General features: G+C 38.0%; 2 protein-coding genes across 2 annotated transcripts; both read left to right on the top strand.

Annotated features, from left to right (window-relative positions):
* Positions 1–18,610: 18,610 nt before the first annotated feature.
* On the top strand, positions 18,611–46,113 carry LOC131619050 (uncharacterized). The gene is made up of 2 exons (XM_058890193.1): positions 18,611–18,924; positions 46,044–46,113. The coding sequence occupies exons 1-2, from the start codon at positions 18,611–18,613 to the stop codon at positions 46,111–46,113; spliced, it is 384 nt and encodes a 127-aa protein (XP_058746176.1).
* A 14,068-nt stretch (positions 46,114–60,181) lies between these two features.
* LOC131619049 (uncharacterized) lies at positions 60,182–62,152 on the top strand. The gene has a single exon (XM_058890192.1). It carries the CDS (start codon positions 60,182–60,184, stop codon positions 62,150–62,152), a length of 1,971 nt encoding a protein of 656 aa, XP_058746175.1.
* Positions 62,153–72,089: the final 9,937 nt, after the last annotated feature.

The following is a 72,089-nucleotide window of genomic DNA, read 5'->3' as shown; positions in this document are numbered from 1 at the left end:
TAAAAACATCAAGAAAATCATACAAAAGATGACAGTAACCTACAAAGACTGGCATGAGATGTTACCTTTTGCTCTTCATGGTTATCGCACATCTGCGCGTACTTCAACAGGGGCAACTCCATTCTCCTTAGTCTATGGTATGGAGGCAGTTCTTCCAATTGAAATTCAGATTCCTTCCCTAAGGATTATGAAAGAAGCCGATCTAGACGAAAACGATTGGATTCAGACCCGGTTGGACCAGATAAACTTGATTGATGAGAAGAGGCTCGCAGCTATTTGTCATGGTCAATTGTACCAAAAGCGTATGATCAAAGCCTTCAACAAGAAAGTCAAAAGTCAGGCATACCAAACCGGCGGCTTGGTTGTCAAACGCATCATCTTACCACAAGGTGATCCCAGAGGCAAGTGGACTCCCACTTATGAGGGACCATTTGTAATCAAGAAAATATTCTCCGGCGGTGCCATGTTGCTTACCACCATGGATGGCGAGGATTTCCCACACCCTGTGAATGCGGACGTAGTCAAAAAATACTGAAGGATAGAAAAACACTTAGAAAGGGGGGGTTTGAATAAGTGTAGTCTTAAAAACTTGAACGATAAAAATAAATTGCACAGTTATTTTTATCCTGGTTCGTTGTTAACTAAACTACTCCAGTCCACCCCCGCGGAGTGATTTACCTCACCTGAGGATTTAATCCACTAATCGCAACAGATTACAATGGTTTTCCACTTAGTCCGCGACTAAGTCTTCTAGAGTATCCTGATCACAACCTGATCACTCCAGGAACAAATGCTTAGACACAAGCTAAGACTTTCTTAGAGTATCCTGACCACCACGTGATCACTCTAATTACAACTGCTTAGACACAAGCTAAGACTTCCTAGAGTATCCTGATCAACACTTGATCACTCTAGTTACTTACAAATTAATGTAATCAAATTAGAGTTTTACAATGCTTCTTAAAAGCTATAATCACAACAGTGATATTTCTCTTAACGTTTAAGCTTAATCTCACTAATATATTACAACAGCAATGTAGTGAGCTTTGATGAAGATGAAGTTTCTGAGCTTTGAATTTGAACAGCGTTTCAGCAAGTCTTTCAGAATAATTTCGTTCAGAATTGGTAACCTTGCTTCTCATCAGAACTTCATATTTATAGGCGTTTGAGAAGATGACCGTTGGGTGCATTTAATGCTTTGCGTATTCCGTACAGCATTGCATTTAATGTTTCACGCTTTTGTCAACTACCTCGAGCCTTGTTCACGCTGTGTCTACTGACGTTGCCTTTAATAGCTTCCAACGTTCCTTTTGTCAGTCAGCGTAGCCTGCCACCTGTACTTTCTTTTGATCTGATGTTTGTGAATAAAATATTTGAATATCATCAGAGTCAAACAGCTTGGTGCATAGCATCTTCTTGTCTTCTGACCTTGAAGTGCTTCTGAGCGTGATACCATGAGAACTTCAGTGCTTCTGCTTTTGATCTCAAGTTCTTCTGATGCTTCCATAGACCCATGTTCTGATTCTGCCTTGACCATCTTCTGATGTCTTGCCAGACCATGTTCTGATGTTGCATGCTGAACCTTCTGAGACAAAGCTTCTGAGCGGTGATTTGTGCATACTCTTTATATATTTCCTGAAATGGAAATTGCAATGTATTAGAGTACCACATTATCTCACACAAAAATCATATCCTTGTTATCATCAAAACTAAGAATATTAATCAGAACAAATCTTGTTCTAACAAATACTTCGCTTGAAAAAAAAAGCTCGCTAAGTTGAAAACCTGAAAGGGCAACTTAGGCAAAAAAATGAGCGTCTCGGTGGATTGAAAACCCGAAAGGGCGGTCCAGGCAAAAATTAGAGACTAAATAATACTATCCCGGTAGGCTGAAAACCTGAAAAGGCAGCCTAGGCAAAAGTTAGGGAATAAAGCGTACAACTATGTTCTGTATAGCTGCCTATTCACCTTCAAGATTCAACACATCAAAGACACCGATCAGTCCAATTACTTTCTTCCAACAAGTGAGGGATGAGATGCTCGAAGACAGATTGGCAATAGCAGAATTGAAACTTGACTGGATTGTTTTCACATAGCTATTTCTCTTTATAAATACTTTTCAAAACTTTATGACAATTTCCTACTACTAGGATTGTTGTCTCCCTGTACTAATCCGCCTATCATGGCTCTTTTTCAAAAATCAGTGCAGCTTAGGCTCAAAATCAACATTTTCACTTTTTTTCTGTTTTGAATACGTAAACGTCCCAATGATAATTTTGAATGAACATGTGCATTTGAATATGATTGATGTTTACAAGGAAAAACAGGAACAGCATTCAGGTAATGTCCCAATCATTTGGACATCATCCCGAAACCAGCATCAGAAGAAAATCCCCAAGAGAAATGCATTTCTCAGCAAATTCCTCGATAAGATTTTTCTCTCCAAACGAAGTGATTCGAGAAATCTTATCCCCCAGCAGGGCTGTTCCAGATTACTATCTCCAGAAGGTGTGGTCTCCACACCAGGACTTGGTCAAATAGTGCATCGCAGGATTATGCATCTTCCTCATTCCCACTCAAAAGATCATCAACAATCACAATACCTTCATCTCCAGATGACTGACTAGCTGGGATTTATTTTCCCAATCATACATCATACATCATACATCATACATCATATATCATACATCATACATCATACATCATACATCATACATCATACGTCATACGCATATTCATACACAGCATATAATGTTTCATGACAAACGCATACATAACATGCATATTTCTCCTTTAGTTAGAGAATCTCATGCATTACATACATCACGCCATTGCATATCACTAACTTGATTTTTCAGGCAGACGGATGTCTTCAACAAAGATGTTCTCAATCACATACAGTGTTCCCCTTGAACTCTATTCAAATAAGCAGTCCTCTCAGATATAATCAAGCCAAGAATTCATTCTGAAGAGATCTCTCCTTTCAAATCACTTATCAACTCAAAAACAAGCAACAAAGATCTAAAGCTGATACCTCAGACGGTTCTAGAACGATCTACCATCGAAGATCTAAAGCTGATACTTCAGACGGTTCCAGAACGATCTACCATCGAAGATCTAAAGCTGATACCTCAGACGGTTCCAGAACGATCTACCATCGAAGATCTAAAGCTGATACCTCAGACGGTTCTAGAACGATCTACCATCGAAGATCTAAAGCTGATACCTCAGACGGTTCCAGAACGATCTACCATCGAAGATCTAAAGCTGATACCTCAGACGGTTCCAGAACGATCTACCATCGAAGATCTAAAGCTGATACCTCAGACGGTTCCACAACGATCAACTTTCAAAATCTAAAGCGGAAAAACTTTGGACAGTTCCGTAACGATCATCCTCCTAGACTTAAAACGGTAACCTTGGACGGTTCCGAAACGGTCGACGCAGAGGTTCTCAAATCCTTCATCAAGATATAATCAATGGATTCATTCTGGTGAACAAACCATCAACACAATTGCCAGATGGCATCTGAAAGCCCATCTCAGGTAATGTTTCAATCTTCCAACCACATTTCTCAGACAACATTCAAAGACAAATTCCAACATCACTCCCGATGGAGGTAAGTGCAAATTTTCAGGGCATCTAAAATATTCAATCATCTTCCACCTTCAGATTTCAGACAATCTCTTCAGGTTTAAGAAGATTGAATAGGGGCAACTGTTATACCCCAAAATTTGCCCGCATCTTTTTTCAAGAAAACTTCAATCTAAAAATTAAGAGTTTCATATAATCTTGGATTTTCACATCCTGATTTATGAATACTTGATTTTTAGAATTTTTTCTTATACAGTATTTTGGCTTGCTGTTGAATTTATTCTTACGCAAACGCCAGTTACTGTTTATTACTTCACACACGCTATTTATTTGATATTTATTTACATATAAGTAGTACTGACGCAATTGGTACAGAGTTAAATCTTTTGCAGGCGCAGAGTCCGGGATTCAGACTGTACTGGTAACAAGTAAATTATTATTAATTTTTTGTTTCCCACTAATTTTTGTACTATATTCCATTATTTTCAAATCTCTTTTCAAATCTCTTTTTCAAAAATCAAATCTTAACTTTATTCTACACATCTCTCTTTTTCCCAACACTATCATACACTCTCTTTCAAATCTTACTTCCACTCAAATTTTCCTTTTGTACGGAATCACTTCATTCCCCAACGTCTCTATCCCTCTTTTCATTCTATAAATACCTCTCATTTTTTTCATAAAATCTCACATCAAATTCTAAATCATTTCTCAAATTTCTACTTCATATCCATTCTCTCTTCCTCCCCTGCAAAATGGCGAAGCGGATGGAAACATGTTTTCTTATAGTCATCATCATTGCTACGGTGATCATGTCCTTCTTCTGTCTGCATAGTCCTGAAAAATGTGGACCTGCGATGGTTACACTCCCGATCATCTATTTTCTGTTGGTCATAGCATGGGTTATTAATCGTCATTCTTAAAGTTTGCCGTATCTCTTATTTTCTTAAATGTACCGTTTATTCGTCGTACTGTTCATTATAGTATGTAATGTTTGTACTGTCAGTATTAAATGTTGTACTATTTGTCATACTGTTGCTTAATTATTCAGATAATATTTTGTGTGTTTTCTGCCAGTCAAATATTTATTTTTCTGTGCATTAAATGATTTTCAGGGTTATTATCGGTAATTTTGCTCGCATACAGTAAATATTAATTATTTATTATGTCTGTGTTTTTTAACAATTCATGTAAATAAACTTTCATATTTCACATAAAACAAAAACAACAAAAAGAAAATTAACTTTGACTGTTGATTTTTCACTCTAGCTGTTACATGCCTGAATAGTCAGTTGACAGTCAAACTGCTGACAGTACAATTCTCCGTGTTTTGTACCATCAATCAAATCAAACTTTTGCATTTCAAAATTCCAAGATTTTTGTCCTAGAAGTCTTCTGAATATCACATGATTAGCAGAGACTCAGCACTGCACAAAAATCAGGTACGCTTAACTGTCTCCTACACAAACACACCCTGATTAGGGTTTATTGTTTTTTCAGGAGAAACAAGTTTTTGAGACCTCAAATGGATTTCATGGACCTCCATACATCTCAAAGTACCATCATACAAATTTTCAAACTTCAATTCACTCAGACGCACAGTCAGCAGCTCAAACAGTCAACAGACTACCCGTTTGACCAAAAAAGTCAACAGACAGACAAAAATGAAATTTTTTGTCAGCATCCATATTTTGTCAAAGGATTCATCATTTGATCATTGGATGATCATAATTCATCAAGGAAAGATCATAAATCAACAAAACCCTAAGATTCAAAATTAGGGTTTTTTCCTAAAAAGTCAACTGAACTTTGACTGGTCATAACTCTCTCATCCTTCATCCAAAAAATTCAAACCAAAGCTTATTTTGAAGGAAATTCAATTATCTTTCAAATTCAATTGATCCCATGGCCATTTGATTCACCATTTGAAAAATATGAATCAAGACATTACATGTCATTTTCAAAGTCAACAAAAAGACACTTTTTTCAAAAGGATACACAAGGAGCATCAAAAATCATTTTGACATGAGACCAAAGACATTGGTTAGAGGACTCTTTGAGGTTTCCAAAAAGTTTAAGATCTCCTTCATATGACAAAAATTGAGGGATTTGCACCTTGTTGAAGTTGGCTAAATTTTGGGAAAATGCATAAAACCAACATTGCTCAAAAATGTATTTTTTCCAAATGGGGCCAAGTTTTCATAGTTCAAACATGTTTACCATGATATAATGGGCCTCCCACGACCAAGACAAAGCCCACACCATTTTTATTCATTTTTGGTTTAATTTTATCCTATTTTAAGATTAAATGAAAATGGAAAATGGAAGGATAATGCATAGCTTAGTTTCTAAGCATGAGTCATCAAAGAATCTTTAATTTTCTGCAGAAGATTGAAGTACAAGGCAAGAGAAGTGAAGAGGAGCAAGACTTGGTCAACAATTCAAAGATTTTTAATATTTAAAAATCAAGAATTCAACAAAGGCAATCAGTGCTTCTTGGCTTAGTTTCTAAGCACCTCTTGGCCTATAAATGAAGCTGAATACTTCAACAACAAAACACACACGAAATTATAGCCAAGGCATAGCAAGAAAACTCACCAAAATTCTCTCAAAATTCCATAACTTTGTAATTTTCAATTTCCATATTCCAATCATTATCAATACAAACTATCACTTTCAATCTTCTCCTAAGGTGGCATAGAGTAAGAATGAACTCATAATATGGTCCTATAAGAGTTATAACACGTGTATAGTACTGTTCACTTTCATACATAATTAATTTTCGTTTTCATACATTTAATCAATATCAATGTAGTCTAATCATTCTAATGAGTTCATGAGGTCCCATAAGGTAGATCTGGGCCCTAACATGTTAGCTCCCACGTGAGAATCATCCCATGCCATTAACAAGTGCTCATGCATGTTCAAACTTCAACTCCATCGAACCCATGGCTACAGCGCTCAAACAGTGAAACTAATACCATATTTGGACTCAGAGCATCCTAATTAAGGGATCCGAGTCATTTGTTACTCTTCCTAACGTTTGTTCTTGCAGGTTTGTGAAGCTACCAAAAATGGTGTTTTTTATCGTAAAAATAGAGGGGGTTTAAAACCGCCGCTATCTATGTTAAAAAATGAAGGTGACGGAGGTTGAAGACGACCACGCGTCCAAGCGTGGATCGTCAGTCAAAGCTGACTCTTCCCTCCGCTCGCGTGGCTCCTCATCATTGGCAGGTCAACTAGTCTTCCATCCACGCGTGCACTTGTGGGTCCCAGTCAGAAAGTTTGAATTCTCCTTGAATTCAGCGCATGTTCCCCACCATCATATCATGTTCCCTCACGATCTGAGCCCTTGGATCATCTCAACTTTTCATCCAACGCACCAGACAAGTGGTCCATACCATGGACTCATCAGCATCACACACCTGATTATTTTACTTTCTATTATTCTATTTTTATTTTAATTTCCTTGCAAAATTAATTAAAAATAGTTTTAAAAATCCAAAAAATACACAAAAAATATTTTTAAGTTTCTAAAATGATATTTTATTTTCTGATATAAAAATATTTTATTTTTCTTCATGATTTAAATATTTTGTATAATTAATTAGATAATATGCATATATTTATCTTTTAATTATTTTCAACCAATCAAAAATCATAAAAAAATTGTTCTTTATATTAAATATTGTTTTTATATCATAGGCTAATTTTGTACATATTTAGAATAATTTTCTCTTTAAGTTTTAATTATTTGTGTAATTATTTATATAATTATGTGTTAATTAACTTAATCAATTTCAAATCAATTTCAAAAATCCCAAAAAAAAATTGTTTTGTTTTAAAATTAATTAACAAGCATTTTGAACTTATTTTGAACTTAATTTTTAGGTTTGAAATTTATTTTCATCTTTTTTCCTCATTTTAATTTAATTAATCATGCATTAATTATAATTAAAATCAATCATCAAAAATGTATAGGTTGTCAAATTCATGTAAATAGCGTAGTTTACATTTCCTGCACAATCGATGTAATAGCGTAGATTTACTTTCCGCATTTTACATTTCCGCATTTTAAATTCCAGCACATATAAATTGCGTGTATGCCAAAGATAAAATTGAATCGTTAGATCACTAACTTCAAAGATAAAATATCTGAATCCAAACACAATCACACTTGCACCTCTTAGGGTAATCCCTTTCTCATTCTTTTCAAAATCAAAATGAAATTCTATTATTTCAAACGCAAAATCGAACTTTTGTTTATATCCGGTGAAAGGATAGATTTTTAAAGGAAATAGGATAAAGACCTTATAACTCAGGGTAGACCTCCTAATTTGCTTGTTCAAATCAAAACAAACAAATCTCTCATATATCACTGTTTTTCAAAATAAAACTTTCAAAAAGACAATACTTTGTATATATCCAAACAAGGATCATTACGAAGTTAACGTTCTTTTTTCAAAAACATCTTTTGAAAGATAAAAACACTTTGTATACATCCGCACAAGGATCATTACAAAGTCAATTTACAAAGGTATTTGGAACCACATACGAGCATTTCAAGGCAATCGAAAAGTAATTGAAAACAAGTGAGCTAAGCAAATTAAAGAGCCCATGGATAACCATGGATACAAAGGGTGCTAACACCTTCCCTTTGTATAACCTACCCCCTTACCCAGAATTTCTTAAAGGTCTTTTTTCTGTTTCTTTTATAAACCTTTCCTTAATTGGATAAAATAAAAGGTCGGTGGCGACTCTCTGAATTTCAAAAATACAAAAGCAGAAACAAAAAAGAGTCAGTTCGCGTATCTCTCCACGAGAGGTATGGCAAAAAACCGAGCGCAAGACAGAACTGGCGACTCTGCTGGGGATACTTTCTAAAAACAAAATGTTTTCAAAAGGGGTTACCTTTAGAGAATAGATCATTCCGATGTTTTCAATTGTTTGACTTGATTGCTCTATTTTTCAAAAGGTTGTTTGGGTATTTTGATTGTGTGAAAGATTCTAACCCGAATCTCGAGATACCTTAAGTATGTGACAATAGACCAAGGAAACTGTACGGCATGTACCGATACGGTTGATCTGGTAGTCACCGTTAGTGCGATACTTTGGTTTACACTGATGTCCCTTGAAAACGATCAAGGAGTATATTAGGCTTCCGAAATGTCATTAAACACTAATTTGTCTTAGAACCTTTTAGTTGAACTTGACTTGTGGCCTATTAAGTGGCTAGCTTTGAAGTTGATCGAAGTTAGTTATCCTCGAGGAATATTTTGATCGGCCGTATTGATATGTTACCTCCAAGGATCATAGAACCCGAATACTATTCTAGGACAGGTTTTAACCAACTCAACTTCAGTGGGGAGGGTATCACCTATGGACTTCATGCAAGCCTTTAAACCTAAGGCTTTTGTTTGATTTGTTTGTGTGTGCCACATGTTTGACATCATAACATCATAAGAATCATAAGCATATCATTTTTTCACTAATTATTTTTTCACTAACTCGGTGTACATCGGTTGTAAAGAGAAGGCTATCTTCATTCCTGCTGAGGAGACAACATCAACCGATGCCATTGAACATCTTCTTGAAGGTACGATTAACATGGTCAACTACCTTTTTGCTCAAGAGAAGTCTTTCCTTTTGGTTCTTACGTCGGACTCCAAGGACAAGAAGAGTGTATTGGAGATTCCGGTTGTGTGTGAATTTTCCGATGTATTTCCTGAGGATGTTACTTCTCTTCCGCCGGAAAGGGAAGTTGAATTCTCTATTGATCTTGTTCCGGGTACCGCTCCAGTTTCTATTGCCCCTTATCGAATGTCTCCTGTAGAGCTAAGGGAGTTGAAGAGTCAGCTAGAAGAGTTGTTGGAGAAACACTTCATTCGTCCTAGTGTTTCTCCATGGGGAGCTCCAGTCTTGTTAGTGAAGAAGAAGGATGGTAGTATGCGTTTGTGCATCGACTACCGACAGTTGAACAAGGTGACCATAAAGAACAAGTATCCTCTGTCGCGGATTGATGACCTCCTGGATCAATTGAAAGGAGCCTGTGTGTTCTCGAAGATTGACCTCAGGTCGGGATATCATCAGATTCGAGTTAAGAGTTCGGATGTATCTAAGACTGCTTTTAGGACGAGATACAGACATTATGAGTTCTTGGTTATGCCATTCGGGGTAACCAATGCTCCTGCTGTCTTTATGGATTACATGAACCGAGTGTTCCAACTGTATTTGGACCAGTTCGTGGTAATCTTCATAGATGACATCTTGATCTACTCTCGGACTATTGAAGAGCACATGGAGCATTTGAGGATTGTGTTGTCGGTTCTTAGAGAAAAGCAGTTGTTTGCAAAGTTTAGCAAGTGTGAGTTCTGGATGGCTGAAGTCAAATTTCTTGGACATGTCATATCTGGCGGCGGCGTAGCTGTAGACCCTTCAAAGGTAGAAGTAGTGATAAATTGGGAACGACCCAAGAATGCAACTGAGGTCCGTAGTTTCCTAGGCTTGGCAGGTTACTACCGGAGGTTCATTATGGGCTTTTCCAAGTTGGCGTTACCCTTGACCAGGCTTACAAGGAAGGAGGTTTCGTTTAGTTGGAAATCAGAATGTGAGAAGAGTTTTCAGAAACTCAAGGAGAAACTGACTACTGCTCCAGTGTTGGTGATCCCAGATCCAAACCGATCTTACGAAGTGTTCTGTGATGCTTCTAAGAAAGGCTTGGGTGGAGTGTTGATGCAAGATGGACAGGTTGTAGCTTATGCATCTAGACAGTTGAGATCCCATGAAGAGAATTATCCTACTCATGACCTTGAACTCGCTGCAATTGTGTTCGCGCTTAAGGTGTGGCGACATTACTTATATGGAGTTCACTTTGAGATGTTTAGTGATCACAAGAGTTTGAAGTACCTCTTTGATCAGAAGGAACTTAACATGCGTCAGAGGAGATGGATGGAGTACTTGAAGGACTTTGACTTTGATTTGAAGTACCATCCCAGTAAATCTAATAAGGTAGCGGATGCCTTGAGTAGAAAGGAGATAAAAGTTGCAGAACTGATGATGTTGGAGTTTGGCCTTATGGAGAAGTTCAGAAATTTGGATTTACAATTTGAGTGGGCACCAACGGGTGTATTGATTATTAACTTGTGTATTGAGAATGAGTTGCGGGAAAGGATCCGTCAAGCACAGTGGAATGATGTAGAATTGCAGGCTAAAGCAAACCTTCCAGATTTCGTTCGTACATCTGAGGGACTCATTCTTTTTGGATGGAGGATGTGTGTGCCAAATGATGCGGAGTTAAGGAGGTTAATTCTGGACGAGGCTCAAAAGAGAAAATTCACCATCCATCCCGGATCGACCAAGATGTTCCAAGACTTGAAAGGGAACTTTTGGTGGCCTGGTATGAAGAGAGATGTGGCTGATTATGTAGAGCAGTGCGTGATTTGCCAACAAGTGAAGATAGAGCACCAAAGGCCCGGTGGTATGTTGCAACCATTGGATATTCCTGTTTGGAAATGGGACAGTATATCCATGGACTTCATCGTGGGACTACCACGGGTATTAGGCGGGCATGACTCGATATGGGTGATAGTGGACCGTTTGACTAAGTCCGCGCATTTCTTACCGGTTAAAACAACTCACAAGGTTTCTCACCTTGCGAGGCTTTTTGTAGTAGAGATTGTAAGATTGCATGGTGTACCTTCTAGCATTGTGTCGGATAGAGATCCGAAGTTCACTTCCCGATTTTGGAAAGCTTTTCATCAAGAGATGGGTACAAATCTGAATTTGAGCACTTCTAACCACCCCCAGACAGATGGACAAACAGAAAGGACTATTCAGACCATTGAGGATATGCTGAGGGCATGTATCTTGGAAATTGGTGGAAATTGGAAAGATAACTTACCTTTGATAGAATTCGCGTATAAAAACAGTTATCATGCGAGTATCGGGATGGCACCGTATGAAGCCTTGTACGGGCGGAAATGTCGATCACCTTTATGTTGGTCTGAAGTTGGTGAGAAGGGAATTCTTGGACCGGAGATAATTCAAGAAACCACAGAGAAGGTTAAGATGATCCGAGATAAGATGAAACAAGCTCAAGATCGACAGAAGAGTTATGCGGACAAACGAAGGAGACCGTTGGAATTTGACGTAGGAGATCATGTATTCTTGAAGGTGACTCCGAGGTTGAGGTTGAAAGGACCGTTCAAAACGCGCAAGCTTAGCCCGAGGTATGTAGGCCCCTATCAGATCATGAGACGGATAGGTGAAGTCGCATACCAGTTAGCGTTGCCTCCTTCACTATCAGGACTGCATGACGTATTCCACGTATCTCAGCTGCGGAAGTTTGTGCCGGACTCGTTTCATCCTATCCTACCAGATACGATTGAAGTAGAACCAGATCTTTCATTCCAACCGAGACCGTGTCGTATTCTGGAGTATGCTAGTAAGTCTTTGAGAAGCAAGGAGATACCTCTTGTCAAGGTGTTGTGGGAAGAGTCGCGTCCTGACGAATCTACTTGGGAGCTCGAATCAGAGATGCGGGAGTTGTATCCTCACCTATTCTGGTAAGTTTTCGAATTCGAGGATGAATTCTATTTAAGGGGGGGAGAATGTAATACCCTAATATTATTTCAAGAGATTAAATATTAGGAATAACTATTTAGTTAGAATGTAACTAAATGGAACTATGGTAAATAAGGTCTAGTTGAGGGATGATTTGGTCTATGCACCTAATAACTAAGGCCTAAGGGATTGTTTGGCTATTGACTCATTTGGCTTTGTGAACTAAAACAGAATTTTGGAGAGTAGAAGGAGAGGAAAACGTGAAAACAAGGAAAGAGGAAGAAGAGAACCCATTGCCAACTTCATCATCAACCTTGCATGCATTCTTGATCCAACAATCTTCACACCTTCTTCTGATTTTCGCAGCTCTTACTGCTCCTCTTCAAGGTGAGTCTCATAGATAGAGACCTTGGGGTATTCTATTGGGTTTATGCCATTTTTGGGGTTAAGGGTTTTTGAGAGTAAATGCTTCAATGATCCTTACAATACATGTTTAACTCTCCATTCTGGTAATAATGTGTATATGTATGTTTACTATAGCTTGTTATTTGATTAACAATGGCTGCATGTGAAATTTTGGGTTTTGGGGACTCCAAATGCGTTTCTGCATTTTGCTGATTTTGCAGAGTTCGCTGCAGCGAACTTTCATTCGTTGTAGCGAATGATTCGCCGTAGCGAACTGTGTAGCGAATAAACCTGGGAGTTGAATTGATTTATTCGCTGTAGCGAACTTTCCTTCGCTGTAGCGAATCGGGGCTTCGCTGGAGTTCGCTGTAGCGAACTGACCTGGGTTTGAAGAAGTTTAGCTTCTGTTTGAGTTCGCTGTAGCGAACAGAAGTTCGCTGTAGCGAACTAGTCTGATGGAGAATTGATATTTCTCCCTTTTGAGTGCAGTTTCATTTTGTATCGGAATCGAAGGCCTCATGTGACTTGTATGGCATTCTAATATGTGTTTTAATTATATAAGACCATGATATGACTAAAATCCCTTGGATATGCTTGTATGTGTGAAATACAAATTGTGTGGATTATATTGTGGCACTATTATTATTAATCTCGTTTGTTCCGGTTGAACATTCGAATGTGAATGCCTGTGTGATGGCTTATACCGTGCTGTGTGATCTCGGTGATGTGTGTATGCTTGAATCGGGGTAGGCCTGGCTAATAGACGATAAATCGCTTAAGACCACGACTATTGCTGTGTGATCTTTAGTTCGTGCCTTGCTGTGTGGTCTGGGATACCTTGATGTGTGATCTTGGTATGTCTTACGCACCTGAGCTACCATTGCGATGCGCTGAGAGGGTCTTCTATGGCGTTCCTCTAGCAGGTAAACATCTGCGTGCTTGGTATGGTGAGGTAGTGGTACCATATAGGATGCACTTCTCAGTAAACTCACCTCTAGTGATGTCATGTAGACCATATCACTAGGCTTTCGCCCAGTGAGCTCATGTAGTCTTGATGGCGTTTTGTACATTGTAGCAATCACATCTGCGTATAGTGATTGACGGGGCCGTGATGCCATATAGGCAAATCACCGCTGTAACTCGTCGCGGATAAACCACATAGGTTTATTCGTTTCACTTGCGATGTGCATGTACAAGTCTCTCGACAATTAGGCATGAGAGGTAACTCATCAAGGGTGCGGATGCGTAGTCTATGTAGCAGGCAAGTAACTTACTCCTAGATTCCTCGTACATGGGTACGGGTCTGCATACTTGTTGTGATGGCGGTGAGCCTATTGTTGTTGATGCCTCGTTGGACAGTTATGGGACTTCCATTGACGGTGTACCCTTGTTTGTATTTGTACCTGGCCGTGAGGACAACCTGGATTCTCGGTGAATCTATCTTGTTGCATGTTCCCTGTAGAACTGAGTGAACCCGTAGGATAGGGAGACTCACTGAGATTTAGTAATCTCACCCCATTCCAATTATTCTTTTTACAGGTGGTTCGAGGCAGGATCGAGGCAAGGGTAAGATGGCTTAGCTTCGAGTTGATGTTTCTTGGCGATGCGTTTTGTTGTAGTTTATGATCTTTTGTATCTCTATCTTTTGTACCATGGATATGTATTTGTACCAGTTGGAATTCATGTACCTTTTGGCCATGACAGTTTGGGCTTTTGTACTTGTACTTATACATTATCTATTCCGCTGCTTATGTTTATGATTTTCGAGTACCAGTTTAATACCATATACGTATATCCTAGGCAATGTATGTATGGGGTGTTACAGTTGGTATCAGAGCAGGTCGAACCTCGGCTTTGCCACGAAACATCATAAGTTAGCATAATTCTGCCTCATATGTGTAGTGTCGGCACGATTCCTTATGTCTTACTTATGGCATTAAGCCTGATCAACTTGATTCCGTGTGTAGGACAAACAGGAAGATGGCTGATCGACGCAGAGGTCCCGGAAGGCCCAGGACGGGGAATGTGGAGACTGAGCCTGAAACTGAGAATGCGGGTGTGCCTTGGGTGCAGATAATGCAACAGATGCAACAACAGAATCAGATGATGATGCAGATGATGCAAGGCATGCAAGGGCAACAACCAACTGCTCCTGCTCCTACTCCTCGGGCTGCAGCAGGGCCTGACTTTCGTGCTTTCTTTCGGATGGATCCGCCAGAGTTCTTGGGTGGCTTGGACCCGGTGATTGCTCATGATTGGTTGTACGGCATGGAGATGATATTTCAGGCCATTCAGTGCACAGAAGAAGAGAAGGTGATCTTTGCTGCTTAGAAAATGAAGGGACCAGCAGGTAGATGGTGGAATACGGAGTCTACGTATTTCACTAACCAAGGTATTCCAAAGGATTGGCAACATTTCAAGACAGCTTTCTTGGAGAAGTACTACCCCAACAGTGTACGTGCTCTGAAGGAGCGTGAGTTTCAGTCCTTCAAACAAGGCAACATGTCAGTGTCTGAGTATGCGGAGAAATTCGAAGACATGGCTGCCTATTCTAGACAAGCTGCCTATGCACCAGATGAGTTATGGAAGATCGATCAGTTTCTCATGGGGCTGAATGCGGATATTGTACACAGTGTGTCTCAAAGGGAGTTCACCACCTATGCTGAGTGTTTGAGGCAATGCTATGTTGCTAAGAACACATTGAAGAGGGTTCAGGAAGAGAAAGAGCAGAACAAGCCGGTTCGTAGGGATCAAGGGAGGTCGGGGCAGCATTTGAAACCCCGCAATCCTCTAGCTATGAAGAAACAGGTTTATGGGGATCATTCTAGTCAACCTCCTCAGTGTGGAAAGTGCAATAGGAGGCACTATGGGAATTGCTCATTCGATGCGAAGAAGTGTTTCAAGTGTGGAATGACGGGTCACTTTGCGAGGTATTGTACAGCCCCGGATGTTCCGGAAAAGACTAAAGGTCGCGTTTACACTTTGGATGCTAGGAAGGCTCAAGGAAACACCAATATTGTTGTTGGTACGTGTTATGTCAATAACCAACCTTTGTTTGTGCTAGTTGATTGTGGAGCAACACATTCCTTTATTTCTTATCCTTGTGTACGGGGGCTTGGTTTTGAGACGAGTCTTCTTCCTAATCCTATGATTATCTCGTCGGCTACTGACGATGTAGTAGAAGCTCGATAAATTTGCAAGGAGTGTTCTATTACTTTCAATGGTCGTAGATTCCTGATTGATCTCATTTTTCTACCTCTTAAGAAGATCGATGTAGTACTTGGTATGGACTGGTTGTCAGCTAACTCGGTGAACATCGGTTGTAAAGAGAAGGCTATCTTCATTCCTGCTGAGGAGACAACATCAACCGATGCCATTGAACATCTTCTTGAAGGTACGATTAACATGGTCAACTACCTTTTTGCTCAAGAGAAGTCTTTCCTTTTGGTTCTTACGTCGGACTCCAAGGACAAGAAGAGTGTATTGGAGATTCCGGTTGTGTGTGAATTTTCCGATGTATTTCCTGAGGATGTTACTTCTCTTCCGCCGGAAAGGGAAGTTGAATTCTCTATTGATCTTGTTCCGGGTACCACTCCAGTTTCTATTGCCCCTTATCGAATGTCTCCTGTAGAGCTAAGGGAGTTGAAGAGTCAGCTAGAAGAGTTGTTGGAGAAACACTTCATTCGTCCTAGTGTTTCTCCATGGGGAGCTCCAGTCTTGTTAGTGAAGAAGAAGGATGGTAGTATACGTTTGTGCATCGACTACCGACAGTTGAACAAGGTGACCATAAAGAACAAGTATCCTCTGCCGCGGATTGATGACCTCCTGGATCAATTGAAAGGAGCCTGTGTGTTCTCGAAGATTGACCTCAGGTCGGGATATCATCAGATTCGAGTTAAGAGTTCGGATGTATCTAAGACTGCTTTTAGGACGAGATACGGACATTATGAGTTCTTGGTTATGCCATTCGGGGTAACCAATGCTCCTGCTGTCTTTATGGATTACATGAACCGAGTGTTCCAACCGTATTTGGACCAGTTCGTGGTAATCTTCATAGATGACATCTTGATCTACTCTCGGACTATTGAAGAGCACATGGAGCATTTGAGGATTGTGTTGTCGGTTCTTAGAGAAAAGCAGTTGTTTGCAAAGTTTAGCAAGTGTGAGTTCTGGATGGCTGAAGTCAAATTTCTTGGACATGTCATATCTGGCGGCGGCGTAGCTGTAGACCCTTCAAAGGTAGAAGTAGTGATATATTGGGAACGACCCAAGAATGCAACTGAGGTCCGTAGTTTCCTAGGCTTGGCAGGTTACTACCGGAGGTTCATTATGGGCTTTTCCAAGTTGGCGTTACCCTTGACCAGGCTTACAAGGAAGGAGGTTTCGTTTAGTTGGAATTCAGAATGTGAGAAGAGTTTTCAGAAACTCAAGGAGAAACTGACTACTGCTCCAGTGTTGGTGATCCCAGATCCAAACCAATCTTACGAAGTGTTCTGTGATGCTTCTAAGAAAGGCTTGGGTGGAGTGTTGATGCAAGATGGACAGGTTGTAGCTTATGCATCTAGACAGTTGAGATCCCATGAAGAGAATTATCCTACTCATGACCTTGAACTCGCTGCAATTGTGTTCGCGCTTAAGGTGTGGCGACATTACTTATATGGAGTTCACTTTGAGATGTTTAGTGATCACAAGAGTTTGAAGTACCTCTTTGATCAGAAGGAACTTAACATGCGTCAGAGGAGATGGATGGAGTACTTGAAGGACTTTGACTTTGATTTGAAGTACCATCCCAGTAAAGCTAATAAGGTAGCGGATGCCTTGAGTAGAAAGGAGATAAAAGTTGCAGAACTGATGATGTTGGAGTTTGGCCTTATGGAGAAGTTCAGAAATTTAGATTTACAATTTGAGTGGGCACCAACGGGTGTATTGATTAGTAACTTGTGTGTTGAGAATGAGTTGCGGGAAAGGATCCGTCAAGCACAGTGGAATGATGTAGAATTGCAGGCTAAAGCAAACCTTCCAGATTTCGTTCGTACATCTGAGGGACTCATTCTTTTTGGACGGAGGATGTGTGTGCCAAATGATGCGGAGTTAAGGAGGTTAATTCTGGACGAGGCTTAAAAGAGCAAATTCACCATCCATCCCGGATCGACCAAGATGTACCAAGACTTGAAAGGGAACTTTTGGTGGCCTGGTATGAAGAGAGATGTGGCTGATTATGTAGAGCAGTGCGTGATTTGCCAACAAGTGAAGATAGAGCACCAAAGGCCCGGTGGTATGTTGCAACCATTGGATATTCCTGTTTGGAAATGGGACAGTATATCCATGGACTTCATTGTGGGACTACCACGGGTATTAGGTGGGCATGACTCGATATGGGTGATAGTGGACCGTTTGACTAAGTCCGCGCATTTCTTACCGGTTAAAACAACTTACAAGGTTTCTCACCTTGCGAGGCTTTTTGTAGTAGAGATTGTAAGATTGCATGGTGTACCTTCTAGCATTGTGTCGGATAGAGATCCGAAGTTCACTTCCCGATTTTTGGAAAGCTTTTCATCAAGAGATGGGTACAAATCTGAATTTGAGCACTTCTAACCACCCCCAGACAGATGGACAAACAGAAAGGACTATTCAGACCATTGAGGATATGCTGAGGGCATGTATCTTGGAAATTGGTGGAAATTGGAAAGATAACTTACCTTTGATAGAATTCGCGTATAACAACAGTTATCATGCGAGTATCGGGATGGCACCGTATGAAGCCTTGTACGGGCGGAAATGTCGATCACCTTTATGTTGGTCTGAAGTTGGTGAGAAGGGAATTCTTGGACCGGAGATAATTCAAGAAACCACAGAGAAGGTTAAGATGATCCGAGATAAGATGAAACAAGCTCAAGATCGACAGAAGAGTTATGCGGACAAACGAAGGAGACCGTTGGAATTTGACGTAGGAGATCATGTATTCTTGAAGGTGACTCCGAGGTTGAGGTTGAAAGGACCGTTCAAAACGCGCAAGCTTAGCCCGAGGTATGTAGGCCCCTATCAGATCATGAGACGGATAGGTGAAGTCGCATACCAGTTAGCGTTGCCTCCTTCACTATCAGGACTGCATGACGTATTCCACGTATCTCAGCTGCGGAAGTTTGTGCCGGACTCGTTTCATCCTATCCTACCAGATACGATTGAAGTAGAACCAGATCTTTCATTCCAACCGAGACCGTGTCGTATTCTGGAGTATGCTAGTAAGTCTTTGAGAAGCAAGGAGATACCTCTTGTCAAGGTGTTGTGGGAAGATTCGCGTCCTGACGAATCTACTTGGGAGCTCGAATCAGAGATGCGGGAGTTGTATCCTCACCTATTCTGGTAAGTTTTCGAATTCGAGGATGAATTCTATTTAAGGGGGGGAGAATGTAATACCCTAATATTATTTCAAGAGATTAAATATTAGGAATAACTATTTAGTTAGAATGTAACCAAATGGCACTATGGTAAATAAGGTCTAGTTGAGGGATGATTTGGTCTATGCACCTAATAACTAAGGCCTAAGGGATTGTTTGGCTATTGACTCGTTTGGCTTTGTGAACTAAAACAGAATTTTGGAGAGTAGAAGGAGAGGAAAACGTGAAAACAAGGAAAGAGGAAGAAGAGAACCCATTGCCAACTTCATCATCAACCTTGCATGCATTCTTGATCCAACAATCTTCACACCTTCTTCTGATTTTCGCAGCTCTTACTGCTCCTCTTCAAGGTGAGTCTCATAGATAGAGACCTTGGGGTATTCTATTGGGTTTATGCCATTTTTGGGGTTAAGGGTTTTTGAGAGTAAATGCTTCAATGATCCTTACAATGCATGTTTAACTCTCCATTCTGGTAATAATGTGTATATGTATGTTTACTATAGCTTGTTATTTGATTAACAATGGCTGCATGTGAAATTTTGGGTTTTGGGGACTCCAAATGCGTTTCTGCATTTTGCTGATTTTGCAGAGTTCGCTGCAGCGAACTTTCATTCGCTGTAGCGAACTGTGTAGCGAATAAACCTGGGAGTTGAATTGATTTATTCGCTGTAGCGAACTTTCCTTCGCTGTAGCGAATCGGGGCTTCGCTGGAGTTCGCTGTAGCGAACTGACCTGGGTTTGAAGAAGTTTAGCTTCTGTTTGAGTTCGCTGTAGCGAACAGAAGTTCGCTGTAGCGAACTAGTCTGATGCAAAATTGATATTTCTCCCTTTTGAGTGCAGTTTCGTTTTGTATCGGAATCGAAGGCCTCATGTGACTTGTATGGCATTCTAATATGTGTTTTAATTATATAAGACCATGATATGACTAAAATCCCTTGGATATGCTTGTATGTGTGAAATACAAATTGTGTGGATTATATTGTGGCACTATTATTATTAATCTCGTTTGTTCCGGTTGAACATTCGAATGTGAATGCCTGTGTGATGGCTTATACCGTGCTGTGTGATCTCGGTGATGTGTGTATGCTTGAATCGGGGTAGGCCTGGCTAATAGACGATAAATCGCTTAAGACCACGACTATTGCTGTGTGATCTTTAGTTCGTCCCTGGCTGTGTGGTCTGGGATACCTTGCTGTGTGATCTTGGTATGTCTTACGCACCTGAGCTACCATTGCGATGCGCTGAGAGGGTCATTTATGGCGTTCCTCTAGCAGGTAAACATCTGCGTGCTTGGTATGGTGAGGTAGTGGTACCATATAGGATGCACTTCTTAGTAAACTCACCTCTAGTGATGTCATGTAGACCATATCACTAGGCTTTCGCCCGGTGAGCTCATGTAGTCTTGATGGCGTTTTGTACATTGTAGCGATCACATCTGCGTATAGTGATTGACGGGGCCGTGATGCCATATAGGCAAATCAGCGCTGTAACTCGTCGCGGATAAACCACATAGGTTTATTCGTTTCACTTGCGATGTGCATGTACAAGTCTCTCGACAATTAGGCATGAGAGGTAACTCATCGAGGGTGCGGATGCGTAGTCTATGTAGCAGGCAAGTAACTTACTCCTAGATTCCTCGTACATGGGTATGGGTCTGCATACTTGTTGTGATGGCGGTGAGCCTATTGTTGTTCATGCCTCCTTGGACAGTTATGGGACTTCCATTGACGGTGTACCCTTGTTTGTATTTGTACCTGGCCGTGAGGGCAACTTGGATTCTCGGTGAATCTATCTTGTTGCATGTTCCCTGTAGAACTGAGTGAACCCGTAGGATAGGGAGACTCACTGAGATTCAGTAATCTCACCCCATTCCAATTATTCTTTTTACAGGTGGTTCGAGGCAAGGGTAAGATGGCTTAGCTTCGAGTTGATGTTTCTTGGTGTAATACGGTGAACTGACTTTTTATCGATCGAAATGTCGCGGTTAAGCATGAGTCGCCACCGACTTTTATTTTATCCAAACAAATTCAGAAAGGCTAAAAGAAACAGAAAAAACCTTTTAAAGAAATCTAAGTTCGGGGGGTAATTTATGCAAAGGGAAGGTGTAAGGCACCCTTTGCATCCATGGTTTTCCATGGGCTCTTAATTGCTTTGCTTGCTCGTTTGTTTTTTAAAAAAGGTAGATGAAAGAAAAAAGTGGACTTTAGCTCGTAAATGAGCGTAGCCAGTTTTTGAAGAATTGTGAGAAAGAATATGAAAATTGAGCATTGCAAGGCAATTAGGGGCAATTACCTTAAACTCAGATGATAGGTCTCTTTTTAGCCTTTCAGAATGAAAGGGTCTATCCTTGCCATAAGAGGGCAGGAAGCCTTTCGTTTGGAGGTTGAAGGGTCATCGAAGCATCCTTTGCCATAAGACTGTCCCTTGCCATAGAAGGGCAGGTAGTCTAAGGCAAGGATCAGAATAAGCCATTTCGTAGGCAGCCAGAAGATACCTCAGCCTTTTTTCGTGGGCAACTTCCGAGGGTCGAGGTCATATTGTGTATCGAAGGCAGCATCATTTAGGGTCGTATGACCTTTAGTATTCGAGGCAACATGGCTGAGGTATCTTCGAATTCGAGGGACGTGGCTTATTCTGCAAAAACACAAAGGCAACAGGCAACAAGGCAACAAGGCAACAAGGCAACAAGGCAACAAGGCAACAAGGCAACAAGGCAACAAGGCAGCAAGGCAACAAGGCAGCAGAGAGGTTACCCAAAGGGTGCGTGTGTGCAACAATCACGTGATTATATTCAGATATTTATCTTTTAATTAGTTATTCTAATTCAGTTTAAGGCTTGCACTCCCTAGGATTACTAACCACGCAGTAATATAAAGCAATAAAGGGGGCGGGAAATTGTAACCAGCGGATCCCTTATCAGGGTTTGACACAAGTAATAACAATAAAAGGCATAGAATAAAATGAGGTTTAGGGTTACCAATGACGTAGCTTTGGCAATTGATAAACCTGAAAAGGAGGAAGAACAAGAAGGCAAAGTACAGTGAGTGCATTATCGGTTCGAAGGCGAACTTTAGTAACCATAAAAAGGAATAATGAAATTAATAAAATAATGAATGAAAAGTACTTAGCTTGGCATTTGCCCTGACAGGGTTGATGGGCAAAGGTTTGCCTGAAGCATTGACTCTGACCATTGAGAATTGACAGAAAAATGACAGACAGTGAGTGTATGACAATTCTTCTATTTGACAAGGCAAAATAAATAATTTTGAGGAATAATAGACAGAGATAATATTTGTATTTAAATAAAAGGGAAAGAAAAAGAAAATAGTAAAGAAATTTAATCGGGACTTAGCTTTGTGAAAGGCGTGGCGCGTAATCGGAAGGCATCGGAAAAGTCAACCCTGAAAAGGATACGGACAAATATTTTTAGTGTAGGGCAATATTCTCGCAAACCCTGATTAGGCACAAGTTAGCCATGATTAATAGAATAGATAAAAGAACCAAATTAAAATACCAAGGTTAACAGAGAAAAATCGAGAGTTCGAATCAATACAACCATTAAATAATTATTGGATGCAATCCTAATTATTTAATTGATAGAAACCTGTTTGAAAATGATATTGGATTTTAAACGAGAAACAACAATTATTAATAAAAATATAAATGATCGAACTTTCGATAAAATAAGAGAAATAAGTGATAAATTATTAAGAAAATATAAGTTTAGTAAATAATTAGAATAATAAAAGATTAAAAGAAATATGTAAAGAAAAACATATATATAATTAAACAAATAAACAAGCAAATAAAAAATAAAATAAAATAAAAAAAATGGAAAGAAGAACTTAGCTGGGCGCATGGATCACATGCGGATGATCTCCAGGTGTCCATCATGGGTGAGCGTCTCTCACGCCATCAGATATACTCACGCATGGATTCAATGGTGGAAGGTTGAGCGTACATCATGAGCTCTCGTAGCAGGTGCGCATCGGATCTATGAACAAGAAATTTGTAAAAAGAAGAGGCCCTAGGCAGACTCGAACCCAGGTCTTCTTACTAAGCAACACAAATGCGCCCCCTTGCCATCTCTGCTGCAATTATCTTGTGTTTACTTGACGCAATAGTAAATATATAATAAAAAACAAACTGAGAATTTGAATTAATAGAACTGCGCGCCCAGACTTCTCTTCATCTTCCTCGTTTGATTTTCAGAAACGGCAACGCTTTTACCCACAGTTTTTACACGTTGCCATAGCCTGCAAACCTTCAACAATCAAGAAAACGCAACATAAATCAAAGGAAAGACCATGGATCGATCCGAAATTGCTTCCTGAGCGTAATGGTACGAGTCTCATAGTCCAATTGATCCTGTATATAAAAACCCTAAATCGAAGGTCACTAACCCTATCCATGGTGAATGATGGTCCCTGCACTTAAACAACAATCAAACCATACAGAAAACTTCGCAATAACATCCAGAATACAAATATGTAATTGAATTACATTAACCATGCATAAATTAATGAAAACGAAATCCAAATAATGTGTGCAAACCGAAGGCATATACGCGTTGATTCCTGCTGCTCCAAGCTTCGATAATGGATGGGGTCGATCAATGTGAATCAGAGAACACGTTGAGATGCTTTGTGCGGTCTGAATTAGCTTGAAACCCGATTTGCACCTTCCTTGAATTCACGATTTTTTGATACGTGAATATGGCTCTGCCTGCCGAATCCTCCTCCTCTTGCATCTGGCTACCTTTATCTCTTATAGTACATGGAATTAGGTTAATAATTTAATCCAAATATCCATGATTGGAGAAGATTTGATTTTGATTGAATCTATATTGGGAACATTTGATTTGGATCAAGAAGCTTGTGTCTCTTTTGGAAGGATTTGGTGTTTTGCTGTTATCTTTTAGCGCATGAGCAATCTTTTTTTAATTTTTATTTTCTCTTTTTTTCCTAATACTAAGACAAACTAGAACAAAACTTGACCTAATAAAATAAAAATAATTATACTAACTAATAATAAAACTTATACTTAAAGCTAATGATTAAAACTAATTCCTAACGTAATGAAATAAAGACAATAGAAATACCTATACTAACGAATAATAGCAACCCTATTTAATATAAACTAATGATTATAAAACTAATTCCTAACATAATAAAATATAAAACTATAAACAAAAAAATAAAATAAAAGGAGGAAGTAGGATTCGAACTCGGGTCCTCTTAACAATCATACTCCTTACCCCGCTTTTCACCTGCCAGATCAACATGTTCGTTCGAGACAAATTAACATTCGAAAATATATGAGGGGTGCGACAATATATCTCAAGTTGAACGTAGTAGCTAAATGCACCATCTGTGAGTAAAAATTGCAATTACCAAGAATATCCCGGTCACTACCTAAAAATCCCCTTTTTGGACTAAAGTGCCTGATTGTATGAATGCAGATGACTTAAGAGGGTGTATGCGGATAAAAGTAAATGTGTGAGGGCAAATTTTGGGGTATGACAGCTGCCCCTGTTCAATTTTCTTATATCTGAAGATGTAGAGTGGTTTGTATGCCATTCGGTATCTGAAGGTGGAAGATGATTGAACACTAGAATACCAAGAAATTTGCCCTAGCTGAAATAGGGACTTTTGTCGGAGATGGGCTTAAAGATGCCATCTGACTTGATAAGCTTGAGAGTTAGAATGTGTCATATGTTAGACTGTTTGCATCCGCAGATGTCTGGAAAACCGTGCGTTAGGCTGAAGATAAGTCGTACGTTAGACTAATCTTGATTGCATCCTCAGATGTTTGGAAAACCGTGCGTTAGGTTGATGGATAAGCCGTACGTTAGACTACCCAATTTGCATCCGTAGATGTCTGGAAGACCGTGCGTTAGGTCGAAGAATAGATTGTACGTTAGACTATTCTCAATTGTATCCTCAGATGTCTGGAAAACCGTGCGTCGGGTTGAAGGAATGAGTCGTGCGTTAGACTAATCCCGATTGCATCCTCAGATGTCTGGAAGACCGTGCGTTAGGTTGAAGGAATGAGTCGTGCGTTAGACTAATCCCGATTGCATCCTCAGATGTCTGGAAGACCGTGCGTTAGGTCGGTGGATGAGTCGTGCGTTAGACTTATCCAAATTGCACCCGTAGATGTCTGGAATGCCATGCGTCAGGCGTTTGCTTTGAATAAGATTCGAATCTTTGTAATGTACCTGTCAAACATTGTTAGTTTTTCATGCAATGCCATGATGCGTGAGTTATATGCTTCTCAAAATAAATGAGGAATATGTATGTGATGTATGAATGTGTTTATGACTTATGATATTTGTTTATGTATGTTTATGACTTGTGATATATGTTTTATGACTTGTGTGGCTAGAATCGTCTGATTGAGAAGATACATTTCTATGTCATTGAGAGCTTGATGTTTTGATCTCTTCTTGAAGATGCTTAGCTGGGGATTTATGATTTCTGCTTGGGGATGATCAGAATCCTGATGTACCCTGACTGAGGATGAGAGATATTAGTAAACCATGTTTGGAGAAGAGCAAAGTGTTGGAGAGATGATAGTATTGAAGATGTAATCTGTGTTGGGGATCTATATCTCTTGTTGGACGAGAGTATTTGAAGATGTCTTCTTAATGATTACTCTGCGGGGATGTGGTTTTGTGAACCTGGCTCTGTGGGGAGACATGGGTGTCTTGAAAGTTGCCCCCAGTATCATAGTAACTTACTACTTGATTCAGGACACGCCACTGAGTATTGATCCAGATGTTGGACTGGACTTGCATAGATTTGCCCCAGCTAGTAGGAACTTTGGAAAGATTCGCCTCGCGAGGACTTCATGAGATATGCACTATGGGCGACATGCCCCTATAAACTTAGGACGGTGCTCCTGAATGTTTTTGCTTTTGAGAGATTCTCGGAATCTTGACTTGATTGCCCCAGATTGATTGGACAAAACATGTCATGCCCCTTGTATACGTAAGAGACATGGCTTCTTGGGGTGATTTTGTCTGTCGGGATAACTTTCAGTCATTAGTTGTACCCTGTGCAAGTTCTTTCTGATGCTAACATTTGAAATTATGTAGCAGAATATGTTTAATAATGTATTCATGAGATGCAATGCATACATTTGTCTTGAGTTTTTTTGATAAAACATTAAAACAAGAGATGTAAAAGCGTGCTATTTGTAAAAGCATGATATTTGTAACAACGCGATGTTTGTAAAAAGAGAAATATTAACTCAGCATTTTTGGTAAACCTTAAGGAGTCAGGATACCCTTTTGGTGACAGTATGCTTTCGAACTAACCATGCTTCAATTAGGACTTTCAAGGGTTGTATCGTGGCTTGGTTCACGGTTTAAGAAACAAAGGATAAAGGCTCAAAATTTGATTGTACCCACCCCTCTTCGTGATGATCTTTAGTCCTGAACTCAGTTAATTCAACTTATGCATTCAGGTCCCAAGAGACTTTTGGATTTGCACCTTTGATAATGATGGTTCACAAACAAAGAGAACTTTTTGAGATGGCAGTCACTTCTTCCCCTTGGTAGTCACAATATTGTGTTGTTCAGGAATTTATTGACTTCTCTGTTTTCATCTTTTTGATATCCCTAACTTTTGCCTGAACTGTTTATTTTTGAGATTACAGTCAGCGGGATGCCTTGATTTTTGCCTAAGTCATCTTTTGATTTTTGACTTAGCAGGCTTCTTTGTATATATGTTTTTTTTTTCATCTTTTCCTTTTTTGAAAGATATTGACTGCCTTGTTTGGTGATTGATGAACTGTCATTGTCTTTTGATTGACATCTCCAACACTTCTTTGATGTGTGCGGATGAACGCTTGTGATTGAAACCTTTGTTGAAAGGTGTACTGAATGATTCTCTTAAAGTAGAATACACAACCAAATTAACTGAGAACTACCCTGCCCCAGGTTATGATCAAGGGTTTTATTTAGAAAGAAAACTTCTACTCCTTAGGCTCAAAGGGGTTGACGAGGGATTATCATCCTTATATCTCCACTGTTTAAGAATTGAACAAATGCCTGTACATCGTCAGCATAGTCCGCTCGAAAGCATACTGTATGAGGTTGCGGTATCGTTTTCGTCATCCTCCCTCAAAAGGCATACAACTTTAGCAGGAATCGAGTATCACAAAACATATGCAAAGTAAAGACGCAATTTAAAGTGAGTGATAGCGAAATGATTTGTTCAAGACAAACATATGCAATGCACTGATGATGATTATTAAAACAGATAATGTCTATCATGATTTGAATGTTTAAGCAAACAGAATAAAATTTGCGCATGAAAGTAAATCTAATGATTAAAAGTTCATCCACTTAGACATTAATCAGTCTTGTCGTGACTAGGCATAGGAGCGGTGATCACCATAGGAGTTCTCGGATGGTTGAATTCAATTTCTCCAGCATCGATCATGTCTTGAATCTTGTTTTTCAATGACCAACAATCATTCGTATCGTGTCCAGGGCTATTGGAGTGATATGCGCACCTCGCATCGGGCTTATAGCTAGGAGCGGAAGTGTTGGGCTTTATAGGAGGATCCCTCACAGTAATCAAGTTTGCTCTCAACAAATGTTGTAATGCCTGAGCCAACGACATGTTGATCTTTGTGAACTGACGCTTGGGTGCGTCTACCTTGCGTCTTTGTTGTGGAACTGGTGTAGAGATCAAAATTGTCCCCACAGATTGGTTTTGTTCATTGCGACCTTTCCGGTTGTGCTCAGCATTAGTCAGGTGAGGTTCGGGTCATACATTTAGACCATATAGAGGACGTCAGAGCAAATAGACCATATATATTGAGGGACATCAGAACTAGTCGTACATTTAGACCTTGTCTGTTGAAGGATGTCAAAACGAGTTATTCATTAGACCATATCTGAAGAGGAATGTCAGAACGAGTCATACATTAGACCATATCTGAGGAGGAATATCAGAACGAGCCATACATTAGACCATATCTGAAGAGGAATAGCAGAACGAGTCGTACATTAGACTATATCTGTTGAAGAATAGCATAACGAGTCGTACACTAGACCATATCTGTTGGAATGTCAGAACGAGTCATACATTGGACCATATCTGAGGAAGGATATCAGAACGAGTTATTCATTAAACCATATCTGAAGGAGAATACCAGAACGAGTCATACATTAAACCATATCTGATGAATAACGCCAGAACGAGTCATACATTAGACCATGTCTGACTGAAAATACCGGAACGGGTCATACATTAGACCATATCTGATTGAGAATACCGGAACGGGTCATACATTAGACCATATTTGATAGAGAATGCTTGCTTGTTAGAGTCGAAGTTTTGGAATGTAAAAGGGCTTGTCAGAATGAATCTCCAGCTCGATTATATCTGAGAGGAATGATTGTCGAGGCGGAACCTGAAAACAAAGTTAGAAATATGCAATGTCATGAATGCAAATGAAATGTTTTCAAGGATCTTTAAGGAATTTAATTAGCAACATTGGAAAGTGATTTGGTCGCATATTTGTTTGAAGAATTCTGACTCTTGTCTTTGAACATCCTTCTTTGAGAATCAAGTTCACCATATCGAGTGGGTTATCGCCTCTGATTCGGGATACTTCTGAATTTAAAGGTACACGGCTAGAGGAAAATGAATCCTCTTTCCCCTTGATAGGTGTTGAGTCTCTAAATTGGAAGGTATGTTGCCAGAGGAAAATAAATCCTCTTGCCCCTTGATAGGAATTCAGTCCTTGATAAGAGTACCTGGAATTGTGCGCCCTAAGTTCCTAAGATCCTTGAAAGGGTTAGTTAAATCATGTTATGCTTATGATGTCATGATGTCATGATGTTATGTGAATGCAATTCGTTAGACTTAGTGGGAGATAGTAAGGACAAACAAGTCCTTTTAACAAAACCTGCAAGGAAACGAAGGTTAGTAGCAAACACAGGCAAGTCACGCAAGTCACACAATTTTTGGCTTAAGGCTTGCATGGAGTCTGATCAGGTGTCCTTCCCAAGGGTACTTCTATGGATAAGGAGATTTCAGCGACAGGTTCTACAAGTTATCCAGAATTGTCAGCCCTTCTAAAGCACCCTCGGACATGATGCATTCGCACCATGCAATGATACTTTGAGAAAGAACTTATCTGAATTGTAGCATCGGGTAGCGACTAGTTCTTAACATTTGTCAAGAGTAGTCCCCCCACTACGTTCCTAAAGGCCAGGATGGGTTAAGGGTAACTAAAGGTCCTTGAGCTCCGGCGCACCCACAGACACATACATAGACCTCCCTCATTTGAGAAAGGTGTGCATATGCTATGGAGTCCTAACTCAAGCGTGAACTTCATATTGACTCATCTCCCACATATGTGAAAGAGGTCGCCATGACTATGCCACTCCTAATCTTAAGTGTTCTTGAATCCGGGAATAGGATTCGTCCTTCAATTTTCCCAAAACAGCCCTGAAAAAATAAAACAAGCAAAACAAACAATAGAAAACAATTAAGTGATTCCTAAACTTTTAAGTTAACCCCTCTTTTATCGAATCACATCTCCCCAGCAGAGTCGCCAGTTCTGTAATACGGTGAACTGACTTTTTATCGATCGAAATGTCGCGGTTAAGCATGAGTCACCACCGACTTTTATTTTATCCAAACAAATTCAGAAAGGCTAAAAGAAACAGAAAAAACCTTTTAAAGAAATCTAAGTTCGGGGGGTAATTTATGCAAAGGGAAGGTGTAAGGCACCCTTTGCATCCATGGTTTTCCATGGGCTCTTAATTGCTTTGCTTGCTCGTTTGTTTTTTAAAAAAGGTAGATGAAAGAAAAAAGTGGACTTTAGCTCGTAAATGAGCGTAGCCAGTTTTTGAAGAATTGTGAGAAAGAATATGAAAATTGAGCATTGCAAGGCAATTAGGGGCAATTACCTTAAACTCAGATGATAGGTCTCTTTTTAGCCTTTCAGAATGAAAGGGTCTATCCTTGCCATAAGAGGGCAGGAAGCCTTTCGTTTGGAGGTTGAAGGGTCATCGAAGCATCCTTTGCCATAAGACTGTCCCTTGCCATAGAAGGGCAGGTAGTCTAAGGCAAGGATCAGAATAAGCCATTTCGTAGGCAGCCAGAAGATACCTCAGCCTTTTTTCGTGGGCAACTTCCGAGGGTCGAGGTCATATTGTGTATCGAAGGCAGCATCATTTAGGGTCGTATGACCTTTAGTATTCGAGGCAACATGGCTGAGGTATCTTCGAATTCGAGGGACGTGGCTTATTCTGCAAAAACACAAAGGCAACAGGCAACAAGGCAACAAGGCAACAAGGCAACAAGGCAACAAGGCAACAAGGCAACAAGGCAGCAAGGCAACAAGGCAGCAGAGAGGTTACCCAAAGGGTGCGTGTGTGCAACAATCACGTGATTATATTCAGATATTTATCTTTTAATTAGTTATTCTAATTCAGTTTAAGGCTTGCACTCCCTAGGATTACTAACCACGCAGTAATATAAAGCAATAAAGGGGGCGGGAAATTGTAACCAGCGGATCCCTTATCAGGGTTTGACACAAGTAATAACAATAAAAGGCATAGAATAAAATGAGGTTTAGGGTTACCAATGACGTAGCTTTGGCAATTGATAAACCTGAAAAGGAGGAAGAACAAGAAGGCAAAGTACAGTGAGTGCATTATCGGTTCGAAGGCGAACTTTAGTAACCATAAAAAGGAATAATGAAATTAATAAAATAATGAATGAAAAGTACTTAGCTTGGCATTTGCCCTGACAGGGTTGATGGGCAAAGGTTTGCCTGAAGCATTGACTCTGACCATTGAGAATTGACAGAAAAATGACAGACAGTGAGTGTATGACAATTCTTCTATTTGACAAGGCAAAATAAATAATTTTGAGGAATAATAGACAGAGATAATATTTGTATTTAAATAAAAGGGAAAGAAAAAGAAAATAGTAAAGAAATTTAATCGGGACTTAGCTTTGTGAAAGGCGTGGCGCGTAATCGGAAGGCATCGGAAAAGTCAACCCTGAAAAGGATACGGACAAATATTTTTAGTGTAGGGCAATATTCTCGCAAACCCTGATTAGGCACAAGTTAGCCATGATTAATAGAATAGATAAAAGAACCAAATTAAAATACCAAGGTTAACAGAGAAAAATCGAGAGTTCGAATCAATACAACCATTAAATAATTATTGGATGCAATCCTAATTATTTAATTGATAGAAACCTGTTTGAAAATGATATTGGATTTTAAACGAGAAACAACAATTATTAATAAAAATATAAATGATCGAACTTTCGATAAAATAAGAGAAATAAGTGATAAATTATTAAGAAAATATAAGTTTAGTAAATAATTAGAATAATAAAAGATTAAAAGAAATATGTAAAGAAAAACATATATATAATTAAACAAATAAACAAGCAAATAAAAAATAAAATAAAATAAAAAAATGGAAAGAGGAACTTAGCTGGGCGCATGGATCACATGCGGATGATCTCCAGGTGTCCATCATGGGTGAGCGTCTCTCACGCCATCAGATATACTCACGCATGGATTCAATGGTGGAAGGTTGAGCGTACATCATGAGCTCTCGTAGCAGGTGCGCATCGGATCTATGAACAAGAAATTTGTAAAAAGAAGAGGCCCTAGGCAGACTCGAACCCAGGTCTTCTTACTAAGCAACACAAATGCGCCCCCTTGCCATCTCTGCTGCAATTATCTTGTGTTTACTTGACGCAATAGTAAATATATAATAAAAAACAAACTGAGAATTTGAATTAATAGAACTGCGCGCCCAGACTTCTCTTCATCTTCCTCGTTTGATTTTCAGAAACGGCAACGCTTTTACCCACAGTTTTTACACGTTGCCATAGCCTGCAAACCTTCAACAATCAAGAAAACGCAACATAAATCAAAGGAAAGACCATGGATCGATCCGAAATTGCTTCCTGAGCGTAATGGTACGAGTCTCATAGTCCAATTGATCCTGTATATAAAAACCCTAAATCGAAGGTCACTAACCCTATCCATGGTGAATGATGGTCCCTGCACTTAAACAACAATCAAACCATACAGAAAACTTCGCAATAACATCCAGAATACAAATATGTAATTGAATTACATTAACCATGCATAAATTAATGAAAACGAAATCCAAATAATGTGTGCAAACCGAAGGCATATACGCGTTGATTCCTGCTGCTCCAAGCTTCGATAATGGCTGGGGTCGATCAATGTGAATCAGAGAACACGTTGAGATGCTTTGTGCGGTCTGAATTAGCTTGAAACCCGATTTGCACCTTCCTTGAATTCACGATTTTTTGATACGTGAATATGGCTCTGCCTGCCGAATCCTCCTCCTCTTGCATCTGGCTACCTTTATCTCTTATAGTACATGGAATTAGGTTAATAATTTAATCCAAATATCCATGATTGGAGAAGATTTGATTTTGATTGAATCTAAATTGGGAACATTTGATTTGGATCAAGAAGCTTGTGTCTCTTTTGGAAGGATTTGGTGTTTTGTTGTTATCTTTTAGCGCATGAGCAATCTTTTTTTAATTTTTATTTTCTCTTTTTTTTCCTAATACTAAGACAAACTAGAACAAAACTTGACCTAATAAAATAAAAATAATTATACTAACTAATAATAAAACTTATACTTAAAGCTAATGATTAAAACTAATTCCTAACGTAATGAAATAAAGACAATAGAAATACCTATACTAACGAATAATAGCAACCCTATTTAATATAAACTAATGATTATAAAACTAATTCCTAACATAATAAAATATAAAACTATAAACAAAAAAATAAAATAAAAGGAGGAAGTAGGATTCGAACTCGGGTCCTCTTAACAATCATACTCCTTACCCCGCTTTTCACCTGCCAGATCAACATGTTCGTTCGAGACAAATTAACATTCGAAAATATATGAGGGGTGCGACAATATATCTCAAGTTGAACGTAGTAGCTAAATGCACCATCGGTGAGTAAAAATTGCAATTACCAAGAATATCCCGGTCACTACCTAAAAATCCCCTTTTTGGACTAAAGTGCCTGATTGTATGAATGCAGATGACTTAAGAGGGTGTATGCGGATAAAAGTAAATGTGTGAGGGCAAATTTTGGGGTATGACACTTGGCGATGCGTTTTGTTGTAGTTTATGATCTTTTGTATCTCTATCTTTTGTACCATGGATATGTATTTGTACCAGTTGGAATTCATATACCTTTTGGCCATGACAGTTTGGGCTTTTGCACTTGTACTTATACATTATCTATTCCGCTGCTTATGTTTATGATTTTCGAGTACCAGTTTAATACCATATACGTATATCCTAGGCAATGTATGTATGGGGTGTTACAAATTATGATTAAAATCAATCATCAAAAATCCAAAAACATTTCTTTTATTTTCTTGCAATTTAAATTCCTAGATAAATGTATAGGTTGTCAAATTCATGTAAATAGCGTAGTTTACATTTCCTGCACAATCGATATAATAGCGTAGATTTACTTTCCGCATTTTACATTTCCGCATTTTAAATTCCAGCACATATAAACTGCGTGTATGCCAAAGATAAAATTGAATCGTTAGATCACTAACTTCAAAGATAAAATATCTGAATCCAAACACAATCACACTTGCACCTCTTAGGGTAATCCCTTTCTCATTCTTTTCAAAATCAAAATCAAATTCTATTATTTCAAACGCAAAATCGAACTTTTGTTTATATCCGGTGAAAGGATAGATTTTTAAAGGAAATAGGATAAAGACCTTATAACTCAGGGTAGACCTCCTAATTTGCTTGCTCAAATCAAAACGAACAAATCTCTCATATATCACTGTTTTTCAAAATAAAACTTTCAAAAAGACAATACTTTGTATATATCCAAACAAGGATCATTACGAAGTTAACGTTCTTTTTTCAAAAACATCTTTTGAAAGATAAAAACACTTTTTATACATCCGCACAAGGATCATTACAAAGTCAATTTACAAAGGTATTTGGAACCACATACGAGCATTTCAAGGCACTCGAAAAGTAATTGAAAACAAGTGAGCTAAGCAAATTAAAGAGCCCATGGATAACCATGGATACAAAGGGTGCTAACACCTTCCCTTTGTATAACCTACCCCCTTACCCAGAATTTCTTAAAGGTCTTTTTTCTGTTTCTTTTATAAACCTTTCCTTAATTGGATAAAATAAAAGGTCGGTGGCGACTCTCTGATTTTCAAAAATACAAAAGCAGAAACAAAAAAGAGTCAGTTCGCGTATCTCTCCACGAGAGGTATGGCAAAAAACCGAGCGCAAGACAGACTCCCTAAGGACTATTGGAACGCCTAGGTTCTTTGGAATTATTAAAGGACCTATCTTCAATGGTGTTGATCTGTTAAGGATGCAACTTATCAGAGATGTAACTTCTGCTCCTGCAAGCTTCCCAGATATTATGTCTAGAAGAACTCCTGTGGAAGGCTTTGCTACATTGTTCCAAGCAGAACTTCACAAGGCTGTTAAGCGTTACTTGGAAGCTTCTGTTAGAACTCAATCTTCTGTTGATCCTGCGTGGATTCGTGGAAGAGTGCTTCCCTCTCAAGCTGATCTTCAGAAGAAGGCTCAGAGGAAGCAAGAAGCTAGGCTGAAGAGAAAGGCTGCAGAAGAAGCTGCTAGAGAAGCTAAGAGGCAGAAGGTCACTTATGACCCTCTTAAAGTAGATTCTTTTCAAGCAATAAGAACTGGTAACTTCTCCAGGAAAGTATACCGACCACCTCCTTCTGAACCTCAATCTTCAACCCAACCTCCTCCCTCTGAACCTCAAAACACCTTCATCATTCCAAATCCTCCTCAACCATCTCTTTCTACACCTGTTTTGAACCCCACTCCTCTAAATGTCTGTCCTCCCACACCTTCTGATATCCCATCATCATCAACCCTCCCCATTGATAAACCATCCTCATCAACCATCACAACAGATATTCCATCTTCTTCAACCATAGTACCTCCACCTTCTATATCCCATCTCCTTCCTACCAGAAAATTCAACCCATACTGCCTTCTCTACCCTGACTACAAATTCACCTTCAACCCTCCTAAACCTGAACCTCATATTTTCCTGGAGATGTTCAGAAATGAAGTTATCAGTCGGCTGGATCTCTTGAAGGATGCCTTCTTCAATGATCTTGATGATGTTTCTACTAGAAACCTTTGGAGAAGCTTTCGCCAGGATTTTCAAGTTGGAGTTATGGCTGTTCAGAAGAGACTAGTGGCTGCTGCTCCTGGTTATGCAGCTGGTTATCTTCTTGAGGTTGATAATGGTGTCTATTATCATCCCATCAGAAACAGAAGAGTTCTTGAGGAGAAGATGTTTGTTGATGAGCTGCTGGACAATCCTTGCAGAGATATGGTGGTATGGAGACCTAAGTATCCAGTTCTGACTGGAGACTTCAAATCTCTGTTCGACTTTCTGAGGGAAAATCCTTCTAAGAAAGACCCCAACTTGGTCATTCCAGAAGTTGTTGACCCGCCAGAAGTTGAAGGTCCTTCTGCCCCAAGGAATCTTGCTGCCATTCTTCAGGCTCTTGAGAATGGAGATTCTGATCTGCCTGCTGCAGAATATGATGGAGATGCTTCTATGGAAGAAGCTGATGCTGAAGATCATCCTGCTGGGACTATTCCTGTTGAGGAAAATCAAGGTGATGATCTGATTGAGGAAGCTGCGGTTCAGAATGTTGTCCCTCTGGACAAAAGTTGTGAAGCTTCTTCTGGTGAACCCTCTCTTCTGGTGAAGACTTTAGAGGTTATTTAGAAGAACCAAGCTGAGCTATCTTCTCGCATGGACGCGCAAGATACTACAAATGCTGAGTTCCGCACTTTCATGGAGAGGCAGACTGAGAGCAATGCTGGGATTCATGACATGCTGGCCAAGATTATGTCTAAGCTAGGGTCGTCTTAGTCTTTGTGTCTTAGTTGTTTCTCTTTGTTTTTGCATCTGCTTCCTATGCATTCTCCTTGTATTTCTGACAATTATCCTTTTGCTAATCAATGAAAATTATCCTTCCTTCTCTCATATTGTTTGTTTTTCATCTGAATCTTTTATGTTTTTTGATGTTATGACAAAAAGGGGGAGAAAATGTGATAAATGATCTGATTTATATTATCAGTTGCTAGGAGAAAGTCTCCACATTTCTAACAGAACTTGCGAGTTCTATGTCTTTGAGTGTTTTGCAGGAAGTGAAGATTTTCTTAAAAGCTCAACATGAGAAGCAAAGACATATGGAAAAGCAATTCTGTATGGAATCAAGCTCATGGAAATTGAAGCAAGCTGAGTGCTGTAAAGCTTCAAGATCATAAGCAAGAAGGAAGAATGTTCTGATATTCTGATGATAGAATATGCTCTAACACATTCTTATTCCTTATATGTTCTTATGCATGTTTTTAGTTCTAAAATATGCTCTGAAACATTATTGTTTGCTCTGATACATATTATATGTTCTGATACATATTTTATGTTCTGATTCATTCATGCTCTGACTATTGTCGTTTAGTTTGTTCTGTAACATTTCAGGATGTAGAGATGCTCTGATGATGCTCTGGTACATTCAACAATGTTCTGATACAATCTAGCATGCAATGATTCAAGAAGAAATTCAAGCTCTGAAGCTGTCCTATGGAAGCAAGAATCAGAAGCTGTGAATGTTCTGAAGATCTAAGCATATGTGATCGTCTCAACTGAAATGGAAAATACTCAGGGAAGTCCTTTATTTATAAATTCCTTCCAGTATTTATTTCAGGGGGAGATTATTTATCTCAGGGGGAGATTGTTAATCTCAGGGGGAGACATATTCACACACTATGTTCATATGCTTATGCTATAGCTGTGTAATTGTCTTTAGCCGTCTGATATTCTGATCGCAAATTCATATCATTTATATATGTTTTTGTCATCATCAAAAAGGGGGAGATTGTTAGAACAAGATTTGTTCTGATCAATATTCTTAGTTTTGATGATAACAATGTGTATGAATTTTGTATGAGATAATGTGGTACTCTAATACTATGCAATTTCCATTTCAGGAATTATATAAAGAGTATGCACAAAATCAGCGCAAGAAGCATTGACTCAGAAGATTCAGCATGCAACATCAGAACATGGTCTGGCAAGACATCAGAAGATGGTCAAGCAGAATCAGAACATGGGTCTATGGAAGCATCAGAAGGACTTGAGATCAGAAGCAGAAGCACTGAAGTTCTCATGGTATCACGCTCAGAAGCACTTCAAGGTCAAAAGACAAGAAGATGCTCTGCACCAAGCTGTTTGACTCTGATGATATTCAAACGTTGTTCACACAAACATCAGATCAGAAGCAAGTACTAGCTGGCAGGCTACGCTGACTGACAAAAGGAACGTTGAAAGCTATGAAAGGCAATGTCAGTAGACATGGCGAAAGCAAGGCTCGAGGTAGTTGACAAAAGAGTGAAACATTAGATGCAATGCTGCACGGAATACGAAAAGCATTAAATGCTCCCAACGGTCATCTTCTCAAACTCCTATATATAGAAGTTCTGATGAGAAGCTGAATACAACACTTGCGCAAATATACAAAAACGCTGTCAAATTCAAAAAGCTCTCTAACTTCATCATCATCCTCACTACATTGCTGTTGTAATACTTTAGTGAGATTAAGCTTAAACTTAAGAGAAAATCACAGTTGTGATAATAGCTTTATAAGAAGCATTGTAACTCTTAAAAGAATTTGTTTACATTAAGTTGTAAGAACTAGAGTGATCAGGTTGTTGATCAGTATACTCTATAAAGTCTTAGAGGGTATCTAAGCAGATTGTTCCTAGAGTGATCAGGTTGTGATCAGTATACTCTAGAAGACTTAGAAGTTGTCTAAGTGGAAAACCATTGTAATCTCGTGTGATTAGTGGATTAAATCCTCAGGTGAGGTAAATCACTCCAAGGGGGTGTACTGGAGTAGTTTAGTTAACAACGAACCAGGATAAAAATCATTGTGCAAATTGTTTTTATCTTACAAGTGTTAAAGATACACTTATTCAACCCCCCCCCCTTTCTAAGTGTTTTTCTATCCTTCAGGTTCATGGTGAAGAAGAATATATGGTTAGCCACCTGAGTAACTCCAAGTATGTTGAGATGGATGGTGAATTCATCGAAACCCCCTGCCAATCTTTTGAGGTGGTCCTTCCAGCTATCTCTACTGCCAAACATATTTCTGCTACTCCTGCTACAAGAATAACTCCAACAATGGCTTCTCTCAAAGATGCTAAAGCTGTGATCGAAGAGGGTGGTTGCACAGTGTGGGGACAACTCCTTGACGTACCTTACAAGTTCGATAAGCTAGGTCTTGGCTATGCTAATGGAACTCAGAAGAATGATCAAAGTCCTCATTCTAGAGGATTAATGTCCCATTTTATCAGCCAAGAGTAAATGCTATTGAAGACGACGAAGTGATCTCGAACCATATTACTAAGCAATATCCAAATGAAGTTCCACCCGTTTCCAAGGAAGTTTGGGATACTTTGGGAGAACCAAGCGGTAGTACGACTTTCTAGTGAAGTACACTGCTCCTCAGTGTTCTTTGATTGCCATTGAAGACATTGTCCCAACTGGATGGGATGATCAGTTCGAAGATGACATAAGTATCACTGGTTCCATTGCTAAGCAATACCAAAGTCCACTTATTCCAAGAGAAGTATGGGATACACTGGGAGAACCAAGTGGCAAGTATGACTTTATGGTGAAGTATTCCGCTCCCCTGAGCTCGCAAATCGCTATCGAAGACATTATCCCAACTGGATGGGATGAACATTTCGAAGACAATATGACAATCATAAGCCCTGTCACTCCTGAAGAAGTCTGGGAAACACCAAATGGCGAAAATGATTTTCTGGTGGAATACACTGCTCCCCAGAGTGCACAAGTCTCTATCAAAGACATCATCCCAACTAGATGGGACGATCTTATCGAGTATCTCTCTCATCCAACAGAGGTACCTCAGCTTGGGATCTCATATCCAGCAGAGCATCTTGCTCATCCTGAAGGATCAACAGCTCATCTCGTCACCAAAGAAGTCAATGTTGTGGAAGATGAAGAAGACAACTGCAACTGGAGCAACTGGATATTCCCCACTCACAACAACGGATTGAACAACTGGGAAGCCGGAGATGTTATCTCCTTTAATCAGGAGTAAATGCAATTTCCTGTTTTCGTTGTTTATATGTTCAAAAAATAAAAATGGTTCCTGTACTATCGAACCATGAACTTAAAAGCCAGGTGCCTTGCCCGAAGCATACTGGTCCTTTTTATAAGGGTTTGTCATACCATGATCATATGTTCATTCAATAAAATCATGGGACGTTTGCATATTCAAATTTTGTGATCCTTTTTGTTTCTTTCTTTACTTTATTCATTTTCAAATAAGCTATGTGTTTCTTACACACACCCACATAATAAATGCAGATTCACATTCACTCTGGATCCTGTTGATAACGATTCTGCTATTGCCAGTCATGACTTTGAAAATCCGATCTACCAAACTGAGGACGAAAGTGAGAAAGATTGTGAAGTACCTAGGGAACTTGCAAGGCTATTAGAGCAGGAAGACAAGACAGTACAGCCACATGAAGAGCCAATTGAGGTTATCAACCTGGGCAGTGACGAAGAAAAGAAAGAAGTCAGGATATGGGCTGATTTAGAAGACAATGTCAAGCAAAGACTGATTCAAATGTTACAAGACTACGTTGAGATATTTGCTTGGTCCTATGAAGATATGCCTGGTCTCGACACAGATATTATGGTCCATCGCCTGTAAATCAAAGAAGGTAGCACTCCAGTTAAGCAGAAGCTGCGGAGAAGTAGGCCCGGCATGTCCAAGAAGATTAAAGACGAGGTTGAGAAGCAATTCAACGCTGGTTTTCTAAAAGTTGTGAGTTATCCTCCATGGATAGCTAACATCGTGCATGTGCCTAAAAAAGACGGGAAAGTCAGAATGTGTGTAGACTACAGAGATCTGAATCGGGCAAGCCCCAAAGATGATTTCTCTTTACCTCACATCGATGTACTGGTTGACGATACTGCACAATGCAAGGTATTTTCCTTTATGGACGGATTCTCCGGTTACATTCAAATCAAGATGGCGCCCGAAGACATGGAAAAGACAACCTTCACAACACCCTAGGGAACCTTTTGTTACAAAGTGATACCCTTTGGTTTAAAGAACGCAGGAGCAATGTATCAGCGTGCAATGGTAGCTCTGTTCCATGATATGATTCATCAGGAAATAGAGGTTTATGTGGATGATATGATTGCAAAATCCAGCACCGAACAAGAACATCAAGAAGATCATACAAAAGATGACAGTAACCTACAAAGACTGGCATGAGATGTTACCTTTTGCTCTTCATGGTTATCGCACATCAACGCGTACTTCAACAGGGGCAACTCCATTTTCCTTAGTCTATGGTATGAAGGCAGTTCTTCCAATTGAAATTCAGATTCCTTCTCTAAGGATTATGAAAGAAGCTGATCTAGACGAAGACGATTGGATTCAGACTCGGTTGGACCAGATAAACTTGATTGATGAGAAGAGGCTTGTGGCTATTTGTCATGGCCAGTTGTACCAGAAACGTATAATCAATGCCTTCAACAAGAAAGTCAGGAGTCAGGCATATCAAATTGGTGATTTGGTTGTAAAACGCATCATCTTACCACAGGGTGACCCCAGGGGCAAGTGGTATCCCACTTATGAGGGACCATTTGTAATCAAGAAAGTATTCTCTGGCGGAGCCAGGTTGCTTACCACTATGGATGGCGAGGATTTCCCACACCCTGTAAATGCGGACATAGTCAAAAAATACTTCGCTTAAAGAAAAGCTCGCTAAGTTGAAAACCTAAAAGGACGACTTAGGCAAAAAATGAGCGTCTCAGTGGATTGAAAACCTGAAAGGGCGATCCAGGAAAAAATTAGAGACTAAAAAATAATAATAATTATCCCGGTAGGCTGAAAACCTGAAAAGGCAGCCTAGGCAAAAGTTAGGGAATAAAGCGTACGACTATGTCCCGTTTGGCTACCTACTCACATTCAAGGTTCAACACATCAAAGGTCCGAAAGGCACCAATCGGTCCAATCATTTTCTTCCAACAAGTGAGGGATGAGATACTCAAAGACAGATTGGCAATAGCAGAGTTGAAACTTGACTGGATTGTTTTTCACATAGCTATTTCCCTTTATAAGTACTTTTCAAAGTTTTATGACAAATTCCTACTACTAGGATTTTTGTCTCCTTGTACTAATTAGCCTATTATGGCTCTCTTTCAAAATCAATACAGTTCATGCTCAAAATCAAGGTTTTCGCTTTTTCTGTTTTGAACGCGTAAACGTCCCAATGATAATGAACATATGCATTTGAATATGATTGATGTTTATAAGAAAAACAGGAATAGCATTCAGGTAATGTCCCAATCATCTGGACATCATCCCGAAACCAGCAACATGGGAATATCCTCCACAGAGCAATTTTCAAGGAGTTATCTCCGGATAAGCAAGGTCCAATTAATTCCCCGACGGAGTATTTTATCACCGACACTGAGTACGGGCATCAAAAGAAACGCTTCCCCAACAGAGATACGTTTTTCAGCAGAATCCTCAATGAGATTTTTCTCTCCAACAAAATGATTCAAGAAGCCTTATTCCCCAGCAGGGATGTTCAAGATCACTATCCCCAGAAGGTGTGGTCCTCCACGTCAAGGCTTAATCAAATAGTGCATCGGAGGATTACGCATCTTTCTTATTCCTAGTCAGGGTGCATCAAAATCAGAACCTTCAAGTTACCTTCATCCCCAAGCGGTAATCAAAGATCCCTCAACAGAGTATCCTGGTCCGTAAGGAAGTTCCCCAGCTGAGTATACTCGAACAAGATAGCAAAGATCATCAATAGTCATAATGTCATCGTTTCTGAAATAACAAGCAGGGATTTATTTTCCCAACCAGAAGTTTGATACGCTCTAAACTGCATAAGTCATGTCCATACATCATACATCATACGCATATTCATACATAGCATATAATGTTTCATGACAAACGCATACATAACATGCACGGTTCTCATTCAGGTTGAGAATTTCAACATATACATTACATGCATCATGACATTGCATGTCACTAACTTGGTTTTTCAGGTAGACGAATATCCTCAGCAAGTTATTCTCAATCACATGCAATATTCTCCTGGGTTCTATTCACACAAGCATTCCTCTCAGATATAATCAAACCAAAGATTCATTCTGAAGAGCTCTCTCTTTCCAAATCACTTATCAAATCTAAACAAGCAAAGCAAATACGGTCTAATGGTGACTCATTCTGACGCTTTTGGGCTATACTACAGTCGAATAAACAACTTCAAAACCTTCAGATCTAAGTCGATACCTTGGACGGTTCCTTAGTGATCTACCTTCATATCTAAGTCGATACCTTGGACGGTTCCTTAATGATCTACCTTCAGATCTAAGTTGATACCTTGGACGGTTCCTTAGTGATCTACCTTCAGATCTAAGTCGATACCTTGGACGGGTCCTTAATGATCTACCTTCAGATCTAAGTTGATACCTTGGACGGTTCCTTAATGATCTACCTTCAGATCTAAGTCGATACCTCAGACGGTTCCTTAAAGCAATCAACATTCAAAATCTAAAGCGGAAACTTTGGACAGTTCCGTAACAATCAACCTCCAAGATTTAGAGCGGTAACCTCGGACGGATCCGTAACGGTCAACACAGAGATTTAAATGCTTCATCAAGATATAATCAATGGATTCATTCTGATGAACAAACCATCAACACATTCACTAGATGGCATCTGAAAGCCCGTCTAAGGTAATGTTTTGATCCGCCAACGATATTTCTCAAGCCACATTCAATGCAATTTCCAACATCACTTCCGGTGGAGGTAAGTGTAAATTTTCAGGGCATCTAAAATATTCAATCATCTTCTACCTTCAGATTCCAATCGGTATCTTCAGGTTTAATAAGATTGAATAGGGGCAACTGTTATACCCCAAAATTTGCCCGCATCTTTTTTTCAAAGAGAAGGCAATAGACTTCTGTCTAAAAATTGGGAGTTTCATATAATCTTGGATTTTATTTCATAAATATCTTGATTTTATGAACACTCAGTTTTAGGATATTTTTTATACGGTATTTTGAGTTCGCTGTTGAATTTATTCTTACACAAGCGCCAAATACTGTTTATCACTTCACACGCTGTTTATTTGAGATTTATTTTCAGATAAATAATACTGACGCAATTGGTACAGAATTAAATTTTGCAGGCGCAGAGTCCGGGGATTCAGACTGTACTGGTAACAATTAAATTATTGTTGTTTTTGTTTCCCACTAATTTTTGTAGTATATTATTGTTTTCAAATCTTTTCCTTTCTTTTCAAATCTCTTCCTTTCTTTTCAAATATCTCTTTCTTTCAAATCAAATCCTAACTTTATTCCATACATCTTTCTTTTCAAGCCCTACCATACACTTTCTTTCAAAACCTACTATCATTCAAACTTTCCTTTTTTGTACGGTAACACTCCATTCCCCAACCTCTCCATCCTTTTTTTCTCTCTATAAATACCCCTCATTTTTTCCATAAAATCTCACATCAAATTTCACTCATTCCCCAAATTTCTATCATACTATCTCATAATTATTTCCTCTTCTTCCCCGGCAAAAAATGGCAAAGTGGGTGGATACGTTTTTTCTTATGGTCATCACTGTTTTTACGGTGATCATGTCTTTCTTCTGTCTGCATAGTCCTGAGAAATGCGGACCTGGGATGCTTACACTTCCGTGCATTTATTTTCTGTTGTTTATAGCATGGGTCTTTAATCGTCATATTTAGAATTTGTCGTATCTTTCGCTTTCAAATAATGTACCGTTCATTATATTTGTCGTACTGTTCGTTACATTTTTTTGTAATATTTGTACTGTCAGTATTAAATATTATACTATCTGTTATACCGTCGTTTAATTATCAAGATAATATTATGTGTGTTTATTGCTAGTTAAATACTTATTTCTGTGCATTAAATCTTTTTCAATTTTATTATCAGTAATTTCGTTCGCGTACGGTATATTTTAATTATTTATTATGTTTGTGTTTTTCTAACAAATCATGTAAATAATTTTTCACCATTAACACAACAAAAACAAAAGGAAAAAATTAACTTTAACTGTTAAGTTTTCCCTTTAACTGCTATGTTAATACCCGAACAGCCAGTTAACAGTCAAACCCGATGACATCACGATTCTCCGTGTTTTGTATCATCAGTCAAATCAATTTTTCACATTTCAAAATTCCAAGATTTTTGTTCTAGAAGTCTTCTGATAATCACAAGATCAGCAGAGACTCAACACTGCACAAAAATCAAGTACGCCTAACTGTCTCCTACACAAACAGTCCCTAACTAGGGTTTTTGTTTTTTTCAGGAGAACGAGTTTTTGAGACCTCAAAATGGATTTCATGGATCTCCATATGTCTCAAAGTACCACCAGACAAATTTTTAAACTTCGATTCGCTCAGACGCACAGTCAACGGCTCAAACAGTCAACAGACGACCAGTTTGACCGAAAAGTCAACAGACAGTCAAAAATGCAATTTTTTGTCCACACCCATATTTTGTCAAAATATTCATCGTTTGATCAATGTTTGATCATAATTCATCAAGAAAAGTTCAGAAATCGACAAAACTCCTAGTTTCAAAATTAGGGTTTTCTCCTAAAAAGTCAACTAAACTTTGACCGGCCATAACTCTCTCCTCGTTCATCAGAAAAATTCCAACCAAAACTCATTTTGAAGGGAATTCAATTATCTTTCAAATAGAATTGGTCTCATGATCATTGGGTTTACCATTTGGAAAATATGAGCCAAGACATTACAGGTCATTTTCAAAGTCAACAAAAAGTGGTTTTTTGTCAAAGCCCATAACATCAAGATAACTTCTCCAAATGCAAAAAAGCTTCCAAAGTAGCTTGTAGAGGACATCTTAAGGTTTCTAAAAAGTACAAGAACTCCTTCATATGATCAAAATTGAGGGAGTTATGCCTTGTTGAAGTTGGCTATTTTTTGGGAAAATGCATGAAACCAACAATGATCATAAGTGTTTTTTTTTTCAAAATAGGCCAAGCATTCATGTTCCAAACATGATTCTAGTAATGTTAAAGGCCTCCCACGACCAACATAAGGCCCATGACATTTTTATTTCTTTTTTCGTTTAATTTTATTACACTTAAAGTTAAATTAAAAAAGAAATGGTGCAAGATAATTATCCAAAGCTTTTGTCCTTAGCTTGAGTCACCAAATTTGATCCCAACTCTGCAACATAGAGATGTACAGCAGGCCTATAGCAAGAGGGGTGGAGAAAATTGAAGCCATGGCCAAAGTATTCAAAGTTTTTATTATTTAAAATTCAAAAGTTTAAAAACAATCAATGCTTGTTAGCTTAAGTTTGCAGCACCTCTATTGCCTATGAAATGCTTAGAACACTTCAGCAACAAGAGAGACACGAAAATCCACCCAAAGAATAGCTAAGAAACTCACAAAATTATCAAAAAAATCTCAAAACTTTGTAATTTTCGTTTTCTAGTTTCCAACCATTATCAATACAAACTAATTGTCCTAATCATCTTCTGAGACATAATATAGTAAGTTGGGATCAAAATCCATGGCTGAAAGTACCTGAAATGATCATACTCATGCTCTCCGATTGGCTTTTATTTTCATGATCCATAACTCGAATTAATGCATGCATAAATGATTTCTAATGATTCATATGAGTTTGTGATGTTGTTTAGAGCAGGTTAGAACCAAAGCATGTGAGCTTTAACGTATGGAACATGTAGCACCATTAATAACTGAGTTTATGTTAGAAGCTTCGTATCTCATGAACCAGGAACTTTCAAGCCACGAAACCATCACCAATGGAATCGCAGCCCTCGAATTAGGGGGTAAGGTTCCTCTTGAACGTTTACTGTACTTATTTTTGCAGGTGGAAGGTTGAGGTCGCCGGAGAAGACGACCGGAGGGTTGACTCCGGCGTCGCTGACTTCCTTGACTAGGTCAAGGCTTGCGTGGCGAAGGAAAGGGCTCTGATTGGCTATGGTTTGGATCCTGGTCCCACGCAAAATTTTTTTAAACTAATAGATCCAGTGTTCTCAATCCCACGCACTTAGTATGCACTCTGTCATTTGAAGCCCTCAGATCTCATTAATTCAAGATCCAACGTACCTGATCATGCCTTCCATACCATAGACCTTACTGTCAACCACATATGATCACTTAATTTATATTTTTTATTTTTATTTGATTTTCTTTGCAAAATTATTTTAAAATAGTTTAAAAAATCAGAAAATTATACTAAAAATATTTTTAAGTTGATAAAATATTATATTAATTTTTGATATAAAAATATTTTATTTTTCTTCATAATTAAAATATTTTGTTTAATTAATTAGATAATATTGTTATATTTATCTTTTAATTAATTTTTAACCTATCAAAAAATCAGAAAAAATATTTTCTTTTATTTAAATTAGGTTTATATATTATAAACTAATTTTGTACATATTTAGAATATTTTTCTCTTTAAGTTTAATTTATGTGTATAATTATTTGTATAATTATATGTTAATTAGCTTAATAATCTCCAAAACAATTTCAAAAATCACAAAAAAATTAATTTTATTTTTAAAATTAATTAACAAGCAACTTGGAAATATTTTAGACTTAATATTTTAGGTTTAAACTTTATTTCCAATATTTGACCTTTTAATTAAATTAATTATGCCTTAATCTTAATTAAAATCAACCCTCCAAAAATCCAAAAATATTTTCCCTTTATCTTATTGCCATTTAAATTCATAGATAAGTGTATAGGTTGTCAAATTCATGTAAATACTGTAGTTTACATTTCTCGCACAATCGATGTAATAGCGTAGATTTACTTTCCGCATTTTACATTCCCGCACTTTAATTTCTGTACATATAAAACTGCGTGTATGTCTCTGGAAAGCGCGCTTAGAGGCTGCTAAGCGGCCCTTGCTGCACACAACTTCTTCCTTTGGCCTCCAAACTTGCTCCAAAATGCATCCTTACCACCTATTACTTCCCACAATGCATAAAACCTACAAAAAACATAAGAAAAGCTTATAAATACTATATTTACTACTAAACTTGATTTTATTTATTTACACGATCACGAACCGTAATTACATTGAAAAGAATTGAGAAAAGTTATCAAAATACCACAAAAGTTATCAACAATTATCCACATTTTGGATTCTAACAATGTCAAGAATAAAAATTGAAGCGCTAGATCACTAATCTCATAAAAAATATATATATCTGAAACAAAGCACAATCACACTTGCACCTTTTAGGGTAATCCCTATTACTCTTTTTAAATCAATTCTACTGTTTCAAATACAAACTCAAATTTTTGTCTATATCCGGTCAAGGAAAATTTTTAAAAGAAATGGGAAAGAACCTTATAAACTTAGGGTATACCTCCTAATTGCTTGCTCAATCAAAAATAACAAAAGCTTTTACACATCACTGTTTTACAAAACAAATTTTCAAAGGACTACACTTTATATATATCCAAACAAGGATCATTATTAAGTTAAAAATCTTTTTCAAACCATCAAAATGTCTTTCGAAAGATAAACACTTTGTATACATCCGCACAAGGATCATTACAAAGTTAACTCTTTAAAAAAATATTTAAAACCACATACAAGCATTTCAAAGCAAGACAAATGATTCAAACAAGTGATTTTCTGTTTCTTTTATAAACCTTTCCTTAATTGGATAAAATAAAAGTCGGTGGCGACTCTCTGATTTTCACAACTCAAAAATAAAAGAAGAGTCAGTTCGCATCCCACAAAAAACCGAGGATAACAGTCAATACCAGACTTTAGACGACGGACAGAGGTTAGGGGTGACTGTGTGGCGCCTCCTGATTGGCTAGGCTCGCGCGCACTTTTTGTTTTAAATATGGACAGTTCCTGTGCATTAAGACGCATGACCTTATCATGTTCTTTCGCTCCATCAACCATTGGATGCGTGCCCAGATCAATCAGAGGTTCCTGAGCCTGCGTGTCCATCATGGTCCTCCTACGCGCACCACACAGGATCACAAGCTAAGATTTTCAATTTTTTCTTTTTAATTACATAACTTGTTTTTATTTTATATACTATTTATTATATAGTTCTTTATTTTTGTTTATTAACATTTATTTTAAAAAAATCTTATAAAATTTCCTTTTGTTTCACAAAATCATTATTTTGATGATAATTTCTATTTTGATTTAATTGATTAAAAATAAAAACATTTATTGTAATTAATAGTTTTATTTGATTTAAATTAATTTAAATTGTTTAAATTATCTAATTAATTATAAAGCTTTTTATTAATTGATAAAAAATACCTATTAGGATTAGAAAATTTAATCGAAATTTTATTTTTACCGATTTAATTAATTAGGTTGAAAACCAATAATTAATTGGTCTGATTTTATTTATTATATTAACCACAGTTAACTTCTGCCCTAATCAGGGTTTACGAGGATCATTCCTACACTGAAAAATTTTCCTTTTTTCTTTGTGCAGTTTTTCAGGGTTACCATCAGGGTTCTTCCGATTACGCGCCAAATTCAAAGCTAAGTCCCAATCCCTTCTTTTATTTAAATATTAACTATACCTTATAAATTAAATTAGGGTTTGATTCCGACTTTAATGAATTCCTCTTACACTCACCCTTTGTTGTTTATTCTTCCTTTGCCAATTTTCAGGGTTAACCAACCGATCAAAGCTCAAATGTTTGGTAACCCTAAAACTCATCTTTTTTATTTCTTCTTTTAATTATTACTTATGTCAGATTTATTGCTCTATTGGGGTTTTTATTTTATTGCTTTTTCTCCCCTTCCCCATGGTTTATCATGTAACTGCTCCTGGACTGTATTGTGTGGCCTTGAATGCACTTAACACTGCATTATATTATTACTGCATGGTTAGTAATTTAGGGAGTGTAACCTCGAACTGAATTTAGAATAACTAATTTACAAGATAGTTTTTGAATTGAACCACGTGATTGTGCACCCACACACCTTTTATGGTAACCTCTTTTGTTGCCTGTTGCCTTGTTGCCTTTTCAGTGCAGAATAGTCAAGTCCCTCGGATACGAGGATGCCTCAGCAAATGTTGCCCTCAGTTCATTCTCATCACAAAAGATAATAAGTCCCAATGATGCTGCCTTCGGTTCGGTTATATGATCTCGACCCTCGAGTTGCCTACAAATGATGTGATAGTCCCATTCGATTATTGCTGAGGTGTCCTCCTGGTTGCCTAATAATGACTATTCTTATCCTTCCCTTAGACTACCTGCCCTCTTCATGCCAGGGACAGTCTTATGGCGAACGATAACTCGATGACCCCTCAAAATCCAATGAAAGGACTACCTACCCTCTTTATGGTATGGATAGCCCTTTCCTCTGAAAAGCTAAAAGAACATTTTTTTTCAAACTTAAGGGTAATTGCTTTTTAATTGCTTTCTCTTTTTCAAATTCAAATTCAAATCAAAAATATTTTCCCACTTCTTTTCAAAATCAAATTCAAAAAGACTACGCTTATTTACAAGCTAAAGTTCTTATTCAGATTTCTATTCACACCCCACTTTTCAAACAATTCAAACAAACAAGTGAGCTAAGCAATTAAGAGCCCATGGAAAAATATGGATACAAAGGGTGCCTTAAACCTTCCCTTTGTGTAATTTACCCCCCGAACTCAAAATATTTTTAAAAGGTCTTTTTCTGTTCTTTTAGCCTTTCTAATTGGATAAAATAAAAGTCGGTGGCGACTCTTGCTTACCGCGACATTTCAAATAAAGTCAGTTCACCGTATTACAAAAGGCATGATGGCTACATGGGATGACTCAGATTCTTCTGATCAAGAGTCAGACTCTGAAGATGAGCAAGCCAACATAGCACTCATGGCAACAGTTGACGCTAGTGAAGAGTCTACTTTTGATTCAGACTCTGATGAGGTATTTTCTGAACTTACTAGAGAAGACCTAGTTTCTAGCTTATCAGAACTTTTGGAAGTAAAGAGTCAACTTAGTATCAAATACAAAAAGCTCAAAAAGCTCTTTGAATCTGAAACTAAGAGACTTGAAATAGAAAACTCTGAACTTAAGGAAAAAGTTTTAAAATTAACTAAAGATGTTGAATCATCTTCAAGTTCAGAAAAGTCTATTCCAAGCACTAACAATATTCTGAAAGAATATGACTTGAGCTTTAGAAGGTTCTTATCTAGAGGTATAGGCAGAAGTCAGCTAGCCTCTATGATATATTGTGTAAGTGGAGACAAGAGAATAGGCATAGGCTTTGAGGGTGAAACCCCATATAAACTTGAACATGTTGATGAGATGATTATCAAATACAAACCTTTGTATGAACAATTCAAGTATGGTCATTCTCATGATATTAAACACACGTCTCACTCTAAGAGTTTCCACATAACACACACAAAGAAATGTACTGTTTCACATTCTGGTAAATCTTTTATGAAATCTCAGTTCAATTGGAACTTGAGAAGGACTAACCCCAAAGGACCTAATAGAATGTGGGTACCTAAGGATAAGATAATTCATGTTGCAGATCTCCTTCAAAGCTCAGAAGTCAAACATGTCATGGTACCTGGACTCTGGGTGCTCACGTCACATGACGGGAAGAAGGTTTATGTTCCAAGATCTGGAACTTAAATCTGCTGGAGAAGTAAAGTTTGGAGGGAATCAGAAGGGCAAAATCATTGGCTCAGGAACCATATGTATTGGTAATTCTCCCTCTATAACTAATGTTCTTTTAGTAGATGGATTAGCTCATAACTTATTGTCCATAAGTCAGTTAAGTGACAATGGTTATGACATAATCTTTAATCAAAAGTCTTGTAAAGCTATTAGTCAGAAGGATGGCTCAATCCTATTTACAGGCAAGAGAAAGAACAATATTTATAAGATTGATCTTTCAGATCTTAAGAACAAAAAGGTTACTTGCCTTCTGTCTGTTAACGAAGAGCAGTGGGTCTGGCACAGAAGATTAGGTCATGCTAGTTTGAGAAAGATTTCTCAGATTAACAAACTTAATCTGGTCAGAGGACTCCCTAATCTGATATATAAATCAGATGCTCTTTGTGAAGCATGTCAGAAAGGGAATTTTTCAAAACCTTCGTTCAAGTCTAAAAATGTTGTCTCTTCCTCTAGACCTTTAGAACTTCTGCACATTGATCTTTTTGGCCCAGTCAAAACAGCATCAATCAGAGGCAAGAAATATGGATTGGTCATCGTAGACGACTATAGCAGATGGACATGGGTAAAGTTCTTAAAACACAAGGATGAGCCTGTTTACCCAGAAAAATGGTAAACAAGCTCTAGTTTCCTTTTTAAAGGTTACTTTTGCGGAATCAACTAGAATACTCCAGGACTAATTGCTTTATTTTGTTATATTATGTGTATCTGGTTTGTATTAAATGCAACAGTAACTTTAAAATAAAAGTAAACACTGAAATTAAAGGCTTTAAAGTAAATCAAAGCAATAAAAAAAGCAGTAAATGTGCACTGAAAGATGAGATATAACGTAAAATGATTGCATTAATTAAACTGGTACGCATACGTACATTCCAAAGTTGCACTCGTTACTCATTTTTGCACAGAGATTTGAGTTTACTTGTGTTTATGTAGAAAATGCGGACCTCTAACTATTCCTATGGAACTTGCTTAAATAGTAAAAATAAAATAACTACTACTAACGGTCGACTGGTTATCAGTCAACACGTGTCTTCGACATGCAATATCTTCAATTGTGAGACCTCCACGCGTCTTGTAAGAACTGCCAGAAAACTGCTTGAAACTGCCTCTTAAATTCTAATACCTCTCGACTTCCACTTCAGTTTCTGCAGCAAAATTCTTAAGTCTTCGCATACTTCTGATCGAACGCTGAAGCCTCTGATCATTTTTCTAGTCGAACAGCTTCGACTACTAAGCATTACTTAGTCGAACCACTTCGACCCAAATGGCAATGTAATTATTTAATTGAGGCCCAATTACCAATTTAGGGCCTTTTTACCAAATTGAGGCCCAATTACCAATTTTGAGCCCCAGTTGCCTATTTGTTGGTAAGTCGAAAACCTAGGGTAACAAATTTCCCCCCAAGCGACTTCTTTCGACTGACCTTGGGAAAGAGAAAAGATGGTGTTTCAGTTCTTTCTTGGGTTTCGACTTTTGTTAATTCCCATTACGCCATGATTACATTTCATTTTCCCAGGCACTAATTATTACCTAAACACTAGGTTAGTGGGCTATAACTGCTCCCAGCATGCTTGTGTCAGTTTCCAAGATATTTAATACGACCTTTGATTTTCTAACTTCCTTTCCCACGTTTGTCTTGCTGAAGTAACTACATATTCTCTATATATATAGCCTCATTCCTTCCATTTATTCCTTCCATTTCCTTTTGCATTTCCCTACGCACAACATCTTAAACATTTTCATCCTTCAATCTTTGTCTTCACACCATGGCACAACCTTTAACAAATGCCAACATAAGATCCTGCATCAAGAAAGAATTTAAACTTTCTGAAGAAGAGTTTGATACGAACCACATCAATGTTCGTGCTCTTTATGCTAGTCAGGGACTTGAATTTTATCCTGAAATTTTAGATGGTAACATCTATCCCTGCATGCTGATTGAATTCTGGAGATTTGCATCTTTGCGCATAGATCCAGAAGGGAGGACTACTATAACCTCTAACATTCGAGGGGCTCATGTCATCATCACTCTCTCAACAATCTCTGATTTGTTGAAATGCAACAATACCGGTGAAACTTTTGATGACAATATTTTCGACATGAACACTTCTAATATGTTAAGGGACCTCATGGACAATGATCCCTTTTGTGCCAAAGTAATCAAAATTTGGCACCAACTTTTGGTGGGCAACTTTCGTCCACGCAACCATGATGAAAATAGCATCATGGTGGAAGACTTGGAATTCATTTCCTGCGCCCTTCAGGGGAAGAAAATCAACTTTCCTCTATTGATTTTTAAGCAACTTGTGGAGGTTGTCTCTTTGACTGCCTCCCGTCAAGGAATGGTGACTCATCTTCCTTATGGAAGATTTTTATCCTACCTATTTCTCAAGCAAGGTGTGGTGAGGAAAATGCGCAAGACTGGACGCATGGATATGTTCGAAGCCGAAAGTCTGCCTCTATTATCCTTGGAAGACATCGACCGAAGAGTTAACTAATATTGGATATTTTAGTGGCTTTGGGTTTTTTTTTTTGTAATGACTGCGCATTTTATGAAGGAACTTTTTGTAATGACTGGCCAAGTTTTGGCCATTTAATATAATCTCTTAGTTTTTACTCTCTTATGTGAATTTCTTGAAGCATAGGTTTATATTTTTTCAAATATTTACCATTTATCCTCAAGATTCGACCATCTGAATTTAGTTCTTCAAATTCATATGCATTGTTTGAAAACACTTGCAAAATTTTAAACGGTCCTTCCCAACTTGGGGACCATTTACCCAATAACTTATTCCTTTGATCCATGGGCAGAATAACTTTCCATACATAATTACCTACCATGAATGTCTTCTCTTTGACTTTCTTGTTGTAAGCCTTCGCCACTTTTTCTTTTTGTCTTATTAACCTATCCAACGCTATTAGCCTTTCTTCGTCTAATTCTACTAATTCATCTAACATCATATTCCAGTATTCGTCAGACGAGAGACTATTTTGTCGTTGAATTCTTGTCGACTGTAGATGAATCTCTGCAGGCAATACAGCATCATGCCCAAAAGTCAAACGAAATGGGGTAGTATTTATTGCTTCCTTTGGTGACGTCCGACAAGCCCAAAGGATTTGGTCGAGCGTTTGATGCCAATTTCTTGGCTTTTTCCCCACATGCTTCTTTATCAAATTTATAATAACTTTATTAGCAGCCTCGACTTGACCATTAGCCTGAGCATAATACGGAGTGGATGTTAGCAATTTAAATCTTGTCTCTTCTGCAAAAGCTTGCATCTTTCGACCAACAAAAACTGATCCTTGATCAGTAGTAATAGTTTCTAGAATCCCATATCTATAGATAATGTGTTTTTATATGAAACTAATCACTGCTTCTTGATCAGCATTAATTAGTGGGATTGCCTCTATCCATTTTTTAGATGTTGTTGATTGGCTGTAATTTTTGGTAAAACTCATTGTGATTTTATCATGTCAAAACTGATGTCATGACATGTATTGAAGCCTTTATTTGTGCAGGCCTTTACCTGATGTCAAGACCGATGTCATGACATCCGTAGGTGCTACATATTATTCTGTTACTAATTCTGTAGGTGTGATCTGTTACGATATGCGCTTTATTTGGAAATATTGGACTGAGCCTTACTTGGAAATATTAGATTATGATCTGATTGGACTTTTCAAGAACGAACTTGATTGCTATTATCTTTGGCTCCTTGAATTGTGGAAATTAGTTTAATTAGGTTAAAGACTAATTTGGATCCAAGGCCCAGCTGCTGCGTTTTGAAGACTCTATATATTACTGAAGAAGCTGCAGCCCTAATGCAGTTTTGAGAGATAGAAGTTGTTTGGTGATTAGGGTTTTTGAAGTTCTAGTTTTCTTGTGAGCCAAACAATCATCGTGATGGTTGTCTTGGTCTAGGTGTTTTTGTTTGTGTTGTAAGAGGTACTTGAAGCTTTTAAGCAAGAGTACCATCGTACTTGATTGAAGCTTTTAAGCAAGATCAAGTTGTGTCCTTGAAGTGTGTCTTCTTTTCATATTTGTTGAGTGTTATTCATCACTGCTGTGATTGAGGGGGAGCGAGTAGGATCTCTGATCTAAGTAGCTTAGATTGAAGTTGCATTGGGTAGATATTAAGTGAAAGGTGTAGTCTTGATGTGTATTACTCTGAATTGATACTACTTATAGTGGACTTCCTCCCTGGCTTGGTAGCCCCCAGACGTAGGTGTATTTGCACCGAACTAGGTTAACAAATCACTTGTGTTATTTGTTTTATTTCTTGTTCATTATTATAGAATTGTTCAGATAGGTAATGTCGTGACATCCTTTTCGACATCACGTATCTGATTCCAGAATTTCAATTGGCATCAGAGCAGGCACCCTGCCTGTTTGGTTTACTGGGTGAGATCTAGGGACAGTATTTTCTGGTACTATGGACAAGGAAGGTGGTGGATTTGTGATTAGACCACCCATTCTGGATGGTTCCAATTATGATTATTGAAAGCCTCGCATGGTGGCTTTTCTGAAATTCGTGGATAGTAAAGCATGGAGAGCTGTAAACAAAGGATGGGAACATCCTGTCACTACTGATAAAGATGGCAAGAAAACTCTTAAACCGGAGGAAGAATGGGACAAAGATGAGGAGGCATTGGCGCTTGGCAACTCTAAAGCTTTAAATGCTTTATTCAATGGAATTGACAGGAATATATTCAGACTAGTACACCATTGTGAACTAGCCAAAGATGTCTGGGATACCCTCAAGACCACTCATGAAGGTACTTCCAAAGTGAAGATGTCAAGACTTCAGCTGCTAACTACGAAGTTTGAACATCTAAGGATGAAAGATGATGAAAGTATTCAGGATTTTCACATGAATATCCTTGATATTGCTAATACCTCAGGAGCTTTGGGAGAAAAAATGTCTGATGAAAAGCTGGTGAGAAAAATCCTTTGATCCCTGCCTAAGAGATTTGATATGAAAGTTACAGCTATAGAAGAGGCACAGGATATCAGCAAAATGAAGGTAGAAGAGTTAATTGGATCTCTTCAAACCTTTGAGATGGGGATCAGTGACAATTCTGAAAAGAAGAACAAAAGCATAGCTTTTGTGTCCAACTCTCAAGAAGAAGCAGAGGAAAGTAGAGAAGAAAATCTATCTGAATCTATAGCTATGCTTGGTAAACAATTTAACAAAATTATGAGAAGAATGGATCAGAAGCCAAGACCTAATGTCAAGAACATCTCATCTGACACTAGTAGATCTTATGACTCTGGGAGAAGAGCTAAACCAGAAGAAAAGTACAATCACAGCAAAGGAATTCAATGCCATGGATGTGAAGGGTATGGACATATTAGAGCTGAATGTCCTACTTATCTCAAGAAACAAAAGAAAGGACTGTCAGTCTCCTGGTCTGATGAAGATTCTGAGAGTGACTTTGAAGAAGAATCGGCCAAACATGTCACAGCCCTTACTGGTGTTTGTAATTCTGATGAAGACTCTAGTGAAGATGAGCTAACCTTTGAAGAACTGGCAGCCTCCTATAGGAAGCTGTGTATCAGAAGTGCTGAAGTCTGTCAACAAGGTGAAAAGCAGAAGAAATACATAGTTCAGTTGGAGGCTGATAACAAAGGACTTAGTAAAACAATATCTGAACTAAACAGTGAAATTATCATGCTACAATCCAAACTTGATCAGATGTCAAAATCTGTAAAAATGTTGAACAGTGGCTCGGATATGTTGGAGGAGATTCTGCAGATTGGAAAGAGTTCAGGAGAAATGTCTGGTATAGGTTTTGTTGGTACAAAGAAACATTCCTAAGATGGTAATAGGGTTAAACCTGAAACTGAGATGTTGAACCCGATGTCAAAACATGCGACTCAACATCAAGACAAAAGTAAAATGAAGAGAAAATTTCAAAGATGGAGATGCCATTACTGTGGAAGATTTGGACACATTAAGCCCTTTTGCTTCAGATTATATGGATACCCAGATCAAGCTCCATACTACAGACCTAAGCAGATCATGCCCATCCAGAAGCAACAATGGATACCCAAAAATATGGCTTTAATAGCTCATACATCTCTTAGAGTATCAGCCAAAGAAGATTGGTATTTTGACAGTGGATGTTCCAGACACATGACTGGAATCAAGAATCTGCTTGTTGATATCAAAAATCACTCTACTAGCTATGTAACCTTTGGTGATGGAGCTAAAGGAGAAATTAAAGGAGTTGGAAAACTTGACTGTTCAGGAGTTCCAAATCTAGAGGGTGTTTTGTTGGTCAAAGGCCTGACTGCTAATCTCATAAGCAACAGTCAACTCTGTGACCAAGGATACCAAGTTAACTTCACTAAAACTGAGTGTGTGGTTACTAATGAAGAAAAGGAAGTAGTAATGAGGGGAGTCAGATCCAAAGATAACTGCTACTTGTGGGTGTCTCATGAATCCAGCTACTCAACTGTATGCTCTAAAGAAGAAGAAGCAAAGCTGTGGCACCAAAAACTTGGCCATCTTCATCTAAGAGGTATGAAAAGGATTGTCTCTTTGGAAGCTGTGAGAGGAATTCCTAAGCCACAAATTGATGAAGGAAGAATATGCGGTGAATGTCATGTAGGAAAACAAACCAGGATGTCACATCCAAAGGTTAGACATCTGACCACTTCCAGAGTTCTAGAACTGCTTCATATGGACTTGATGGGACCAATGCAAATGGAGAGTCTCGGAGGAACGAAATATGCTTATGTGGTTGTGGATGACTACTCCAGATACACTTGGATAAACTTCATCAGAGAAAAGTTAGATGTGTTTGATGTCTTCAAAGATCTGTGTCATAGAATTCAAAGGGAAAAAGAAAATGGTGTTGTGAGAATTAGAAGTGATCATGGAAAGGAATTTGAGAATCAAAAATTTGCTGATTTCTGCTCCTCTGAAGGAATACATCATGAATTTTCATCCCCTATTACTCCACAGCAAAATGGGGTTGTTGAAAGAAAAAATAGAACTATTCAAGAATCAGCCAGAGCTATGATTCATGCTAAGAAACTTCCTATCTACTTCTGGGCTGAAGCCATGAATACTGCTTGCTATGTTCATAATAGAGTTACCTTAAGAAAAGGAACCTCTACCACCCTATATGAGATCTGGAAGGGAAGAAAACCCACTGTCAAATACTTCCATGTGTTTGGTAGTAAGTGTTACATTCTTGCTGATAGAGATCACAGAAGGAAGATGGATTCCAAGAGTGATGAAGGGATTTTTCTGGGCTACTCTACAAACAGTAGAGCCTATAGAGTATTCAACTCAAGAACCAGAGTAATAATGGAATCCATAAATGTTGTGGTTGATGATGTCCACAATCAAGCAGATGTCACAGAAGATGTCGGAACATTCTGGGAATTTACAGCTGAAGGATCTACTAAAGAAGATGATTGCAGTCCTACTATCACAGAGTCTGAAGCTGAACCTCCTAACAAAGGTCCATCTATAAGGGTTCAAAAAGATCATCCTAGTGAACTTATTATAGGAAATCTCAACAGTGGAGTTACTACAAGGTCAAGAGAACTAGTTTCAAATTCTTGTTTTGTGTCAAAAATTGAACCTAAGAATGTTAAGGAAGCATTGACAGATGAGTTCTGGATTAATGCTATGCAAGAAGAACTAGGCCAGTTTGAAAGGAATGAAGTATGGGAGCTGGTACCAAGACCTAAAGGTACTAATGTCATTGGAACAAAATGGGTTTACAAGAACAAGTCAGATGAACTGGGAACTATTATCAGAAACAAAGCAAGGCTAGTTGCTCAAGGATACACTCAAGTTGAAGGAATTGACTTTAATGAAACCTTTGCTCCTGTTGCTAGACTTGAGTCAATTAGATTATTGCTAGGATTTGCTTGTATTCTAAAATTCAAACTATACCAGATGGATGTGAAGAGTGCTTTCTTGAATGGATACTTGAGTGAGGAAGTTTATGTGGAACAACCTAAAGGTTTTGCTGATCCAAACCATCCTGACCATGTGTACAAACTAAGAAAAGCTCTTTATGGCCTGAAACAAGCCCCTAGAGCTTGGTATGAGAGACTAACTGAGTTTCTTACTAGTAATGGGTACAGGAAAGGAGGGATAGATAAAACTCTTTTTGTTAAAGATGAAGGAGGAAAGATCCTGATTGCTCAAATCTATGTGGATGATATTGTGTTTGGTGGGATGTCAGACAAGATGACTAGACACTTTGTTGATCAGATGCAATCAGAATTTGAAATGAGTCTAGTTGGAGAATTAACTTATTTCCTTGGGCTGCAAGTTAAACAGATGGAAGACTCAATCTTTCTCTCTCAGAGCAAGTATGCTAAAAACATTGTCAAAAAGTTTGGAATGGAAAATGCTACTCACAAAAGAACACCAGCACCTACTCATTTAAAACTGTCCAAAGATGAAAAGGGAACTAGTGTTGATCAAAGTTTATATAGAAGCATGATAGGAAGCCTGCTGTATCTTACAGCCAGTAGACCTGATATTGCCTTTGCTGTTGGGGTGTGTGCTAGGTATCAAGAAGATCCCAAGGTCAGTCACATAAACCAAGTCAAGAGGATCCTGAAATATGTGAATGGTACTTGTGAGTATGGAATGCTCTACTCTCATGGGTGTGAACCTATTCTCACTGGATATTGTGATGCAGATTGGGCTGGAAGTGCTGATGACAGAAAAAGTACTTCAGGAGGATGTTTCTTCTTGGGGAATAATCTTATTTCATGGTTCAGCAAGAAACAAAATTGTGTATCTTTATCCACTGCAGAGGCAGAATACATTGCAGCAGGAAGTAGCTGTTCTCAGCTTGTTTGGATGAAACAAATGTTAACAGAATACAATGTCACACAAGATGTCATGACATTATATTGTGACAACCTAAGTGCCATTAAAATTTCAAAGAATCCTATTCAGCATAGCAGGACCAAGCACATTGATATTAGACATCACTACATTAGAGATCTTGTTGAGGATAAAGTAATTGCCTTGGAACATGTTGCTACTAATCTTCAGCTGGCTGATATTTTCACAAAAGCCTTGGATGCAAATCAATTTGAAAATTTAAGAAGTAAGCTAGGCATTTGTCTTTGTGAAGAATTATAGCAATTAACCGGGTGTGGGGCCAACAGAATCCTTCTCTCCAAATATTTGTTATCATTACATATTAAAGTGTATTTTCCCCCTCTTTTACACTTTCTCCAAACGGTTCCCATTCCCACAAAACCTATTTTCGGCATTCACGTTACCTCTCTGATTCGCTACATTCACAAACCTCTCTCGATTATTCCATTTTCTCTCAACATGTCTCAGAGTTCTCCCTCAAAGAAATCGCCTCCTCCCTCTGAAACAGCATCAGGGTCTAGGGCACCAAATGTGGTGAGTGATCAAGATGTTGTGTTGAATGCTGTGCCATTGAACACTGTTCCAGCTACCGATCCTGTTCGTAGTCTTCCAAGAAAGATGCATGCAAGAAAATCGACTGGTGGGTCTGTTCCAGAAACCTTTTCTGCTCAGGGTAAAGAGGGCTCGGCATATGTTCACAATGTGATCGCAGGTCTTGTCACAAGAATCTTGAATGAAGGACAGAAGGTAGAAGGAATATCTGTTCCTTTAGCCCAAGCTCCGGCCTCTGAGAACAGCAGAGACGATCAAGATGATGCTAGCAAAGATCAGGTTGATGTTGAGACATCTGAAGATAACAATGTTGATATCTCTGGTGCTAAAGATATTGAGACATCTGAAGCTAAAGATGTTGAAACATCTGGAACTAAAGATGCTGAGATTCTTGAAACAGAGAAAGCTGAAGAGGTCCCTGCTACTCCTTCTAAAGAAACTCTTAAAGAAGGCCCTACTGTGAATGATGTGGTGGATCTGGATAGTCTGGCTGATCCTATTGACATTGCTGATGATGAGCTCATATCTAGCATCTCTCATAGAGTCAAGACTCGAAAGGGAAAACAGGTTTGTGATCAACCTCCTTCCAAACCTAAAGCTACTCCTCAAACGAAGGTTACCAAAGAAAAGATCAAGAAGGCCCTTACTGAATCTTCAAAAACTGGGAGCAAGGTTGCTGTGAAGAAGAGGAAAGAAAGAAGTGCTTCTGACCCTGAAGACAATGTCTTAAGTGATGTCCCTGACATCCCTTCAAAGAAAAGGCATGCTGTCACCAAAGCCTCCACTACTGTTCCTGATATTCCCTTGGACAACATCTATCTGCACTATGCTTCAAATGCTATGCAATGGAAGTATGTTTTTCAGCGAAGATTGGCTTTGGAAAGAGAACTTGCAAATGATGCTCTTGAATGTCAAGAAATCATGAAGCTCATCAAATCTGCAGGTTTGCTTAAAACTGTTACCCATTTTCCTAAATGCTATGAAATGCTTGTGAAGGAGTTTATAGTCAATTTATCTCAAGATTGTGCTGATGGGAAAGCTGAGGATTTTCATAAGGTGTATGTTAGAAGAAAATGTATAGAATTCTCCCCAACTGTTGTTAACCTCTATCTAGGTAGGAATGATGAGGCTCAACCTGAGCTTGAAGTGACTGATAATGAGGTGTGCAAAGTGATCACTGGTGGTAAGGTTAAGAAGTGGCCCATAAAGAGTAAACTGTCTGCTAGTTCTCTTAATGTCAGGTATGCATTGCTACACAAAATTGGTGCTGCTAACTGGGTGCCTACCAATCATACATCTACCATTGCAGTTGGCCTAGGAAGATTCATATATGCTGTGGGAACCAAGACTAAGTTTGATTATGGAACTTACATATTTGATCAAATTATGAAGCATGTTGGTACCTCTGCTACAAAGATGCCCATTGCTTTTCCTTCCCTGATATGTGGGATTATTCTTAATCAGTACCCTGGGATTCTGAAAGCTAAAGACTCTGTGTGCAAGAGGGAGAGTGCCTTGTCCTTCCATCATAAGTTGCTCCAAAGATCAGATGACATGACATCTGCTGGGACATCACAAACCAGCAAATCTGTCTCCAAATCCTCCCTTATTGCTGAGCTGAAAGAGACTTGTAAAGAGTTGGACAATAGGAAGATGAAGCTTGAAAAGCTCATTCAGAGTCTTGAGCAGTCTGTAGATGATGACCATGCTGGTGGAAGTGAAGGTGCTGGTAGTGGTGATGATGAAGATAATGGTGCTGATAGTGGTGATGATGAAGAGGCTGAGGATAGTGAAGGTGCTGAAGAGACTGAGAGTAGTGATGCTGGTGAAGAGATTGGTGGCTCTAGTGCTGAAGAAACTGATGAATCTGACAATTAGTCCTACTTCTCTTATGTTGTTTCTCTGGTGATTGACTTAGTGTTGTTTTTTTTGTACTCTTGTGTGGTTTGGCTCCTTTTATGGCTAAAAAGGGGGAGTAAATGGATGTGTTTTTTTGGTGTTGTATGGTCTATTTGACTATGGATATTGGTATTATGTAACAGATGATTAAATAGCTGTTTTCTGGTTTCTCTAGTGATTAAACAAGCTGGTTGTTGTTTACCTCTGCTACAGAATTTATTTTTCTGTATTCTTGGTGTTGTGATCTGCTGCTTGTGCTCTGATATTATATGGTTGCATCTATTCTTGTTTTAGCCAAAAATTAGCCAAAGGGGGAGTTTGTAGATGTTGTTGATTGGCTGTAATTTTTGGTAAAACTCATTGTGATTTTATCATGTCAAAACTGATGTCATGACATGTATTGAAGCCTTTATTTGTGCAGGCCTTTACCTGATGTCAAGGCCGATGTCATGACATCCGTAGGTGCTACATATTATTCTGTTACTAATTCTGTAGGTGTGATCTGTTACGATATGCGCTTTATTTGGAAATATTGGACTGAGCCTTACTTGGAAATATTAGATTATGATCTGATTGGACTTTTCAAGAACGTACTTGATTGCTATTATCTTTGGCTCCTTGAATTGTGGAAATTAGTTTAATTAGGTTAAATACTAATTTGGATCCAAGGCCCAGCTGCTGCGTTTTGAAGACTCTATATATTACTGAAGAAGCTGCAGCCCTAATGCAGTTTTGAGAGATAGAAGTTGTTTGGTGATTAGGGTTTTTGAAGTTCTAGTTTTCTTGTGAGCCAAACAATCATCGTGATGGTTGTCTTGGTCTAGGTGTTTTTGTTTGTGTTGTAAGAGGTACTTGAAGCTTTTAAGCAAGAGTACCATCGTACTTGATTGAAGCTTTTAAGCAAGATCAAGTTGTGTCCTTGAAGTGTGTCTTCTTTTCATATTTGTTGAGTGTTATTCATCACTACTGTGATTGAGGGGGAGCGAGTAGGATCTCTGATCTAAGTAGCTTAGATTGAAGTTGCATTGGGTAGATATTAAGTGAAAGGTGTAGTCTTGATGTGTATTACTCTGAATTGATACTACTTATAGTGGACTTCCTCCCTGGCTTGGTAGCCCCCAGACGTAGGTGTATTTGCACCGAACTGGGTTAACAAATCACTTGTGTTATTTGTTTTATTTCTTGTTCATTATTATAGAATTTTTCAGATAGGTAATGTCGTGACATCCTTTTCGACATCACGTATCTGATTCCAGAATTTCACATTTAGTAAAATAATCTATTCCTACTAAAATGAATCTTTGTTGCTTAGAAGATGCAGGTTTGATTTCTCCTATTAAATCCAAAGCCCATCCTCTAAAAGGCCAAGGTTTGACAATGGCATGCAATCCACTGGCTGGAACATGTTGAATGCCTGAAAATTTCTGGCACTCTTGGCATCCTCTTGCATATTCAATACAATCTTTTAACATTGTTGGCCAATATAAACCTTGTCTAAACAACAACCACTTCATCTTATGGCCTGATTGATGAGCTCCACAAACACCACTATGAACTTCTGACACAGTCAAATATGCTTCAGCTTCACTTAAGCATTTCAACAATACACCCTCGGTTGTTTTCTTGTATAAATCATTTCCTAATATCACATAGTTTAGAGCTCTATATTTAATCTTTCGATCAGTTCCTCCGACTGGATTATTTAGGTATTGGACCAATGGGTTTCTCCAATCAGCATCAGTCATATTGTCGATGGCAAAAATTTCCAAGGCATACAAATCTTTACTTTCAACATTATCACCTACCCCCTCAAATTTTGACGTCGACAATTGACCTAACTGGTCTAATACTTCATGGGTTTCTTTATTCTTGATCTCGACCATATCTTCTAACTTGTCTTTAGAAACTCTATACCCAGAAGCAATTTGTGCCAATTCATTGGCAATGCAATTGTTAGATCTTGGTACATGCAAGATCTCAACATGTTCGAATTTTTCTAATAAGCGTATCACAATTGCATAATACATTATTAGATTTTCTTTGATGCATTTATACTCTTTTTTGATTTGTCAAATTATTAGCTCAGAATCACCTCGAATCTCAACTCGTTTTGCCCCTAAATCTATTAGGGCCTTCAAACCAGTTATCAAGGCTTCATATTCGACCTCATTGTTAGAGCATACTTCTTTCATTTTATAATGGAACTTTGTTGGAAGTCCTTTGGGAGAAATAATCAAGACTCCAATGCCTGATCCATTTTTGTGACTAGAACCGTCAAAAAACAGTTTCCAGTTAGTTCGTTCGACTTGATTTACAGACAATTCGACTAACCCATGGTCGACTATAAAATCAGCCACAACTTGTCCTTTCATAGCTTTTAAAGGGACATATGTCAAGGAAAATTCAGTTAGCGCTAAGGCCCACTGTTATACCCCAAAATTTGCCCACATATTTTTCAAGAAAACTCCAATCTGAAAATTAAAAGTCTCATATAATCATGGATTTTTATTTCAACAAATATCCTGATATATGAAATACTTAGTTTTCAGAATTTTTCTTACAGTATTTTGGCTTGCAGTTGAATTTATTCTTACGCAAACGCCAAATACTATTTATTACTTCACACATGCTATTTATTTATTTACAGATAAATGGTACTGACACAATTGGTACAAAGTTAAATCTTTTTGCAGGCGCAGAATCAGGAAACTCAGACTGTATTGGTAACAAGTAGATTATTATTATCTTTTGTTTCCCACTAATTTTTGTACTATATTCAAAAATCTTTTCAAAATCTCTTTTTCAAAATCAAATCTCTCTTTTTCCCAACACTATCATACACTTTCTTTCAAATCTTACTTCCACTCAAATTTTCCTTTTGTACGGAATCACATCATTCCCCAACGTCTCTTTCCTTCTTTCCATTCTATAAATACCTCTCATTTTCTTCCATAAAATCTCACATCAAATTCCAACTCATCTTTCAAATTCCTACCTCATATCTATTTTCTCTTCTTCCCTGACAAGAATGGCAAAGTGGATAGAGACACTGTTTCTTACAGTCATCACCATTGCTACGATGATCATGACTTTCTTCTGCCTGCATAGTCCTGAAGAGTGTGGACCTGCAATGGTTGCACTCCCAATCATCTACATGTTATTGTTCATAGCATGGGTCATTAATCGTCATTCTTAAAATTTGCCGTATTTCTTATTTCTTAAATGTACCGTTTATTCGTCGTACTGTTCAATATAGTATGTGATATTTGTACTGTCAGTATTAAATATTGTACTATTTGTCATAATATTGCTTAATTACTAAGATAATATTTTGTGTGTTTTCTGCCAGTCAAATATTCCTATTTCTGTGCATTAAATGATTTTCAGGGTTATTATCGGTAATTTTGCCCGCATACCGTAAATATTAGTTATTTATTATGTCTGTGTTTTTCTAACAAGTCATGTAAATAAACTTTCATTTTTCATATAAAACAAAAACAAAAAAACAACAAAAAAGAAAATTAACTTTGACTGTTGATTTTTCACTCTAACTGCTACATCAATACCTGAACAGTCAGTCGACAGCCAAACTGCTGGCAGTACAATTCTCAGTGTTTTGTACCATCAATCAAATCAATCTTTCACAATTCAAAATTCCAAGGTTTTTGTTCTAGAAGTCTTCTGAATATCACGCGATTAGCAGAGACTCAACACTGCACAAAAATCAGGTACGCTTAACTGTCTCCTACACAAACAGTCCCTAATCAGGGTTTTTCTTGTTTTTACAGGAGCAACAAGTTTTTGAGAGCTCAAATGGATTTCATACACATCCATATATCTCAAAGTACCATCATACAAATTTTCAAACTTCAATTCACTCAGACGCACCGTCAGCAGCTCAAACAGTCAACAGACGACCCGTTTGACCAAAAAAGTCAACAGACAGTCAAAAATGAAATTTTTTGTCAAAGTCCATATTTTGTCAAAGGATTCATCATTTGATCATTGGATGATCATAATTCATCAAGGAAAGATCAAAAATCAACAAAACCCAAAGATTCAAAATTAGGGTTTTTGCCTGAAAAGTCAACTCAACTTTGACTGATCATAACTCTCTCATCCTTCATCCAAAAAATTCAAACCAAAGCTTGTTTTGAAGGAAATTCAATTATCTTTCAAATGCCATTGATCCCATGGTCATTGTATTCACCATTTGAAAAATATGATCAAAGACATTACAGGTCATTTTCAAAGTCAACAAAAAGACACTTTTTTCAAAAGGACACACAAGGAGCTTCAAAAATCATTTTGACATGAGACCAAAGACATTGGTTAGAGGACTCTTTGAGGTTTCCAAAAAGTGCAAGATCTCCTTCATATGACAAAAATTGAAGGATTTACACCTTGTTGAAGTTGGCTAAATTTTGGGAAAATGCATGAAACCAACATTGTTCAAAATTGCATTTTTTCCAAAAGGGGCCAAGTTTTCAGCATTCAAACATCATTTCCATGATGTAATGGGCCTCCCACGACCAAGACTAAGCCCACACCATTTTTATTCATTTTTTGCTTGATTTTATCTTATTTTAAGAATAAAATTAAAAGGAAAATGGATGGATAAATGGTAGCTTAATTTCTAAGCATGACTCATCAAAAAATAGTCAATATTCTGCAGCAAAGAAGATTCAAGGAAAGGCTAAGGGAAAAGTGTGAAGAGCAAGCCAAGGTTGCTTGAAACTTAAGTTTGAAAGCCAAAATTTCAACAAAAGCCATCAATGCTTCTTAGCTTCAAATTTAAGCACATCTTGGCCTATAAATAGCTCAAGATATTTCAGCAACAAAGGGAGCCAAGACACCCACGAAATATAGCAAGAGTATAGCAAGAAAACTCATCAAATTTCTCAAAATTTCCATACACTTTGTAATTTTCAAATTCAATATTCCAATCAATATCAATACAAACCAATCATTCCAATCATCTCCTGGGATCTAATATAGTAAGTTAAGATCATAATTCATGGTTACATGTACATAAAACTCATGCTTTAAAAAGTTACATATTCATGTACTTTTCTAATTTTCGAATCTCATAACTAAGCATGTTTTAACGCCAACTAACGCTTCTAACAAGTTGCTAAGATGGTTTAGGGAAGATTTGAACCCTCACATGCAAGTCTTAACGTGAGAATACACATGTGCCATTCTTGAGGTTCCAAATATGTGAACTTTCGAATCCCATGATGCATGCGTTTTTAGCCAAAACTAATGCCACCATCGTGTTCAGGAGGTCATTTTAAGTCGACCTGGGTGCCCCTTGTTTTTGTTAATGACCATTTTTGTAGGTTTTTGAAAGCATGAGAATCTGAAGCAAAATCCGCAGGTAAAGTTGTAGGAAAATCCGCAGCAAATTCCATAGGTAAATTGAAGAAGATGATGAATAGTGATGAGGACCCTTTGACTGCACGCGTGGCCTGTCCTTGTCTTCCTATTCGCCAGTCAACTGAACGTGGGTCCCACGCTGGACTCTCAAAGTCAGCATGATCTCATGCTACACCTCTAATCACGTGTGCCATGTGACTCAAAATCTCAGCCCTTGATCTCCACTAAAAATCAATCCCACGCGCCAGATCACTCTTCCCCACCATGCTCCCTCACTGATTACCACACAGGATCAGTATCCTTTTATTTTCTATTTTATTTTCTATTTTATTTTAATTTCTTTGTTAAATTAATTAAAAATAGTTTTAAAAATCCAAAAAATACACAAAAAATATTTTTAGACTTCTAAAATAATATATTATTTTCTGAAATAAAAATATTTTATTTTTCTTCAAAATTTCAATATTTTGCATAATTAATTAGTATATATTTATATATTTGCTTTTTAATTATTCTAACCAATCAAAAATCCCAAAAAAAATTGTTCTTTATATAAAATATTGTTTATATATTATAAACTAATTTTGTACATATTTTGAATAATTTTCTTTTTAAGTTTTAATTATTTGTATAATTATTTACATAATTATGTTTTAATTAACTTAAATCAATTCCAAAAAATTAGTTTTGTTTTAAAATTAATTAACAAATATTTTGTAAATATTTTAAACTTATTTCTAGGTTTAAATCTATTTTCATCTTTTTTCTTCATTTTAATTTAATTAATTATGCATTAATTATAATTAAAATAAATCATAAAAAATCCAAAAACATGCCTTTTATTTTTCTTGCAATTTAAATTCCTAGATAAATGTATAGGATGTCAAATTCATGTAAATAGGCTAGTTTACATTTCCCGCACAATCGATGTAATAGCGTAGATTTACTTTCCGCACTTTACATTTCCGCATTTTAATTTCCAGCAAATATAAACTGCGTGTATGTCAAAGATAAAATTGAACCGTTAGATCACTAACTTCAAAGATAAATATCTGAATCCAATCACAATCACACTTGCACCTCTTCAGGTAATCCTTTTCAATCTTTCTAAATCAAAGTCAAAATCTACTGTTTTGAGTACAAAATCGAACCTTGCTTTTATATCCGGTGAAAGGATAGATTTTTAAAGGAAATAGGATAAAGACCTTACAACTCAGGGTAGACCTCCTAGTTTGCTTGCTCAAATCAAAACAAACAAAATTCTCATACACTGTTGATTTTTCAAAACTTTCAAAAAGACAATACTTTGTATACATCCAAACACGGGTTATTACAAAGTTAACGTTCTTTTCAAAAATATCTTTCGAAAGATAAACAAGCATTTTGTATACATCCACACACGGATCATTACAAAATTCAATTTACAAAGGTATTTGAAACCACATATGAGCAATTTCAGAGCAATTGAAAGGTAATCGAAAAACAAGTGAGCTAAGCAAACTTAAGAGCCCATGGATAACCATGGATACAAAGGGTGCTAACACCTTCCCTTTGTATAACCTACCCCCTTACCCAGAATTTCTTAAAGGTCTTTTTTCTGTGTCTTTTATAAACCTTTCCTTAATTGGATAAAATAAAAGGTCGGTGGCGACTCTGTGATATTTTCAAAAATGCGAAAGCATTAAGCGACAAAAAAGAGTCAGTTCACGTATCTCTACAGATCAGAGGTATGGCCCGGTATTAAAAAAAATCGGAGGTCCACAGAACTGGCGACTCTGCTGGGGAAATACTTTCAAAAAACAAAATGTTTTCAAAAGGGGTTACCTTAAGAGAATAGGTCGATGTTTTCAATTGTTTGACTTGATTGCTCTATTTTTCAAAGGCTTGCTTGGGTATTTTGCTTGTGTGAAAGATTCTAACCCGAATCTCGAGATACCTTAAGTATATGACATTAGACCAAGGAAACTGTACGGAATGTACCGATACGGTTGATCTGGTAGTCATCGTTAGTGCGATACTTTGGTTTATACTGATGTCCCTTGAAAACGATCAAGGAGTATATTAGGCTTCCGAAGTGTCATTAAACACTAATTTGTCTTAGAACCTTTTTAGTTGAACTTGACTTGTGGCCTATTAAGTGGCTAGCTTTGAAATTGATCGAAGTTAGTTATCCTCGAGGAATATTTTGATCGGCCGCTCGAGCGCCGTATTGAGATGTTACTTCCAAGGATCATAGAACCCGAATCCAATTCTAGGACAGGTTTTAACCAACACAACTTCAGTGGGGAGGGTATCACCTATCAGCTCCATGCAAGCCTTTAAACCTAAGGCTATTGTTTGATTTGTTTTTGTGTGCCACATGTTTGCATCATAAAGCATATCATTTTTTGCACCAAACACTTCAAGGATCAAAGAGTTTACCTTTGTTTTTGCAGGTAATGGCTCCCGCCACCAAAGATTACATCCGAATCAACATCTCAACGGTACCATCTGAACTAAAAGACTTAGTGTCAGAATTCCCCAGGAATGTTCAATTCACTGAAAAGCATGGTCACCTACTTCATTTGGTTACCTCAAAATTTGAAGAAGACATGATACGGGTCCTGTTCCAGTTCTTTGACCCTGAACATCATTGCTTTACCTTTCCTGATTACCAGTTGGTACCCACTTTGGAAGAATTCTCTGAACTTATGGGATTGCCTGTTCGAAATCAATTACCTTTCACTGGTTTAGAAAGGATTCCAAAACCTGAAGTCATTGCTGCTGCTTTACATCTGCGAAAATCAGAAATCGAGTCCAATTGGGAAACAAAGAGTGGAGTTAAGGGTTTGCTTGCCAAGTTCTTGTTGGAAAAGGCTCGACTACTGCTAGAAAACAAAAGTTATCCAGCTTTTGAGGAAGTTACGGCACTTTTGATCTATGGGTTGGTTTTATTCCCAAATCCCGACCAGTTCATCAGTGTACACATCATCAACCTTTTCCTAATCCGTAACCCGGTACCAACATTGCTGGGAGACATTCTACATTCTCTACACACTCGTACCATGAAGAAACGAGGAACTCTCATGTGCTGTATACCACTACTGGCTAGGTGGTTTATATTTCATCTTCCCCGATCAGTGTTAAGAAATGAACAAAGAATGCAATGGTCTCACAGGATTATGTCTTTGTCTCATTCAGATATCCGTTGGAACAACTTCTTTCAAAGAGACATTACTATCATTGATCATTGTGGAGAGTACCCTAATGTGCCACTCCTTGGCATCAAAGGAGGTATCACTTACAATCCCTCTTTAGCTCTACGCCAATTCGGATATGCAAGGAGCAACGGTCCTCATGACATGATTATCCATGGCATTGTGTTTGAGTACGAGAATGATTCTCATAGACACCGACGAAGGTTCATACATGCATGGGGCAGTGTCTATAGAATAGAAAGCAAAACTCTGGGGCAATGGAATTCTATTCCTATGGAACCCTACCTCAGATGGGTCCGCACTCATGCTCAGAAACTCCTTATGCCATATCCTGATGTTCTACCTGTGACTATTGAACCAGAGGTCGAAGGATATGAACCTCAAGTTATTTTACACCCGGACATGCCAACTGACCTAGAAGAGTTGCAAAAATCTTGGGTTCAACTCAAAGAGGAAAGAGACACCTTCAAATCATACTGTCAAGACTATGAGAGAAGGATATTGGAGCTCACCGGACAGCTTCAAGAAGAACAGCAGATCAACACATTCCTGGGGGCAAAGAGAAAGCGTCCACGGGAGACCTGAAGGATCATTTATTTTATTTCTGTCTTGTAAGCCCAAATGAGGCAAAGAAAAAGAAGCAAAAAAAAAAAAGAAAAAGAGAAATAAATTGATTAACTAACGTTTGTTTCTTCTTTAACAAATCTAAACTCTAAGATCCTTGAAACATTGCACACACATTTCACTTCATACATTGCATATACATTTCATACATTGCATACACATGGCATCCAGTCATACACATTTCATAACAGGTTCACATGACGGATTTCTCATCTTCTCGCTGTTTATTTCAGTCAGAAGAGATGGAATCCGAAATGAGCATCAAGAATCTCGAAGCACAGAATGCCCAAGTGCAAGTGGCAATTCTGGAACTGGCAAAGGGGCAGCAAGAACTGAAAGCCCTGATAATCAAGAAGAAAAAGAAGCCCAAAGGATCTGTAGGTGTGAGTCACCTGAGAAGAAAGATCAAAATTCCAGTCAAAAAGTTCACAAAGCCACCGATCCCTGAAACAGTCGGTGATGATGAACAAGAAGACAATCAAAGCAACCAGGGTTCTGCTAAACCCTCTCTCTCTTCAAATGAAGAAAATGATCATTCTGGGGACGAACCGGATAATGAAAAATACCAACAGCTGGAAGACCGTATGAAAGCTATGGAGATACAAAAAATACCTGGCCTAGATTTCAATGATCTGGGGCTCATCTCGGATGTTGTTATCCCTCCAAAATTCAAAGTTCCTGTCTTTGCAAAATATGATGGAGTTTCTTGCCCGAAA

The sequence above is a fragment of the Vicia villosa genome, linkage group LG7 (genome assembly GCF_029867415.1).
Source record: "Vicia villosa cultivar HV-30 ecotype Madison, WI linkage group LG7, Vvil1.0, whole genome shotgun sequence".
NCBI lineage: Eukaryota > Viridiplantae > Streptophyta > Magnoliopsida > Fabales > Fabaceae > Vicia > Vicia villosa.
This window is presented reverse-complemented; position numbering and strand designations above follow the sequence as displayed.

What these genes read in the sequence shown, in the direction of transcription:
- LOC131619050 (XM_058890193.1), top strand. Translation starts at nt 18,611, where the DNA reads ATGAGACGGATAGGTGAAGTCGCATACCAGTTAGCGTTGCCTCCTTCA. An exon ending in TTGTATCCTCACCTATTCTG is followed by an intron (nt 18,925 to 46,043) that starts GTAAGTTTTCGA and finishes TTATTTTTGCAG; the next exon opens with GTGGAAGGTTGAGGTCGCCG.
- LOC131619049 (XM_058890192.1), top strand. Translation starts at nt 60,182, where the DNA reads ATGTCTCAGAGTTCTCCCTCAAAGAAATCGCCTCCTCCCTCTGAAACA.